Below are 66210 nucleotides of genomic sequence, written 5' to 3'. Positions count from 1 at the left end.
AAAAAAAAAAAGGTAATTAAGAAGGGAAGAGGGTTTTGAGAAAGGCTCTTTTAAGCTGTTTTCATAACGTTAAGCAGAGTCTTTGTTAGCGTCACTGCCCTGCTTTCTTGAAATAACCATTTGCTGTCAAAACCAAAGCAAGGTTTGACGTGCTCTGATGCTTTTAAAATGGAGTTGGGCCACGACTAGAGATTGCTTTTAAATCCTGGTTTCTAAAAAAGGCTGTTGTTTCTCAGTTTTCTTCTGTGAATTTTTTTTACTTTTATATATCTGAGTTTGTTTACATTTGACAGCTAATTTTTTTTCCCCCAGTTTTCTCCGGTTTCTTCAGTGAAGTGGCTGGTCCCTTGTAAATCCACAGAGGAAGAGGGGAACTGATTTTCTTGCCTGCCTTGTACGGAGGGATATCAGCGCAGGGAAGGGAGCTATGGAAGGGAAGGCTGAATTGTTCCACAGTTGTGCGTTGCAGAGGGTGCTGTGTCGGAGTACAGACGTGCTGCCCGGTTATTTCCTTTGGCAGGTTGGTGCTCGTGGAGGTCGCAGCGGATGCAACGGCAGACAGAGTGATTTGGGCCGCTGTCTTCTCCAGACAACCCAATTCGATGCTGTGATACCTGTGTGGGACGTACTCGTGATTAGGTTTGTTTTGGGGGAAAGGACATCAATATAAATCAAATATCCTTGTTATCTGCTTTCCTGCAGTTGCTTCTACAAGTAGTGGTGGTGCTCGGTGCTGAACCTGGCTGGCCACGAGCGGAGAGCAGCTAGCACCAAGGGAAACCAGGAGAGAAACTGGGAATCGTTACCCCAATCTTGTCTTCAGCTTTCCCGAAGCTGAACCATCCTATGGTACAAGTTAAATAGTACTTATTTTTGTGCCCTTTCTTCAAATAACTGTTCTTCTGTCCCTGGGTGGAGTAGGGCTCTCTGTTCCACACTGGAAGAAAGATTAACGTGGTCTCTTTTGAGGGAGGAGTAAAAGGTGCTCCTGGAACCGCCGAAGAGGACAAGAAGAGGACGGTGTAGGTGATGGCATCTAGGCAGACAGCAGTGGAGGCTTTAACACTGTCTTGCAATTTCATGAAATGGCGTATATTTTTATTTATGGTTTTTTTTTTCTTTTTCTTTGTTGTGTGCTGTGGTTTCCAGAGGCATGCAGTAAATGATTTCCCCACTGTCCTGGTCCCCTGTGCTGGCAGAGCTGTAGCATAGTGCACGGACTGGGAAGCCTTAAGTTCTAGGCTGGCCTCGGACTCCTGACTCCAGATCCTCAGGAGGAGGGGTGAGTTGATGGAGGGGATTTACTTGTGTGTTTGAATGGTGCAATACAGCATTCCCTCCCCTTCCTGACCTAGGTCCCTAAAACCTGCATAAGGCATAAGAAGTTACCTTTCTCCTGATTTTCAGGAGGCTGCTGATAGGGAGGAAGCAAGCCTAGTCTGAATGTTTCTTTACATTACTTGAGGCACAACACTGTCAATTCAAAGGACGATGGATTAACTCTAAGCCTTCATTTTATAACCTTCAGTTTGCCGTGATGGAGGCTGGCAGAAAGGCCTTTCTCCTGGATGAGATTTGGTGCAAAACCGATCTTTATTGGTGGAAGAAGAGCCCTGGAAAAGCTGCTGGCATTCTGTCAGTCTGTTGAATGTCCAGGTGGTTTTTTAGTGCTTCTTCCAGTCTGTTTTAACAGGCTTCATTTGGAAAGGAGAAGCAGCCTTCAAATACGATTTGCAGAAAACTTGAAAAGCAGAAGTAGTATTTTAGACAAAATACAATAATTTTTTTTCCCTGGGGTGGTCTCTTGGGCAGATAAATCCTGCTTCTAGCTGGCTGGAATCTTGTCTTTGACTAAGTTCTAACGAAGCAGCAGATAGGCTTTGGGGGGTGTTTCTTTGTTTGTTTCAGACTTTTAGATGGCATGTGAGCAGGAAGAAACGTATCAACCAGCATTCTGTTATTATTTTTTTTCAAATGCATTTGTGTCTCAGTGGTAAAAAGTACAAATAGTAGATTAAGATACAAGGTTTCTGCCATTTCTTCGTTCTTGCTAAGGGTGAAAATAGATGTCTCATTCTTAGCTAAGGGAAGCTGCACGAAGATCTTAAATGTTCCCTGTGGGCAAAGACAGATTGCTTTTTTTAGCCGGGTAAACCCCAAACAGTTTTCTGAACTAGCAAGGGAAAGTAAGTGATGGTAGCAGAAATCCCTTAAAAAACCAAACCCACACCTATCCACCGAACCAGTCCTTCCCAAGGCATGATAAAACTGTTTCTTTTGTGCAAGAGAAGTCGCACGAGACAGGTTTTTGTGTGGCACGTGGTGTAACCCTGTGTTGGTTTGCTGCTCTCTCAGAACATTACAGAAGGGTGAAGGAGCAAAACCATTCTCTGAGGCGGAATTCAGTCCTTCTGCCTGCTGCAGAGCACGAGGGCAAACAGCCGACGTGCCACTGCTGTGGGAGCGTCAAGCAGCCATAAACTTGATTTTACTTGGCTCCTCTGTCTAGCATGAAGAAGGAGTGAGAAAGGCAGGTTGTGGTGGCTAGACCATCCTTTCTCTTGGTTGTTTTCAGCCACTGTGGGGGCATTCCTGGTTGTAAGCGACTTGAGCAAAATAACGCGGCTGCAGGCTGCTACGTTCTGCCTTAGAGCAGAAACGTGAGGCTCCAGAGTTAGTAGTAGTTTCTGGGGTTGGTTTGGAGATCCCACCTCCACCTCTTCTGGGGCTGTCCCGTTGCTTGCAGTGAGAAGGCTGGTTACCGTATGTTAGCAGTTCTGGGCTCTAGTGAAACGAGCCAACCTGCTGTCCTAATTCCCGTGAAGCTGTAGCAGCTGGGGGTGCAGAGAGCAGAGCCGGCAGAATTGCTGAGGCGGGTGGTGGGGAACAGTCGAGTACCTGCAGCAGATAAAGCCTTGATCAGAGCTGCTTCGAGGAAAGCGATGTCCCTTTTTACCAGTAGGCTGGCTGGAGAACCTTCAGGGTACAGGCAGGAAAGCACACCCACTAGGTAATGTACTCAATTCTTCATCAAATAGCATTTTCCTTCAAGAAACTGCTTTTGTGGGGGAGCTTTAGCCAGAACCTAAGCCACACTGGGATAGTACCGATCACTTGGGGTACCACCCTGTTTAATTTGCTTGCAAACTTTAGATGAGTGTCGAAGCAAAATAACACTTCAGGAGCAGTGGTAGCTGTGCAGAATATGAAAAGCCCTGTAACAGCTGTCTGGTAAAGAAATGGTAGGGATGAGCCTCACATCACATTAGACTGCGTTCATCTCCTGTCAGATATGAAAAACCAGGAATTAAAGATGAATGCCCAGTCATTAGATGAGAGGACTCGTGTAGCTGCACACCTGGCAAGATGGGCATTTAGAAACGGTTGATTAGTGGGGGAAGAAAGAACAAAGTCCATTAGCAAAGGAGTATCAGGCACTGCTTTTTCTCCTAAGACCTGCAGGCTTAATGCAATGAGACCCATCCAATATGGTGCTTTACAGGTACTGTTTAAACTTTGTGTCCTCTACCAGTTAGTTTCACAGGTTTTATTGCTTTACCAAGTGTACGAGAGAGGTTTAAAACCAGTATATCCTGATTGTGTCTCTAGCCCTATCAAGAATCAAGTTCCAACCCCCTGCCCTGGGCAGGGACACCTCCCACCAGACCAGGTTGCTCCAAGCCCCGTCCAGCCTGGCCTTGAGCACTGCCAAGACAGGATTACAAAAGAAATCCACGCTTCTATTTCATGTATTCAGTGCAATGGATTCAGTTTGGCTGGGGGGGGGAAACAAACGCCGTGTCTGCATTTGCTACAGCGCTTTATAATTCACATTTGATCTGTCTGGCATTTGATGTAAGATACAGGCGTGGACAGGCTGCTTCCAGCTGGCTGCAGCGTGTACAGAGGAGATTACCCAAGATACTAAATGGCCTGTAATTGTTCCTCTGAGAGTTGAATTTGTGTGTCAGAATGCAAGGAAGGCTTGCAGGCTAAAAGCTCATTTCAGGGTGTAAGATGAAGCCCTCTGCTTGATAAGGTTAGCGCCCTAGACCGAAGCATCAGATACACAGCTTTTAGTTACCCTGGTTCTCCCAGACCTCTTCTAGGGCACTGCCTGCCCTCACAGGACGTTCCACTACAGCTGTTCCCGTCCTGCATTAAGCTTGCCAAATTTCTTCCAGACTACATCAAAACCTTTTGGTATGGAAAGCTTTTGATGCAGAGGAGAAAACAATTCAAAGGGCCTCAGCCTGGGGACTGTAACAGTCAAACCCAGCACACGCTCAGCAAGCTGGGTTTTAGGATGAGCATCACGTTTGCTGTAACAAGCCCGTTCTCTTTCCTGGCTTTTGGTTTTCCACAGGAGTTCAGAACATGCTGTCTGGGACTGCTGGACTTCGGGAATCCTGGTCTGAGAAGGTGGGTGCAGATTGGCATGACTGGAATGGTGACTCTTTCTCTTCTCTTTGGTATGAGGGCACGTTCTGTTAATTATTATTAATGTAATTATTCGGTGGGGCTTCCTTCTGTGTTCTTAAAGGTTAAACATGCTGCTCGTGGCTATGTCTGTAATGTGAGTTCTTTTGCCACCATCCGTGTGTGTGGATGCTTCCTTTCTCTTGATTAAACAGTATTATTTTAAAAACAAACATTAAATTTTTATGCAACAACACTGGATCGTGTGTGCTGTTTGTTTAAAAATTAGTCTCTAAAGAGGATTAAAGAAGTGCAGGCTACTTCAGGGTATTGATAGCGGCAAGAGAGGGTGCCAGATTCTGAAGCTTCTTGGTTCATAGGGCCTTTACGGCCCTACAGTGACGTAGGTTCTCTGTGTCTTGGAAGAGCTGCTTAAAGTAGGGAAAAGGGCCTTTAAAAACGACTGTCTCTGTGCTTAATCTGGAATTTTCCAGCTATTTTTAAACTCACCTACCATGTTAAATTATTCATGGAAACTTTTTTGTCATCTGTTCACAGAAGTCCCTTGTTAACTCCTTCCACAATTATTTCACCTGAGGGAGGTGGCGCTGTGCTTCACCACCAAAACTGTCCTGACAGCAGCTACCACGCATGTAAGAGAATAAAGGCAAGCAGCCTGCCTGCTTTTGGGTATAGATTTGTCATAGCTGTGGATTATTTTAGAAAGTACTGTGTAAGAATTGCCTTTACAGTATGTAGATAGGCTCGTGCTGCTTTACATGGGATGAAAGCTGGGAACTGGTTTGTTGCTGCTGCTCACGGCAGGGGAGCGCTTTAGAAAGACTTCCTTTCCCCAGCCAAGGCTGACGTGGTTCCTAGCAGCAGTGCTTGGTGAGTCTTACCCCTCTGTATAATCTTGAATCACTCCAGAACGAATGGGCTAAAGGAAAAGCAGGAAATTCTTACAGCCGAGTTTAGCCCAGCAGTGACAAGTCAGCTTGCCAGGTGCCTCAGTCTGTTGGGGTTTTTTTAAAAACATGAAGTAGCCTATGGCTACCCTTTACCAACCACTACACAACTAGAAGCAAATATCCAAAGAAACAGGAATGCCTGTATCGTTCCTTTCATGTGAAGTTTTTGGTCTTTAGGACGCAGTTTTCCCCTAAATGTGTGGATTGACCCCTGTTTGATAGCAGAACTGGTTACTGAGCTGCCTGTGAGTGAGGAATTTCTTCCTCCCAGCCCTTCCACGTACTGTTTCTTCACCCTCCTGCCTGTCTCGAGGCTACAAGATCCCTCCTTATTTGACCGCAGCTTTTCTTCTTCCTGCCTGCCAAGGGCCATCCCACGAAGCACCCACCGGCACTCAGGACTCCTCCGCTGGAGCATGAAGTCGCTGCTGGTGAACCGGCCGGGATTATTTCTGGCACGAGCGCCCCTGGCTCCGCCCGGCACGGCCTGGCCGTTACGGCGCCCTGCTCCCATCCGCGCTGGCTCCCGAGCCCCGTGGTGCTTTCGGCGGGACACGGCGGCGCTGCCCGAGAGGGCTGGAGGGAGCAAACGCGGCCCTCCCGTGCGCTCCTGCCGCCCAGCGCTCCGTGGGTAACGGCGCATCTTTATCCCCGCGCACGGCTTTCCTTCCCAGAGCCACTGAAAGACGCGAACGGCGTCACCCATCCCCTGCCCCTGGAGCCTGAAAGGGCTTGAAAGAAGCGGCCAGAGCACAGGAGCTGCCCCGCCAGCACCGGGCCGGGCAGGCTCTGCTACGGCCGGTATTGCTTCGGCGGCCTCAAAAGCCACATCGCCGGCAGGACACCGAGGCACCGCCGCAGCCAGCGCCGCCGGGGCCCCCTCGGCAGGCACAGGCCGCACCGGGCACAGGCCGCACCGGTAGGGACAGGCCGTCACCCCTCGGTTCCCCCAAACCCGCCTAGGGAAAAACGAGACCCGCGGAAGCAGCGATTTCAATTTATTAATTTTATTTCCCCCCACGCAACCGCGACATCTACCACAAACCGCCGCCCCGGAGCCCTCATCCTTCCCCAGCGGCCCCGGCCCCTACGGAGGCCGCGAAGGGTCCTGCCGGGTGCATGGCATGCTGGGAGTTGTGGTCCCGGTGGTGCTGGGGCGGGGGGGCTTCCCGGGCGGGGAAGCGCTCGCTCCCTGACGCAGTTTGACCCTCCTGCCGCCCCGTCCCCCGCCGCGGCACCGCTCGCCACAGCACATTCCAGCGTGGGTTCCGCGGCGGGGAGGGAGCGGAGGGGGGGGGTCCTTCCGCTGGGGCTGCCCGCGGAGGCGCCTGAACAGAAAACCGGGATCGTTGGCTCGTCCCGGGCTCCTGTCCCACAGAAACAACCTGGCACCCGCTCTTGCGCCCCCGTCTCCGTTTAGCAACGCTGCCCAGCTCGGCGAGGAGGCGGAGACGGCGGCGGAAGGAGGCCGCGGCATCAGGCAGGGCGGCGCGGCGGCCCGGGAGCAGCCGGGTGAGGGGTCAGGCCGGGGTCCTGCTCCTCCCTCCCCCTCCCCCCGCCCTGACATGCCAACCCGGCAGTCGGCGGCGCAGCAGCGTGCGAGCAGCGTACGTGGGGCGGGGGGGGCGGCCGGGGGCCGGGGGCTCTGCGCTCCCCGCGCGGGGCAGGGCTGGGGGGGGGACGACGACACGACACCGTCGAGCCCCCCCCCCCCCCCCCCCCCCGCGGGGCCGGGATGGGGTGGGGGGTGGGGGGGTGGCGGGGCTGCGGGTCCCGGGGGCGCTGAGTGCCGCTGTCGCGCAGGTTCCCCCCCGAGCCCCGCCGCAGGATGGAGTTCGAGCTCTTGGAGAGCGACGTGCTGGAGTCGCTGGAGGACCTGGGGTAGGTGCCCCCCTGTCCCGGGCGGGGGGGGAGGGGGGGGCGCTTGGCGGGGCCGGTGCGGGCCGGAGCAGGAGGGCGGCCTCGGGGTGCGGGCCCGTGGCGGGGGGAGCGCCGCCGTCCGCCGCCGGTGGGGCGGCCCCGGGCGGAGCTGCGCCGGGGGCAGCGCCCGGAGCGGCCGCTGGCGCCGAGGGCGGAGGTGCCGCCCCCGCGGCGGGGCCGGAGCGGGGCGGCGGGGCCGGAGCGGGGCGGCGGGGCCGGAGCGGGGCGGCGGGGCCGGAGCGGGGCGGCGGGGCCGGAGCGGGGCGGCGGGGCCGGAGCGGGGCGGCGGGGCCGGAGCGGGGCGGCGAGCCCCGCAGGGCGGCGTTTGGCCGCGCGGCCTCTGCGGGCGTCTCGCCTCTCCCTGCGGGCGGGTCCCCCGCGGGTTCCTGGGGTGCCCCCTCAGCGGTCCCCCTGTTCCGTGGAGCGGTCCCAGCGGAGGGTGGGGCGGGGAGAAGGAAACCTTTTATTGAGACGTCAGAGGAGAAGGAAACTTTCGGGCTTCATATCTAGTGAAAAACAATGGACAGCAAAAAAAAGCTGTAAATGTCAGCATTTTTCTCTTTACTTTTTTTTTTTTTTTAAAATACAGTATGGGACAGTAAACGTTTGTTGTTTAAACTGGTTACTCTGTCAGAGCCGGTGGAGGTTGTATAAATGTGAAAGGGAGAGCAAGGAGGACGGGCTCTGCTGTCAGCATCGTGTCTGTAAACTGCCGGCGGTTCAGACAAGAGGCAGTTACAGCTTTGCTGCTGGTGGTTCCGTGCAGACAGCTCCATTTACTCGCGTTGGCCGCATTCCCATAAATCAGTTTGTGGCTGGAGTCATCAGGCTGCAACAAAGGTTGTATTTCCAGGCTGAGTTGCTGATGGTAGTTCCAAAGCTTGACAAAAGGGCTTCTGTTTTGGCAGGTATTTCTCAGGGTGAAAAAGGTCTCTGCCATGGTGCACGTGCAGAGATCGGCTTCTTTTTTCTGCCGTGTGTTTAAAAGGATGTTAGTGGCTCGAAGGAGCTGTGGTTTGTGCTTCTTATCCGTGTAATTGTAGACAAAAAGGGTTGCTGTTGATTTTTGACATAAAGTAAACAATAAAAGCAGATTGAAAAATCAGTGATATCAACCAAGACTGGCAACAGTGATTGAAAAGAAGTTTTGGAGGGCAAAAGACGTGGGACTTCAAGGGGGTTGGTAATGACTGGAGAGAGTACTGCAGGTCACTGAATGATCCGTGTTTCCTTGGGTCTGGAAGGACTAGGGTGTTTGAGGTTTTAAGTGTTGGCAGAAGCTCCATGGTCCTTCACAGTTCAACGTATTTTTTCTAACCAGATACTGAAGATGTTTCTAATATTTACTTGATTATTTTGTTCTAATAGCATTGCACATCAGAGTGGCTTGGTTTTGGATTTGTGCTAGAGGTGCTCAGGTGGGGGCCTCTTGCCTTCTAAGTCAGCTCGTTGACCTGTTGACAAACGGGGCAGCAGAACGTTAACCACAAGGGGAGTGCAGCTCTGGAACACGGGCTGTTGGCAGGAACGGGAGGAAAAAGCTGCTTGCAGTCAGGAATCTGCAGGCTGGGTTACTGGCCAGATAGGTGCGTAAGCTGGAGTCCTACCTACCAAGATTTCATACCTGTCCAAGAAGAATTCTAGAAGAGGAGCCTCTGACAGGACCAGTGACTGAAATCCAGATCCTGCCAAAGCAAAAGGCTCGTCATCGCCTCCCGTCTGCTCTCGTCTGCGACCGAACGTTTCTGTTCGGAGTCCCAGATGTTCCCATGCACATGTAGGCCTGAAAAGTCCGTGGGATGGAACTTGGACTTGCTCTGAGTGGCCTGCTGGAGTTGTCTTGCCTGCTGTGCTGACGTGGTGGGGTTGTCACGCGTCAGAGGACAGCTTCCCGCCAGCTGCTCCTGCATTAACTCTGTTTCTCTGAGCAAGCTGCTCTGGGAGGTAGAAGTTGGTTTTGAGTGCGGTGTCTTCGTTTTGGTTGGGTGAAATAACAGGCTGTTGCAGTGAAGACCAGATCCTTTACACGTGAGGTTAAGCACAAGACCCAAGCTTGGAGAATAACAGAGAATAACACTTTAATTTGCTCATTGAGAGGTTTTGTTTGTTTTTTGTTTTTTGGTTTTTTCACTTCTGAGGTTTGCCGGGAGTTGGCTGGCCTCGCTGGGTTGCTGTGACATAGTGGGTGACTTTACCTGCAAGTTCAAAAGAGGGGTTTCGGCTGACTGTGCTCACTCTTGGGTCTCTTGCTGTTGTGGGTGCAGCCTATCAAAGTAATGCTGTGTGTTTTTTCTTACATACTCTGATAAGCTCTGGCTTTGTGCTTCTAGCCGGTTAATAAGGCAGTCTTCCCCCTACTCCTCCTCCTCCCCCGACCGAGTAGCAGCACACAGGTGTCCTGAAAACTACATCTTCTAGGACCTGATCTGTAGACTCGTGCGGTCTTACACGAGGCCTGATTTTGGCTTATGTTGTTTATGCCGATAACTAATTCTGTTTACTTTCGTTGTGTGCACGTGAGAAGGTAATCTCTCAGAAGAGGGTGTTGTTTTGCAGATCCCTTCCGTAACGTTTGTGTCACGGGCTTTGTTTTGCACGGCAGCCCTTCAGTGCCTGGTGGGCCGGGGCAGAAGAGGTGCCCCGGTTCAGCAGTGACCGCTCAGCGCTCGGGCGCGGCGCGCCGAACCTGCGGCTGCCCGCGTAGGTGTGTCGGCAGCGACGCCCGCGAGCGAGGGGGCAGAGGAGGTGGTGCTGTGCGTGACGGCCCTGCGGGGCCAAAGCTGTGATGGCGACGTTGGGTGACACGGCCTCTGTGGCGGGAAGCCAGCGCGCCCGGGAACGCTGAGCGAGCGCCCGGGAACGCTGAGCTCGCTCGGGCGCTTTGGGCGCGCGTTTCCTTGCGGGTCGGTGCGGGAGGATTCGCCGTTTGGGGGTTGGGCGATGCCGACGGGACGAGGGTGGAGCTGCCGGTGCGCGCCCGGCGGAACGTGAACCTGCCGCCTGCCAGCGGCCGCAGCCGGCGAGGACAACCCGAGCCCTCGTGTCCCTCCTCAGGTACAAGGGTCCCCTGTTGGACGACGGAGCGCTGGCTCAGGCTGTCTCCCGGGGAGCCAGTTCCCCCGAATTCACCAAGCTCTGCGCGTGGTTGGTGTCCGAGCTGCGGCTGTTCTGTAAGCTGGAGGAGAACGTGCAGGCAACCAACAGTGAGTAGCCACCGCGGGCACAGCTGGGCCCTGAGAGGGCGTCCTTGCGGGCCGGGTGGGTTTGGGCTGGCAGTTGCCAAGTCGGCGGCACTAGGCACCGTTGTCTGCGTGCTGTCAGATCTTGGGTGTTTTCCGCCTCAAACTTGCCTAATCAACAGGCAGTAGAAGTTGAAATAATGGTGAGGATCAAACACTCTTTCTTCTGAAATTAGCTTTTTCTTTTAATTGTTCAACCGTGGGGTAGTTTTTAAAATCCTTGGATGGATTTGAGGAAACATTAACCTTTTTTTTCAATTAGATCATGAGAATACTTGTATTTCAACGCTTCTGTTAGTAATTTTGATGTAAGAATTACCTGCTGTTCAATGAAACATTCTCATGACTACAGTAACCGTATTTTCTTCTTATTGTTGGTCACCTTAACTCTCTGCTCACTGTGTATTTTTCCCTCTTGATGAAACACCGTCTGAGAGGGAGCCTGAAAATGTTTGTTTTGTTTCTTGTTTTGGTGGGGGAAGAAACCTTAGTTTTCAAAAGATGTTATTTTTGGTCATCAGATTAAATTGTTAAATTGGTATGATTAAACCTGTACTTCTTAATATATAATGTATTAACTCATAATGCCTTTATGAGCTTAACTCTCGATCTACTCAGTGGCCAAAGACTGCTGCCTTTCACCTCAACTTCTTTTCCTCTTCCTCTCTGTTTTTGGCACGTCTGTCCTTTCTTCTTTGAGTCATTTTACCCCTGTTTCTCTCTAACAACACAGCATCTCACCTCCTCTAGTAGTTTGAGGTTCCTGTTGTACGTTTTGTCTAAAAAATACAACCCAGAAGTATTTGAGCACTGATTTCAAATTCTCTAAAGGTGGTGATAGAAACATTTGGTCTGTAGTACTGTAAGTCCTGCCTTCATTTTGTGTGAGTAGAGTTTATAAATAACAGACATTTTGGGTTGAGGTCCCTTTTCAAAAGAAGAAAAACTGTTACATCTCAGTTCATCACTAGTTTCTGCATAACTTGGCTTAACAAATTCAGATGAGTTTCACTACTTTCTGACACAAATATCAGTCTAAGCTTTGGTTTACATGACTTAATTATTTTTAAAGGATATTGCTATGAAATAAGATTGATTGACGAATGTGGGCTTACAGGGAGAAGCAGTAAAACCCTGAGAGCTCATAAACTGTATTACTTATGGCTTTTATCAGAACTGCCTAATACCTCTGTAGTGGGAAGAGTTAGGTGGTATTTAAAGTACCCCTGTAAAACTTGTGACGTTTTTAATGTCACTTTTCGTTGGAGAAGTTCACTTCTGGGAAAAGCTGTCAGTGAAACATAATTTCATAATGATGAGGAATATCACGACGCCAAGGAGGTGGTGCTGTGTCTTTGAGAAACTCCAAGAACGCGTTTGGCTTCCGTTAAAAGCCGGGTTTTAATGTTGAACTGCAGCTGGAGCAAAGCATCATTTATTTTCTTAAAAAATAGCTAATTTGTTCTAACCGTAGCCAGAGAGATGTATTTTAGCTGTAAACAAATGATGATTCTTTTCCTTCTCAGGTCCCAACGAAGCAGAAGAATTTCAGCTCGAAATGAGCGGGCTGCTGGCCGAGATGAACTGTCCGTACGCGTCGCTAACCTCGGGAGACGTGACAAAGCGCCTCCATAATCAAAAGAACTGTCTCTTGCTGCTCAGTAAGTTAAAGGGTGCTGGCCGGCACGTCTGGGTGGTGCAGGAATCGTAGCGCTGTTTCTTAGCGTGCTGGGATACTGCTTTGTTCACCACCCTATGTGAAAATCCGTTACCTAAAGTGATGAATTATTTTCCCCGTAATTATGTTGTGCTTTTGGGTCTCATGAACTTCCCAGTCACTCTGTAGCCAGTATGTGGTGGAAAATGTTCCGAGCATTAACCTTTTTCACGTTCACTAGCAAAATGCCTGTCCTGTTACTTCACAAAAGGTACTCTGAAGAGGGAATAATTTGAAGACTTCTGCCAGGATTTAGCCTCTGAGCTTTGTTTAAAGGGGTCTGAAAATGGCCACTGACTTGAGGTGCATCATCATCTGGGAGCCCCCGCCGTGATGACTGGCAAGGCGCAATAGGACTTGCGTCGATTCTGACAACAACTGGGATTGTTGTGACAAAGAGAAAATGTTTTATCCCAACCCCCAGTTCTGTTGGTCATCTCCCTTAGTAAACAGCTTCACTGTCGCCTTCTGCTGACTGAAAAGACCTCAGCAGTAGCCACGGTGATGTCTTCCCTTTACTTTCCCACTCAGCAGATCTCAGTACCTACATTGGGTTTATTCCTGCTTGGGACATGTTAGAGGAGAAGAAATAGTACTGAAATTTGGATGAAATGTGTGATGTTGATGCATATTTAAAAAAAAAAAACAAAACCCACAACAATTTTTACAAGTGTCAGAGTTGGAAATTGTAATACTAATCTTAATCTGGTCTGAAATTCAACATAAAATAATGTTTTATTTGCTTCCTCAGTTGCTGCTGATTCTTCAGCTTTTCAAACCAGGAATTTCGTTCTGCCCTCAGCTGAGATGTAGGAAATGGATTGCAGAGTAGGTTCCTGTGCTTTCACAGTAGGAGAAAGATGAGTAGTAAGACTTAATCTGAATTTGTTTTGATGGTATGTTCAAAAATGTCAGCTGGAGAGAGGTAATTAGTGCATTTAAGACATTCTGTAGCTCAAACAACCTGCCCTTCGGCTTGTGCTCTGCAGGGCAAGACTCGCAATACATTTGTCCTGTCTGTGACACAGGGTTTGTCCCGGCGGGCCCCTGTGGTGTGCGCTTTGGTGATAAAGGCCACGGTCAGGGGCTGAACGCTGGTGTCCCCTCTGGCAGGAGTACGGCGTTTACTGCCAAATGCGGGACGGAAATAGGTGCCAGACTCCCTTGTTGTGTGCCATGATAGTTGCACAGCTTTGTTTACCCCCAGTAAGCCGACTTACTGGGTATCCTGGTGGATGTGAGGCGTAAACCCAGATTTTTTCAGGAGAAACAGAATAACCCTCTTTGACGGAATGCCAGTGTACTTTACGTTTTACTGAAGTGCAGCACGGTTTATGGCGGTTGGGAGACGTGGCAGCATTGCTGGGAGAGGAGAGCGCCAGAGGAACAGTCAGGGTTGCCTTGGTGGGCAGCACCGCTAGAATAGCCTATGAAGTACTGGTGTCTGCAGAAATGAGAAGTACAGGAGTTTCAGGTTGGTTCGGAAGAAATCTGCAAAAAATAGTCACTGTCTGGAGAACGTTTATGTCTTGCAGTGGTAGACTGGAAATGTCAGTCTTTGTCAGAGGAGGCTGAAGGTAACTTAGGTGATCTCTGAATTCTGGAAACAAAATCCTGCTGATAGTTCCTTTTTGAGGAGGTCCTAACAGAGTGTAAGTAGTTGAAACTGGAATTTAAGAAAAATCTGTGTAGAGTACTGTTGAAATAAAAAGGATTCTTCACTGCTTTACACATTTTAATAATTTTTACAATTTCTAAAGTGTTCTGTGTCTTTGGCAGAAGATGTTCTAGAGATCACTAAAATGCTTCGTTCTTGCCTTAATCTTTTGATCTGTCCCAGTGTTATAGGTAGTAAGCTGCTTTTGTACAGCCATGGGTTTACATCCCTGCCCCCAAGTCTGTCTTTATCGGTGCAGTGTCTATTTTTCAATCCTGATTTTTTGAAATAATTATTTACATTGCTGTTACGGTCACCTGGTCTGATTCATGATAAAAGTATTGTTAAACCTGTGAGGTTTCTTCAATCCAAACTTCATAAAGTTGTGACAATTGCAAGGAAACGCTGTGTGCTAAATTTATACCACCGTAACTGACCCCTAATGCTGAATTTTTGGGGGTATAATATGTTCAGAAGTTGTGATTTTAATACTTTTTTGTTTGTTTGATGAAGGAGTTCTAATGGGATGGCAGGCTCTTGCAGTTCTGATACTGAAGAGCACTGCAGGCGTTCCAGCTTGTTTCATCAGTTACTGCCTGCCTCTGGAATTGCCGTAAACCCGAATTCTCAGCAGTACTTTGCCAAGTGGGGTTGTGTCCCCACTCTGCGTCGTGCCTGGGGAAGCCGAGGGGATTCATGCGACGTTTCACTTCTCCCTGCTCGTTTCCTTGCTTTGTCTCCTAGAGCCTCGAGGAGCGCTTGCTTGCCTAGCTCAAACTGCGCATCCCAGTCCCTCATCCCGCTTATTTCCACGTTCCCGGTCTCCTGCCTTTGCTGGGCAAAGCCTGCAGGGAAAGAGCTGTGCTCTGCCGCACGCTGTGATTAATCCCTGTCGGGGTCGCAGGGGTTTTCTCCAGGCTTTGCTGCTTGTGCCGAGCCTTCCCCCGTGTGTGGTGCTCCAGCGGCAGGCGCAGGGGTGACGAGAGGCGGGAGCGTTCTGTGGATACCCAAATTCCTGCCCTGACTCTGTCTGAAACGGTCTGTTTGCACGTCTGTTGGTTGTAAGCGCTTGGGTTCTCACTGGTTCTGAAGTAATTTAACTCGGCTGTATCTGATGCTGAAATCTAATTTTTCTTACCCAGCATACCTCATCTCAGAACTGGAAGCTGCCAGAATGCTGTGTGTGAACGCCCCTCCTAAAAAAGCACAGGAAGGAGGTGGCAGTGAAGTCTTTCAGGAGCTAAAAGGCATATGTATTGCTTTAGGCATGTCCAAGCCTCCAGCCAACATAACGATGTTCCAGTTCTTCAGTGGAATTGAAAAAAAAGTAAGATCCGAAGGAACAAAAGTAGACTATTTGTGATGGTACTGTTTTGGTGGAAAATCGTTCTGCTGCCAGGGAGAGATGTGCCTCGTGTGAAACTCCCGTGTTTGAATTGTGAAGGAGTTAACGTGGTTTGCTGAGCGTGCCAAGAGTCAGGGTTTGGAAAATGAATTTAAAGGCTTTTTCCACGCCAAGGCACGAGGTCAGGGACTGCTGCTGCCATTGCCTTCCGGGGTGAGGTGCTGCTTACTCTGCTCCGGGTTTTAGTGCCATCGCCTGTGGCAGGAGACATGGACAGTGCTGAGCTTAGCCTCAGGAAGAACACTGAGGAGAAAAGTATTCCAAGAAATACACCTAAACAAATTTGTACTGGAACCTACTGTTTTAAAAAAATGTTGGGTTAAAAGGTGTTGTAACTACAGTCAGGTTTACACCTTTTCCCTAAGGCTTCATCAGTTCTTGTGGTTCCAGTTGGTTTTGTTCCTTTACATGTACGTGCTCTCCAGATTCTTGTGTTTTGTTTTGGTTTTTTAAATTTACTTTTGCTTCAGTAATTTTTATAAAGCTGAGAAATGAAGGGGAAGGGACTATCGAGTGCACAGAGCAAAGGTGGGGGACAGAAAGTTTTTAAGTTACGTTAAGTAACTTAACTTGCAAGATAGGGGAGAGCAGAACAGCAGAAGAGAACAGATATGATTACAAATCTCCCCAAAATACTCTGAGGAGTGTTTTGACTAACCTCTCAGTTGCATTGTACTAAAACAAATCCAAGCAACTGGAAATAGTTTTCTCTTTGCAAGGAATCGCTTTGGATTGGCTTGTTTAAGAAGAGCCTGGTTTTCCAGCAGAAGTCCAAGGTGTAGAATGGAAGCAGTTTGTTTTCTGATTTGGGCCTGATGGGCATTAAATAGTTAGATACAGAAGAAATCTGTGCTTCCATTTTCTATCAAAGGTAGAAAAGATTCATAGCAATGAGCAATGCTAGCAAGCTTTGCTGGTAAAAGAGACTATAAAAATACGGAATACGAAGTAGAACAAAATCTTTTTAGTCTGGGAATTCTATTATGTTTTATGAATTGTCTTTTCTTTTACATTGTCTTGCAAAGTTAAATTAATGTTTTCTCAATTATTTATATCCATAGGTGATTATAATAAAAAAAAACCCTGAACAGCCCTTATAGCTTAATAAAATACATCAGGAATTTCTAGCCTACAGAGTTTTTTAGAAATCATATGTAGCCGTGGTGCTTACAGTCCGAACACTTCAGATGTTGGCAGTGTTTGAGAAGGGGAAAGCAAAGCTGACAAATAACTGGAAAAATTACTTCATTTTGTGAATGAAAATACATTGCAAAGTTGAGCAAAGTGTGAAAACTTAAATAACATAGAGTGAAAATTTTACTCTTGACTGTAAGATGATGGTTATAACAAGAGATCACCCTAAAGTTTCCTTGTTTTTGAAAAGTGAGTCTTAGAATGGCAGTTTTCCGATCTAGCACGTGAAAATCGAGCCACATTTTTCTTTGCACATACATAGCACAGTCTGGGGTAGGATCTTTGTGCGGCTGACTCTTTGTTGATGATCCGCCACATTAAAAAAAGACTCTGCTGATCCTTGAGTGAGCTGCTGCCTCTGCTATCCCAAAAGCACTTGGTTTTAAATCTTCAATTTAGACTAATTTGGCTCAGCACCTTTGGAAAAGCAGGTCACTGAATGTGTTAAATAGCTGCTGGAGTGAACAGAGCAGGGAGTTGAAAAATGTGGTTTGGAGCAGTGGAGAAGTCAAGTTTCATAACTCCAGCCTGCTTGGATCCACGTTTTTGTCGCTGCTACTCCATTTCTTCCCTCTGAAGTCCTCAGAGGTTTTGAGATGGGGAAGATAACCTAAGGAGTGCCCAAACATTTCAAGTGCAAGTTATATTTAAATTGTCATATTGAAGATTTTCTCCTTTTGATTGTAAAGAGGAATCTTTCTTTAGGTCGTGTTGTATTAAGACTATGTGAAATACAACCTTTTTCATACAAGTGTGGGTGTTTTTCTGAATTAAAGAGGTGATGCGTAGAATAATCCCTCTGTTTTTAACGGGAGCTCTACCTCATGGAATCTTTCTATTTTAACTGCAGATCTACTCTATAGTCCCTTCTCTTAATTTTTAAATAATTATAGCTGAGACTACCAGAAATAGAAAAACAGTTGTTTTCCAAAAGAAGTGTGCTTGGTTCTCTGTCCCAGAGGAAACCAACTTGATATTGGAGGTTGCTCTGTCATGCCTCTGACTGTCCAAGTCTTCTCCTGTAATCTGAATCTTGAAAAGCTAGTGTTTTATACAGTGTTTATATTTTCCTATGTCTTCTGACAGCTGAAGGAAACCCTAGCAAAGGTGCCACCTAATCATGTTGGAAAACCTTTACTGAAGAAGCAACTGGGACCAGCTCACTGGGTAAGTAGCTGCGTGTATTGGAGCCTGCTTCCTTTTTTCGGGTGTTGATCTTCATTCTGTGTGTGATGTTGCAAAGTGATTTTTCTCGTCTCTTTCTGACGATGAGTAGGCAGTTCCTTGCGATGTTTTACGTACGTGTCGGCGCAATAAACGCTGGGCAGCCGGTAAGATCTGCGGCTGGTGGATCTGCATATCCAGCTGCAGGCAGAAGTGTTCCGAAACAAAGGAGACTGACAGCGGTGGTGCTGGCCTGCGTGCTTGTGCGGTCGCTGCCGCCTTCCGCTCCTGCCCCTTGCAGCACGGTCCGTGCGACCTGCCCTCGCTGAGGTGCTGTCCCGTCCCCTCCCGTGGCGGCTTCCCGTTGTTCCCTCCTCTCCTCCCGCCCTGTCGGAGTAGCCTGCGCCCCGCATCGCCCCTCTCCGGGCAGCAGTGCGGGGGCAGGGGGAAGCTGGGAGAGGCGGTGCGCCCAGGCGGCAGGGCCACAACCGCCTCCGGCTGCTGCTCCGCAAGACTGGGAGTCCCTCCTGTGTCTCTCGCTGAAGGCTGAAGCTCATCTGTCCCCAGCGCTCTGCTTCCTTCAGGGCTTGTGTTGTGGGGGCGGCAAGCGGCCCCACCGCCCCTCTCAGCCAGGCTCCAGCCGGTCCCTCGCTTGTCCCTTAGAGGTGCTGGTCTCAGCTGCTGCTCTGGCTGGGTCGCTGCCTGCTGCCGGGTGGGTTTCCCCCGTAGGGCACGTTGTTGTCTTGTCTCTGTGCAGACTGTGCTTTAATCGAGATCCTCTTGCAGCACTTGCCTTCCTTTTAGCCCTCTGTCTTTGCCCTCTCTCTGTCCCTAAGCTCAGTACTTTTTAAGGAGGCGAGGGCACCCTCGTCCCTAGGACTACATGTGTCCTTGGGCCTCCTTCAGCTTGTTGCGCGCAGTATTGTCTCACCTTTGCTTCTCTGTCATGGTGGGTGTTGAGAAATGCCTCAGCAGCGCCTGCAGTTTTTATGTCCCTTCTGAAAAACAGGCAGCTGTGCTGTTAGAAGTGTAGGAGGCTGGATGAGAGGGTAACGGAGCCTTTGAAGCCCTCGGGAGAGTAGCGTCGGCAGGCAGAGCTTGCTGTGAGCCCGTTTGACGAGGTTGTTAGTTGTGGGCTTAAGCCCTGCTTAATGTCTCTGTGTGTCTTGTTCTCTTCCATCCACATAGTTTATCATCTGAAGTAGAAGCATTTCTTCTCTAATCTATAGGTTATGTTTGCAAATTTTTGTTTCAGGAAAAAATTGAAGCAATTAATCAAGCCATAGTTAATGAATACGAAGTCCGAAGAAAGCTGTTAGTGAAACGTTTGGATGTTACTGTGCAGTCCTTCGGCTGGTCGGATAGAGCTAAGGTACAGACGGCTCGCTGTGAAGTGCTGGGTGGTGGGAATGCTTTATAATACGTATCTCTGGGAAACTGCCTCGTTGTGTCATCCTTCACGGCCGGGAAATAACCACGGGAATGGTCTGGGTTTGGTTTGAGTTTCTGAAGGAGCTTATGACAGTGTAAGGTGACTAAAAATTTGTTCACTTAAAACTGATTTGTTGGATTTTGAAACAGTAACATGAGAAGAGAGACTGTGTGTAACTGCACACCACAGCCAAAACCTGCGGTTACGTAGGACTCTGCAATAAATCATAGCAAGAGGCGATCCCTGATCCAGCCGTTTGCGTTCAGAGCACCGCCCTGTGGGTCGTGAAGCGCTTGTCTGCGTGACGGCAGAGAAGCATCTTCCTGCTGACCGTCCCGTAACTAACGTTGTGCTGTCCGCAGCGATCGGGTTCCCTTGACTCGGTGTGTCTGCGAGCACCGCTCCGCCGGTGCACGTGAGGCAACCTGCCCAGGCGCTGCTTGGTCTTGCCTCGTAGACAGGGTGGTGTTTTGTGTGCTCCTTCTGTCTTTGACCCCTGCCAGTGGCTGTGACGTGACGTCTGAGTACGTGATACATACTCTGCTTTTAAAAATAATTACGTGGTTTCCCCATTTCCTGTATTTCACAGTGAGAAAGGAATGACAACGTTGAGAAAATAGCACGTATCCCTTCTTTGCTAGGACTAAACCAGACGTGCTAACATGCTGTTCATTATGTTGCTGGCAGTGCTTGAATTATTGGTGATAAACTCTGACACATGAATGATCAAGTGGTTTTTTTCTTGATAACTGGTGTATTGGGAAAGCAGCCGTATTTTAATAATAAGCTGTGGCCTCTCGCCTTTTCTGTTTCATTGCCTGAGCGGGGCTTCTACTGGTGTGCTGTCTCCTAAACCTTGTGGTGGTCTGGTTTCTTAGTAGATGATTGAAGAACTGTCTGATTGTTTGAATATTTTAATAGTTGATGAAAGTGGGCAAAAGTATGGATTAGGTTAAAAACCAGGGACTTCTAATTGTGTTACAGCTTTGGCATCCAAATCCATCTTTTTTTTTTTTTTCCTGGGAGAATTCTCAGACTAGCTACACGAAATCCTTTCACAAACCCCACAGATTGTACATATGCATTTATGTCTATTGAAATGCAAATTAAATTTTTTGGGACCATAACAATAAGAAGTTGGAGAATGTGGCTGTCACATTCCAGACATGCAATAGTTTATCAGTGCTTTAACGAGTGATGGTAACTTTTTTTTAATGTTAAAATTTGAAAAGTATCAGAATACAGTAGTCCAACTAAATAGTTACTTCTCCAGATAGTAGAAACACCAGTAAAAACTTTATAATCTACTGTTAGAGGCTTTTAAGTTCAAAAGCTCACATTTCACCTAAAAGAATAATATCATAGCACCAAAATAACTGCGCTCGGAGCTCAGTCAAACTTGCCAGGGAAAAACACCTTACTGCTCCGGTAAGTACTGTTGCTTCTCCTGTCTGTAGCCAGCATCAGGTAAATGACCTGCATGTTTTCTGTAATTTTGCATAAACCCTGTTCAACTTGTAATGTGACAGTAGAAGCTTTTGGATCTAAATATTTGGCACCAAGTCACTTGGAAATACACACTCTTAATTCTGCCCAGTTCCATTTTTCTGCCTTTAGATGGAAAATGGGATTTTAGGATTTTAAACCTTGCTCTGAAGGTCTTGCCCTGTCAAGAGATTTGTTGGAAAGCCTTGTTTGCCTGTCCCCGCTGCCGTCATCTGGGATCCCGCCAAGGAGCAGCCCTCTTGTCCGTGGGCAAACTGCCGTCTGGCTTGTCCGAGCTGCGCCACGCGTTACGCTCCGTGGGTAACCGCAGGTGGAACTCGGGGCTGTTGTGGCTGACGCTGGAAAACTGCCATCGTTCTCTTGGCACGTTCAAACGCCCGCGTGGCCGGTGCCGAAGGGCAGCAGAGAGGTGGTGTGCAAGGCAAGGCTGGCGTGTGGGGTCTCGTTGGGCTTGGCACCAGCCTGCGGGGCGCGGGGCTGCGGTAGAACGAGCGCTGGAGAGCGTGAGTTGTGGCGGTGCCCTCGATGGCTGCGAGGAAGCTGACCGGGCCGGAGAGCGCGGCCCTTTCTCTGCCGAGACAGCACGGCGCTGGCCTGCCTGGAGCGGGTGCGGGTCGGGGGGCAGGCGGAGGTCTGGAGGCTGGTGCAGGCGCGTTTCGGTGTCTTTGGGCATTAGCAGTAACTCGTGGAACCGTATGAGGCACCTCTGCGTTTGCCTGCCTGGAAGCAACACGGTCTGCACGTCCGTAGTGTTGAACTCGTCAGAAGATCAGTGTCTCGCCCGGCAGGGCGGTCAGAGCGGTGTTCCCTGTATTAGGAACGTAATTTGATGAATGCGAGCGTTGCTGCAGTGATTCTTAGTGACAAAGCGGTTCTCGCTGCACGTTGATTTTTGTTCTGTTTGCAGTAGCGTCTTGTTCTTCAGTGTTGATTTGATGAGGCTTTTGGTGAGGTGCCCCAGTGCTTTCCTGTTACTTTACCTGAGTGGGTTTTGTTTTTCTTCTCCCCAACAGAGTCAAACAGAAAAACTGGCTAAAGTCTACCAGCCAAAACGTGCCCTCTTATCTACTAAGTGCACTATTTCTGTGGCAAATCTCCTGGCAGCTCGGCAGGATCTGTCAAAAATTATGAGAACAAGCAGTGGATCCATCCGAGAGAAGACTGCATGTGCCATTAATAAGGTACCTTTGGTGACAAATGGGTTGTTCTCTTATGAATATTTCAGTAATTTGAATGCAGTGATAAATCCTACATTTTTTAGGATTGTGAGTGGAATTTGGAAATAAAGGATAAGAAACTTGGTGCTTGTGTGCTCCAGATTATGCATCAGTGCATTGTGGAATCTGCAGTTTCACCTGTTTAGGTTCAGAGTGCCCCTTCATAGGGGCAGTAGAAAATTGCTGAAATATCTTTGATCACTTTGGGTAGGAGTAGGCCTGCTCTGTCTTAGCAGAGTTACTGATGTCCTTACAACGCTGCTCCCTAATTCTGTCACCCGTCTGAAGTAACACCTACGCAGGAGCTGTGTTTCTGGTCTCTGTAAATAGAATGTATCACAAAGCAAGGCTCTAACAAGTTAGATTCCCCTGTGTACACAAAGAAAAGAGATTATTGTCAAGTGTGTAGTTTTAGCAACGACAAAGTGGGAATAGGATTAAAAATAAAAATCTTTGCTGTTCACCAAGGCAATGGCTTCCGCAGCAGTTCAGAGCAGTAGTTAGGAGAGAGGTGGTGTTGCGCTGTGCTGACGGCTGCTGGAGGCAGTGAGCAGTTCCGGGAAAGACCCTGGTGATGCCGCCTCTGCTGGCGTTCCTGCGGTTTGAACAAAACCCCAGGCCTCCGGACTTGTCTTGTTAGCAGTGCTCGGAGTGCTGGATAATCCCTGCTGAGTTTTATTAACCGGGGACAAAGGTCTGTCACATCCAGACAGACAGAAGCGTGCCCTGATGAAATCCTCTGGGTGTCCGAACCCCTGAGGGGCTGCTGTTTGTGGTGTGTGTCAGCGAACGCGAGGCTTCCGTGGGGTGTTGCGACTTGGTTCTCCCGTTCCCTCCGCAGGTGCTGATGGGCAGAGTGCCTGACAGGGGAGGGAGGCCCAATGAAATCGAACCGCCGCCTCCCGAGATGCCGCCGTGGCAGAAGAGACCAGAGGCTGGTCCGCAGCAAGGCGGCGGCAGAGGAGGAAGAGGTGGCTACGAATCCTCGTACGGAGGGCGAGGGGGTTATGACCATGGAGGTCACGACCGAGGAGGAAGAGGAGGCTACGACTCGTCGTACGGAGGGCGAGGAGGTCATGAACAAGGAAGCCATGATCGAGGGGGACGAGGAGGACGTGGTGGTTACGATCATGGCGGCAGAGGAGGTGGAAGAGGGAACAAGCTTCAAGGAGGTTGGACAGATGGTGGAGGTGGTGGCTACCAGGATGGCAGCTACAGGGAGAGCAACTACAGAGATGCAGGTTTTCAAACGGGTGGCTACCACGGCGGTGGTGGTGGCAGCGGTGGCTACCAAGGAGGAGGCTATGGTGGCTACCAGTCATCTTCATATTCAGGAAGTGGCTACCAAGGGGGGGGTGGCGGTGGCTACCAGCAGGACAACAGATATCAAGATGGTGGGTCCCACAGCGACCGAGGGGGTGGGCGCGGCGGAGGGAGGGGTGGCCGTGGTGGTCGTGGCGGCCGTGGAGGTCAAGGAGGAGGCTGGGGGGGCAGAGGGGGACAGAACTTTAACCAAGGGGGGCAGTTTGAGCAGCACTTCCAGCACGGAGGTTATCAGTATAATCAGTCGGGCTTTGGACAGGGAAGACACTTCACGAGCTGAGGCCGCTAAAAACTTTTGCTTCAGCAGAGCTCACGTCACAGACCCCTGGTTTCAGAGGCCTGGCTTAATCGCTGCTTGAGTCAGTACCGGTTTGTGTGTGGCAGGTAGAACCTCTGTGGGTGGGAGGCTTTGCGTTGAGCAAAGTACGACTTTCTGTGGACCTCTCCTCCCCTGCCCCCATCCCCAGCCTGTCTGAATCACATGCATCATCGCTGCACCCTAAACATCAAATCATAGCCATGCTTTTTAGATGTTGGATTGGTTCCCTCTGCTTGAAACGCTTCTGTTCTGAAACTGCCCGCTGTGTTTGCCTTCCGTTTTGATTTAGAGAAATTATCAAGACCCGTCTGGTCAAATTTGTCTGTTCTAACACACACTAGAACTTCTGCTTTTCCCCCCCAGTTGTTGTTCAACGCCATGTTCTAAAACCAGTTCCCAGTGCTGCTTTTTGGCTCGCCGGCCTCCCGTAGCCACGAAGGTGCCGCACACACGTGTGCGTGTGCACGGCGAACTCCCTCTGACAAACGGGTGTTTGTCTGTCACGTGAGCTCTGCTGCACATGCCACATTCAGTAGCCTTATCTCCTGCTAAACAAACGTTTTCCCACCTGCTCAACTCTGAAGACTGACTGCCGCCAAAATCTGCAAAGATCATTTAAAACTAAGCTAAATTGTGAACCGATAGTGTGTGTAGGCCTGTAGTTAGGTGTAGCAATTCAAACTGACCTGCATCCATCCAAAACAAGTTGCTCCTCCTCCAAACCTAATTTTTACTTGAAATCAGCTAGAAGAAATGACAAACTGAAATTTATTTTGTTTGCAAGTTGATACCACTGGCTCAGCAGACCTAGGGCAATTTGTTTTGGGGTTGTCTTTTTACAGAAATGCACTACGGCCTGGGAAGATTAGTTCCTGCCTGGAGGAAGCCCTTTTATTATTGCTGCAGAAAACAAAGCCTGGCTGAGTTTGATGTTCTAATGTTGGTTTGTTTGGGTTTTTTTTTTTTTTCTTTACTGAAAGCCACATAATGCTTCTTGCTGGGTTTTTTGTGTACATAAACATTGTCAAGCTGTGAAAGAAAATGGCTGAAGGTGTGCTGTTGTATAAAAGGTGAGCAATAAAAGTATCTGTATGTTCCCTGTGCTTTAGTTTCTTTTCCTTCTTGATAGTAAAAAGCAGTTGCTACAGGAGCTGGGAGATCGAGGGGATTTCTGCTTCATCTATTTTGCATTTCCATGTATTTTAGATGTAGTCGTCCCAGCCGTACGGTGCCTTGTGCCCCCTGAGAAGCTGTCGGGACAGGAGGGATCAATCATCAGTTGCTCCGAGTTTTGTTCTGTTCCTGCCTCTGAACTGGTGTAGCAGCGTGTAGTATCCTGGGGGTCGCTGTGCAAAGTTACTCTCGGGCTGCGAGCCCCCGTCTCCCAGGCGGTGCTCCTGCACGCCGTGTGACCACGGGTGCTGGGGCGGGGGCTCTCCTGGCGCTCCCCAGCCTGGGGGCTCCTGCTGCTGTGCTCAGGGCACAGAGGCTGTGCTGGTGGCGGTCTCTGACTACCTGAGGTGGCCTTGGGGCTGAATCCAGGCAGGAGGAGTCCCTTGGGTTACAGAGATAACGCGAGCGTTTGGGAGAACCTGCGTGACACTGGTGTTGCTGTGATTCAAGCTAATCGTGTAAATAAGCTGAAAAATACTGGTTTTCTATGATAAACCCGAAAATCTCCTTTTTAATTTATTGTGGCCACTAGGTGCTGCTAGTGATTCACGGGTTGGAAGCGAAGGTCTCTGTGAAAGGCTCTTGGGAATCTGGTTTAATGTCTCTTCTCGTTTTTTAACGTTTCAAACAAATTTAACAAGCCTGACGAAGAATTTTCTATATTGAATCCAGGTCTTTGAGGATCAGCGATACAGATCTGTCTCAGCGTAATACAGTTCAAATTAGAAACATCTAAAACTGAATGTTGCTGCTTCACAAAGACATTGATGCTTTCTGACAGCAGGATGCTCCAGAGACGATCTCTCCCTTGTGGGCATTAGCTGGTGACTAGCTGCATTTGTGCAAAAATAACCAGTGGGGTTTTTAAGAACTGAGGTTCCTACAACTGAGTTAGTCCTGGCCTGGTAAAGGTAGGGATTGACAGACTTTAAGAGCCTTTTGCTGGGAATGTAGTATCTTTGAGTTGACAGCTTCTGCTTTTCTTCACACCGCTCCTCGCTGTGAAGAGGCTGGTGTTTTCTGTCCGTGCATTAGAGTGCTGCAAACGGGTTCCTAGCGAGAGGGAACGCAGGAGGCTCTTCAGAGAGCTCTAGTGGCATCGGCACCTTCAGAGACTTCTTTCTGTGCTAGAGCTGCTGGTTTCTGTGCAAGGCTATGGCTGCTGCTGCTGCAAGGGGTAGTGGACAGTCACTTTGGCATGCTGTGACGTGGTGAAATGATGCTGGGGTGGGGTAGGAGCGCAGAGCTTCCCTTTCCCCCTTATGCCAGATAGCATTTTCTCCTCAAAATATGCTGCTTCTCCTCCTCCCTCTTCCGGGACTTGGAGTAAATTGAGCCTCACTTTGTTGCCGTTTGAGGGGGCAAGTTTAAAAAAAAAAAAAAAAAAAAAAAAAATTCAGAAGGCGGCAAAACAGGAGGCTTTACTCTTCCAACAGGAAAGAAAACACTTTGCTACTGCCAGCTGTTGTTGTTTGTCCTTACTCTATTGTTTCCTCCTAGTGTGCTGTGACTTCTTTGTTCTCCAGAGAAAACAAGCTTTGTGTGTGTGGAGAGAGCAGCTCTGGTTAAGGAAAGCAAACAGCCACTGCTTTGTTGTTGTCTGTACGATGCTCCGGTATTTACTGCTTTCCAGATGTGATTCCTGCTGCACTGGAAGGGATCTCCGAACTGGAAGCTGGGAGAGGAGAGGTGGGTTGTGGAGATTATGAAGCTGAAGCTCGTGGTGGGTTGGGTATACGCACTCGATTCCATCATGCGTTACAATCGGAAGTGGAAGTCCAGCAGGTCAGTTAAGCAGGCAGGCGTTTATCCTGGGGAACAGCGTTCTTCCTTTTACCCGCAGTTATTCTCGCCACTCTTCTGCCACAAGCCTTGGGCATCTTGCTCTGTGTTTCCATCTGCCTTTGCTTCTCTAGCAGCTTCAGTTTCCTCAGAGCTCCTCTTGCATTGCCCTTCCGTTCCATCTGTCAGGATCACCCTCTCAAGTGGTGTTGTGCCATAAAATAACTATGGGAAGCGGGGGACACGCCTGCTTCCCACGTCAGGCACGTCCGTGCGTGACTTAGAACACCACGGTCTCCCTGCACTGTGGTCACGGCCGCGTTTTCCTTGCAGCTCTAAGGAATGGATAGCAACTTATTCCTTGCTGCGTGCAAAACAGGAATGCAGAAAGGGAAAGGGCATCAGGCCGAGCTCTCACCAGGCATCACTCGCCCCAGGAAGCCTTTTTGCTTGTAGCTGTTCCCCGAGTAGGTCGTCATCTTTAGGACTGGTGTTGCCTGGTAATCCCTGCCTCACTTGATGGGAGTCCTCTGCTTCTCCAGCCACACCCCTGAACTGGGCAGCTTCATGGTGATGTCCCATTACTGCTGGTGGCCCCCAGAGGGGCTCCTCTAGCTACGGGTTAGGCTTCTCAGGCAGAGCCTGTGGGTAACCTGCTTTGAGGTGGGGGGGCTTTTCTCTGTGTGTCTCCATTAAACTGCTGTTTGCATCTGAATTAATGACAGGGGCAAGTGCCTCAACCAACTTCTGGCCTAATTAGAAACCAGACATGTAGCAGCCAAGTACCCAAGACAGAACTGGGAAGAAGGGAAGCAAGGTCCGTGTCAGCAGGTAGTTATGAGAAGTGGCTGGAGCTGGAAAAGTCCTGTGCATCGTTAGAGTATTCCCTGTAACGGGTTATGCACCTGGGGAATGAAAATTAAACTGTGCTGAAGTGGGAAGAGTTGAGTGGGGAGTAAGAGGAGTCTCGCTAAGGTCTGATGACTCCTTTGGGTGTCCAAAAGTCTCATGTGGGTTCTTGGGTTACTAGAAGTTAATTCAGCTCCCTGTTAGGTTAATGAAGGCCAGCACACAAAAGCCCTCAACTGTCTGCTCATCGTACGTGATTTATTCTTAGGTCTACCTTATTCAGGACTGCAGTGGAGAGCCTCAGTGTTGTTGCTGCTAGGGACTGTCAGGCTCGTGGTCCTGCTTCCTCCCTGAACTTCTGATTTTCCTTGTATGTCTGCATTTTGAAGGTGTTGAGCATTGTTTAGCAGTCCCAAACAAGCTGGCTTTTTACCAGCCTCCTAGCATACCCTTAGGTTCTGGGCACACCAGCGTGGTGTTCGGAGAGCAGTACGCCAAAGTGGATGTGAACTTCTGGTTCCCCTGTGTAGGCTCTCAAAATACTCGTGTGCTCGTTTGTTTGGGGTTGTGCCTTTTGGAAAGGACACAAGCTGAAAAGCAAGTGCTGTTGCCAGCTGTAAACATCGCCTGCTCCCCTCTTTGGCTGGAAGTAAGTCGCACCTCTAATGGCTTAACAAACAAGGGGGTAGAAGGGAACAAATATTTTTCCTTTGTGTTTACTTTGTGCTTTTTACAGCTCTGAGTGCTGTCAGTGTCATTGTTTCCCCTTTATTGTCCAGTAATTTCCCCTCTTGTCCACGTGGGTCTTTCCCACAACACAGCGGAGAAAAACAAGTACAAAAAGTAGCAAAACACTATTGTAAAACCAAAAAAAGAGGGAGTCTGCCTGTGCTGTGGGCAGGTGGAAGGTCGTAATTCGTTTTCACACGTGAAGCAGAGATGAAGGTGATAAGGACTCTCTAAACTTTCCGGCATTAGCTTAAACTCATGGAAAAAGCAGACTTTTTGGCTAAATTTCATACCGCCCCAGCAGTAGCCTTTTGCTGATGGCTTTTCTGTCTCCTAGGACCAGACTGTCAGCAGCTGTACACAGCACTTCAGAGTTCAGCTCACGGATTTTCCAGTGAGTTTAGCCTGTTGGCTGCAGTGCTTATTTTGAAAATCCCGTTCCGATCAGTGCTGATAATTCAAACACTTGTTCCAAAGTTCCATCTGTTTCTCCAGTGTCCCTGGGTGGGCCAACTCTGTTGTCAGGACTCTCCTGAGAAGTACTTGGAGCTATTTCTTGTGCTGTACAGAGGCCCATCAGTTAGCAGGCCGATGCTGAATGAAGCAAACCTTGGTTAGATGTTTTTGGCTATGATGACCATGAAACAACAAGCCCTTGTTTCTCCTGCCTCTTGCGCCTCCATGGAATCTGCACTCAGATCTCCTTTCCTCCTTCCTTCCTTCCTTCCTTCCCTCCCCCTCTGCTCGGTCTCCATTGGGATCCCCTTCCATTATTGGTACTGCACAGAGAGGGAGAACTCTCCTCATGTGCTGCTTCCCACGCTTACTCCCCATCTCTCTGTTATTTGTTCTCCTTTTTTTTTTTTTTATTTCCCCTTTTTTTCCCACCCGTGTCCAGGATCCTTCAGATGCAGCTATTTCCCATACAGGCGCCTAAAGCTTCTGGGACTTGTATCCCAGGCTGTGAGGACCCTCCTGTGGCTGCTCAGGCTGTCTCAGCTGAAGCAGCCAGGCTCCCTGTGAGGAAGACCTTGGGGACGGCGTTAGGGCAAGCTTTCACCTTGGCTTCCCTAAAGGAGCCCCTGAGCAACGGCCCATAGAGGTGACAGCAGCCAGGCCACTCCACTTTGGAAAATGTCAAATTTTAGGCAGCAGCTGCCCCTGAATTTGCTCTGCAGCCCAGCTTTTTGTCAGGAAAACAGCTCACCTTTCCCAGCTGGAGAAAATCCATGCTTCGGACCAGCTCTGGTCAGCAAGCGTGTTACTGTCCCCCCCACCTCCCCTCCCTCAGAATTCACCTGCCTGAAGAAGGCGCCCCTGAGAAGGTAGCTTGTCTAGGAAGATGTTTCTTTGTAAAGCTGGGTTTGTTCTTTTAAAGCCCCGAAGCTGGGTAAGACTTGGGGAGGGAGGGGGCAGAGGAGGACGAGACTCTGAGGAGATGTAGCGCAGAGGAGCGAGCTGCAGTTCAAACCTGGTTTTGCTTTTCACTCTGAGGGAGCCAGATGTTCCCTTGACTCCCTGCGTAGCACTCGGGGCTACTCCATAAAGCTGACAGCAAGGCTGAGGCTCTGTTAGTGCAACACGAGGCTTTGCAGAGGTTTTGCACAAGCACGGAAAGTCGTAGTGGGTTTGGCTCAAGCGGCCAAATCATCTCTTACAGGGTCTCTCCAAGCACTTGCATTTTTCACCTACTCTCGTTGCTTGTGTTCTTTGGCTTTTGCAGTCCAGGCTGTAAGTAAGGTTTGACATGATCTTCCTTCTTTCCACTGTGTGGTGTGTTTTGTTTGTTTGGATTTATTTTTTTTTTTTTTAAACAACCCCTCATTCTCCCCCCAGTTTCTTGAAAGATCCTGAGACAGAGAAGAATGGATGTGGTGGAAGTATTCAGCATCATTTGGGGTTGTATCTCACTTTAGCTGCTTCATTAATCCAGTACTCTTGCCATTATGACACGTTTCCTCCTGTACCCTCTCCTGGAATTGCTCTACTTCCAGCGAGCAGGATTTCACCCAAGACCAGCAGAGGCCCATCGCTCCGCCAGGAGCTTTGATGGCTGATGCAGTTTGCCTTTTGTTAAGTCGGGGAGGTGAACAAGAAATTCTTTGTTGCTTTGGCTGGATTGGGGAATTAAAATGGTTTTTGTGAGGTGAGGAAAAGTCTTGCCTCCGTTCAGAAAAAGATGTCAACTTGAAGTAAGGAGAGAAAAGGATTTTTTAATTTAATGTCTTTGGGCCTACTCCAAGGTAAAGAGCTCACCTTATACCAGCTGCTTAAAATGGTGGTTCGTGCCCTGTCAGCTCTGCCCACTCAGGTGCTTGCTGCTGTGGAACTAGATCAGTGTTGTGCTGCAAACAGCCTGTCAATGGTTTGTTGGGTTTGTTTGGTTTTTCTAATTATTACATTGTCTATGATGAGTATTCCTTTCGGGGGGGCAGCGGGGTGTGTGTGTGAAAAAGAGCTGTGTTTCTACCCCGTGTCTCTTCTCAAGTTTTCCAACGGCCATGAACACTTTACTGCCAGCAGCACACTCTGTGTTCCCCTTCTGGAGGTGCCTGAAGTAGAGGGTTTCCAGCAGGGAAAGGTGCTTGAAATTTTCACCCAGCTTGAGTCCTTCTCCTTGGCTGCTGCAGGATTTTGCTTAGGAGGATAAGCTGTGAGTTTGCGGTCTGTGCTCGACCTGCAGCTGCTGCTGAGGTAAGCGCCCAACCGACCGGAGCTGCCAGGCTTGCGAGGGAGCTATGGATGGAATCTCTGCAGCAGGCTGAAACTGCAGCAGGCTAACTGCTACCAGAACAGCCCTCCAGAAAGTGGGAGCTGCTTCTGTAGAAGCCGTTACTTTTCTTGCTTAAATGTGAGTTTATGCCTTGGTAACAGTGTATGTGGGGAAAAAAATGTGTCCTTGAAATGTCCTTCCTCTGAAGAACATAGAGCACCTGCCCTTTTAAACAGTTCGGAAAAGAAGCTTGTGAGGTATCTTGGGGAGGAGGTAAGCGAGAAGGTGAGACTACGTATGAGAAACGTTCTTGTCCAACAATAAGTGAAGGCGGGTGTGGTGTGTGGGCCTGACAGAAATGGGCAAGCAGGCACCTTTCTGAGCAAGAGCCACATCTAACTTCTAGAAGCCTGCAAGGAAGGGGCTGAGTGAGGACTTACAGACCGAGTGCTGGTTAAACCTCCTACGTGATGTTACGAATGAAGTCGCACGTGAGGATTGCGTTGGTAAAGCGTTAAAAGGCTTATCTCAGCAGAGCCAGCGGCAGCCCGGATCGTAACCAAACGGCTCCAAATTCCCCACCACACCGGTGTCCTTGTGTGCAAACCCTGCGCTGTCACAGCAGTCAGCTGCTGGTGACCTGTCACCTGGCCCACGACAGGAATAAAGACCCTATTTTTGCTAATGCTGCTGCTTCACCCGCAGCAGTAAGAGTGAAGGATGCTTCTGGCCCTCATCCTTGCTTGGAAATCGGTGCTCTCTGCAGTGCTTATTTTGCTTGAGTTTAAAACAGTAAAAGCTTTTTTTTTTTTTCCTCCTCTCCCCAAATTTACCTTTGTTACTAGTTGTGTTGGGAAACAAAGGAACCCTGCAGGATTCAAGGTGCAAACCTGAGGAGGCATCATGTCGTTGCCGTGCAGATTTCAGTCAAGCTACCGCAGAGGAGTGCAGCTGTCAGTTTTGTTAGGGCTATGAAATGATCCTCTGGTCTTGAGGGCTTAGAACTTGATGAAAGGTGCAATAACTTGAATTCTGTAGGAAACAGTATAATTGGGTTGCTTTGGTTCAGAGTCTGTGCTCCCCGTATACACGTTTTTGTGGGGAGATGGGGTGAGAAGAACAATACATGTATGGCAATTTGGAATGCACCTGTCAGGTCTGAGCTTTGCGCTGGTTTGGTTCTCTCTTTTTCCAGATGAGGGCTGTGCTCCTTAAGAAACTTAATGCTTCTGAGAAATGCTACTTCAAACCTGTCAGGTGCTAGATCCTGCCTTAGCAAACTGCTAATGGGGAGGTTGCTCTTCAGTACATTTAGTGTTAACGAGTATGGGTCACTAACCAGACAAAAACCTATCACATGCACAGCTATACACACACACACACACACTCTCTTAAAACAAGGGTGTTTATTACATGCTAATTTTACCATAATCAGTGCGGGCAGAGATGACACCTCTCTGTTGTGGTGTATCCGGACAAACGCATAGTGTCTTAGAATTCCTTCAGTCTCAGCCAGGTGCTGCCTCTTTGAAGGATCCCCAGTCTGGGAACTGGTATTCCTGCACTGAACACCAATATGCTCACTGTAGTAATGTAAACACGGCCAAAATTCAAAACCACAGGTGTGCAAAGAATTTCACCATCGAGGACTTTGTGAAAGGTTTTTGTGTGAGATTTAATTAACATACACACCTACTTCTTTCCTTAAAAGATCATGACAAGCCTCTGGAAAAGGACTGTTATTGAACAAACTTAGATGCTTGGCTTCCCTCCTCACCATTGTTGTTGCTGGCAGACACACTGAAATGATGCAGTACATTTAAAGGAGGCCAAATATATCCTCCCTGGCATGTAGAGGAAGTTTCCACAAAAGTCATACAAGAGAAAACACTGAGCGCGGGGATCTGTGCAATGTTCATCCAAGTGGCTTACTCATGAGAAAATAAATAGTGCTTTATAACACCTTTCAGCTAAGAAAACAGGGCATGGGTTGGATTTAAAAGTATGAGGTACAGGAAAACCTCTCGTGGCCAAATGTGGTCTGTGACAGCCCATCGATGCTTGCCGGGTTACGGTTTGTCATCTCCGTTTTTCTGTGCTTCAGGGTGAGCAATCAGCTATCCTGTAACCAAATGAAAACAGGCACTTACATGCTGGCCAAGACGCTCAGTAAAAGCGTGGGACTCTGGAAGTACAAACTTTAGGGGTGACAGCAACAGAAATCAGACCCATATCCTGCCCTCGCCTGGACCCGTGTATTCCTCACAATGCTGGTGAATCTAATGGGGAGCCTGGAACGTGCACTGCGAGGGGCCCAGAGCACAGAGTTTGGTCAGACACCCACCGTGCCGTTTTAATGCTTGTCAGGAAGAGAAGTGCCCGACTCCTGAAAGTGCATACGACACCGAGAGCCAAACCCCCAGTCAGAGCGTTACAGCGAACGCACGCTCCAGGGCAGAAGGCAGCTATCTATGGACATTCTGCTGAAAGTAACTCTTGTGCAAGAAACAATGACAAATTTGAATGAAAAAGTTCATAAAATAACATTATGAGACTCTAAAGATTTTAAACTGTCTTGGCTTTTGCAACTCACCTCAGATTCTTGTCTTTCTAGGAGGGTTTCTATTCCGTTGTGATCCTGTATGTGTTGTGGGGCCTCGGCTTCCAGCTCTATATCAGCCTGCATGTTGGGCTTTTCGTTCTCCCATTTTGCAAAGCCTTTGTTCTTCCCAGCTTTGCCGTGGAATTTGGACTTCATTTTGGGGAAAGTATGGGAACCTGAATCATTCCAGCCTGGCTCATGCCAGAGTGGTTCTGTCTGTGTTGCTTGGCTGGTGGTCGCCCTCTGCAGCCGCACCGAAATTTTCCGTGAAGAGCCAGTGACAAGGGTGATAGCTCGGCCGTCAAGGTCCTGGTGTTCCGCAGCAACACTGGGAAATTCAAATACTTCATCTTGGACTGAAAGATAGAGGGGAATTGTTTCTTTTTAAATATTCTCCTTCAAGATCTTCACAAAAAGGTAAGTTAAGCCTGGGGCGGGGAGGTAACCCCCTATAAGCAGCAGTGGTATAATCAGCAATATCCATATGCTGCTTGGAAACTGACTCTGGCCTTGAGTGCGCACGTTTCCTTCTCCCTCCGTCCACACACTCAGGGGATAAGGCAGAGCTGGAATTGTGCCCTATGTCTCCCAGCCCTGCCCTGAAGTAGCTTGTAAGGAGAAGTACAATCTCCCTAATTATAATTCTATTTCTTTTCAGCTGGGACAGGGGTGCCAGTATAGGGGGTAGGGAGCCTTAGGGAGGAGACTAAGGCCATCCCTGCAGAAATGGACGTTGTAATTTGGGGACTGAACGCAAGCCACAGCGCAGAGGACGGTACATGTGCTGTCCTGTGCATTGATATAAAGGAAAAATTAAAAATGGCAGCAAGGACACTGGCCGTTAGAGAGGATTCCAGAAATGGTTTAAAAGAGGAGCAAAAGTGCTCTCACCTGGAGGCAGAGACGGACTGCTAGGCAGAGAGCCATGGTTGCTGCCTACTGAGGTTCCTCTTGAAAATTTCCTGCATGCCAGTACGAGCAGGTCTCTGCATTGCTTATGACAGTTGGCACCGCAATCTGTAAAGAAAGGCATCGTCAAGTCACCAAAGGGAAAGCCACAACTATCTGGTAATCCCTCAAGGCTATTAGCAGACAGATACCAGGAGGGACTTTGAAGGAACAAATACTTTGGCAGAAGATGTGACGGGAGTTACAGAAGTGGAGCATTTGGTGTGACCGGCGTTACAAAAAATGGATCATTTCCAGGGCAGCCATTAATAAAAATCTGGCAGCAGAAGGGAAGAGGGAGATGATATTTTCATCAGAAATCAGTCTCACGGAAAAGACCTGGAATTACTGGTCTGATGCTGTGTATGCCATGCATAAAGCTTCTGCTCCACTGCTTGGGTCTCCAAAAAAAAAAAGGTTTGTTTTTTTTTCATGTGACCCAGTAGGGCCCATTACAGTAAACCACTTGGTCAGAAGACACTGAGGCCTCCATACTCTGAGCTGCTGGAAGGACAGCTGGTGGTCCGTGTAGACCACTGTAGGTTAAATCTAGTCGAAGGAGCTCAGCGAGCAACTCAGCACAGGGTAAGTTCTGTGGATGTGTACCATCCACCTGGGTGAAACTGGGTAGCCTCTGCAGCCATCACAGCAGACACGCTCATCAGTAGGTACAGCTATCATCTGAAGCGTGACTGCAGTACAGATCTTATTGGCAAGAAAGGGCCAAAAGTTGGAGGATGTAAGCCCCAAACACAGGGTCTCTCTCTCCTCTGTGTCCCTTGCCCTTGTTTCTGTGTTGCTGCTCCACGACTTAAGATTTTGTTCTAAGATTTTGTTCTAAGTGAGCCACTGCCAAAGTGTTGTATTTATAACTCTCTACTAACAGAACTATTGTGCTGAGGGCAGCAGCTCGAGCATGAAGGGTGAGAGTTCTGTTTTCTCCCATCACCATGTTCGTATGACTAATACAGAAGTACCTGCCCAGCTGTGGTTTTGTCTACCCTAAAGCTAACACACACACCACCCCCCCCCCCTCAATACAGTAAAGATCTTTCTTGGCAGTGGAGAACGTCTTTCATCACTTGTAGACCGCACAGTCTAGCTTTAGCTCATTTTCCACAGTGCTGGGGTAAGCGGCAGCCCTGAACAGATGAACACCCTCCCTGCCCCCGCTAGCAGAGTGGCAGAGGGTCAAACCAGAAGATGGCAGCTCTGTGCTTAAAGGCAGAAATCATCCACAACGGGTGCAGCACTCCAGTGATGCTGGCGTACCGAGCAGGCGGTAGCTCCCTCCACAAAGGGCAGGCACTCATTGCACTCGTCGAGCGCTGTAAGATGTGAGTGAGCAGCTCTGCTCCCTTACTCTCATGCTCCATTGCCCATCATTTTGACTCTACAGACCCACTTTTGCTCTCTCCCCACTAGGCCACTGCTACAAGCAATGATGCAGGGCAGAACTCAGCTTTCAGATCTCAAGTTGAATTTCCAGGGCTGCTGTGACAAAATCCTATCTTCCTTCCCTCCTCCCACCGGTACAAGCATGGACTGCAGCTAGCCCTTTCGTAGCTGCTCAGACGGCAGCAATCAGGAATAGCTGAATTACATATGTTGGTTTAGCCATGGACGTTTTCCCCACCCCTCTCTGAGGAAGAGATATTCATGGGTGGAGAGGGAGACAGGAATATGGTGTATCTTAAAAACCATACTGCAATTTCTTCACCCTTCTCCTGGGAGCAAGTGTAAAATTAAGGGAAAAGAGTGCATATAAATATAACCATGAAGCCCCAGCGTGAATGTTCCCTCGTGAATAACTGAGCTGCAACTACAACGGTGAAAATCAACAGCGCTGTTCAGCCAGAGCTGGGCTGCTTGAGCGATAAATAGGTCCAGGACTTTAAAGCCAATGAGGACCACTACAATGTCATTCTTGGTCTAACCTGCTCCACATGGCACAAGTACTGCACAAGAAATGAAAACAGTTTATGAAAGCAACAGAGAGGGCTGTAAGAGCTCCAGGATTTTTTTTTTTTTTAAGTTGACTGTCTGGAGAAAAGCTTGCAATGAGATCTGCTGGGCAGTGTAGGAACTAAATATTTCTCTATTTCTAGCTCAGCCACTATTGCATCCCAAGGCCAGTCAGGCTTTGCTACAGGCACGCGGATGTGCATGGCAGAGCATTGCCAGCAGACCTTTTCCTGACCCCGAGCTGCAGGAGATACATTTCAGGACGGCTCAGTGTTAGGATGAGGACACTTGGTGTTCCAAGATGCAAGGTCGTTGCTGGTAGAAAGTGACGCCTCACGTAGTCAGTGGCTGCTTTAGACTTTTAGCTGACTTTTAGCTGTGTGTTCCTGCTGGGTGCTACGTCCCCTGATGCAGTAAGACCTCACAGCGTACCAGCAGTCCCTGCTCACGGACAGTACCAAGTGTAGCAGTACAATTTGGACAAACAGATGTCATTTTAGTAAAAAAATACAGTTGACCTACATGTGCTAAAACCCGCCACCTATAGCTTGAAAAAATCCATGCAATATTTATTTACCTTTGCATTTGTAGCCTTGTTTGATTATACCCCAGAGCTGCAAAGAAAGACAAAAGAACGTCAAGGAATCAGAAAATAAAGCCGGAAGGAAAACAAGGTCACAATGAGGAAGTACCAATGGCTACAAACGCACAAACAGGATACAACTGCTCTTAACACCCTTCCTGTCAGGCAGACCTCCCGCTCTAATTGTGATGGGTAAGACATGTGTGGCTCTCCCCTTATTTCTACTACTTACAGTGGGACAGACACAGATGACATTTGCTTCCAGGAATGTGTGAAAAATTGCCATCATATCAAGCTTCTGATACCAGCAGAGCACATTCTGCTTCGAGGCTCACTTAATGTTGTCTGCAGGAGCATTTCCAACGTACATCCATTCTCCAGATACACGAATGACCATGCCATTCAAATACAGCAGAAGACACCACCACTGGAGATTAAAAATCGGGTTCTTGGTTCCCATACTAGTCGCCAGCATACCTAGCTATAACAACTCTGATTTGTCCACCTGACTTTTTCTATTAAAAAAAAAAAGTCGAAGACTGAAACACGCAGAAAAGCCACTAAATGTGATTTTTGCCTCCCAGAAGCTGACCTTGTTGACGTACATGACAGACAAATGCTAAACGCCCAGGAGGCAGTGTGTGTGGCCCCACTTTTGGGAAGCTTTCACTGCAACATAAGCAGAATTGCTTTGGAGTAGGAAAATTCCCTAGAAAATTGTTATCTATAGACTCAGAAGCACTGTATCTACAGCCATGGCATTATAAAAACAAGCATTTTCACTCTGAGAGGCAAAGAGAAGAGGAGCCAGTCTTACTAGCTCTAGCATTAAAGGAAAAATAATCTAGGACGCCAGTGTTTATTTATCCTGAACTCATTCGAAACATTACCAGGGAGGGTGAGCACATCCAGGCAGTTGAAACTGCACGTGGCTCCTCACCAGATTTATGAGAAGCCATGCACAGTGTGCAGGGGGTGAATATGGTCATTAAAGAAATGTTCAAAAGGAAGAGCTGGAGGGCATTGAGAGTACAAAGGAAAGAGTAAAATAATCAGAATAGGAAGATTCTGGGGGAAAATATTCCATACACTGCACATAGAATTTGCCAGGAAAAATGAGGGCTTGGAGAAAGCAAAATAGATCAGACAAAGCGGAAGAACGGTGACTAAGAGAACAGAAGGGACAACAGTGGAGGAAGGGTCCACAGAAAGCCTGCTGCTTGTTCTCTTCCTGCTAATGCTGTACATATACAGTGGCTGCGGTCAGGCAGGGACAGCGGAGGGCCCCAGCCCCTCTTGGAAGAGCAGCAATGACTTTTTTCCCCAGGTCTCTTTGCCAGGATCACTGTAAGAGACATGGATTGTTATTTCTTCCATTTAAGCTCTAATCTGTTCCCACTGCAGAGCTTTACCCTCACCTTCTTGGCTCTGTACCTGCCACCTACTCAAATTTGGCACCGCTGCGTGGTCACACACAGCAGTGAAAGCGTAGCTGAAGTGCCATGTCATGAATTCTGACCTAAAGCTTTGAATCTGTCTGACACAGCTCTGCTGCAAAGCTGGCTTGAGCCAGCGCCAAGGCAAGGGGATCTGTGCAAACCGAGATTATGAAGCTCAGCGGGATGGCTGGTCCCCCACCTCGCCATGTGCTGCAACTCAAGCTGTGGGACAGAACTGCGGCCAGCCATGGGCATATAATTTCTTGCTGCTTAATGGCACTAGGTTTTAGCTTGACCTTTAAAGCTCGTATCGGTTTAATAACAGATATGTTACTGAATACCGCGTGCATTGCACTGTCATGTCAATTCATCCCGCTGCACTGTCAGGGCACATTATTTTGACTGTGAATCAGTCTGAAATTAGGTTTCCACCCGTGAATGAGCAGCACTGAAATGCAGAACAAATACGCAGCAGATTTTCTAGTTGGTTCCTGTCCTATCAGCCCAACTCATCCACAGGACAATGCCAATGCCTTCAGTGAGCTGACAGGAAAAATGACCTTATTTCCATTTCCTGTACAACCTCTTACTCATTTGTATTCCTGCACTGGATGTAATCAGGGAGACGTGAAAGATCCAACAATGGCCAATTAGCAAACTGATGGAGGAGAAAACTATCTGGTGGAGAGGACACCGCAGGGCAGTCCTCAGGCCTTGCTCTGCTATGGAAGCCTTCCAAACACAGCCCGAGTGTCACGGACGCAGTGACGTCCTCCCGAGGCTGCAGGCAGCCTGAAACAGGCTGGGGCCAGTGACTGCCCCTGCCCCATCAGTTGGACGGAGCTGTCAGCTCAAGAGCCCCCCCGCACACTCCTGAATCAGCATGGACCATGGCGCCTCAGAGGTTTTTGCAGTTCTGGCGGAAATAGGCCGAATTCCTTCTTCCCCATGGATTTCATCAGCGGTTGCGATGGGGACCACAAGCATCTGAACGAGACCAACACATTGCAGAACACGTGAGTGGAAGACGGGCGCCGGGGTAAGAGCAGGGACACCGGAGCTGGTCTGAAAGGAGCACGGTTTTGCACTTAGAAGTGCTGCTGTTGTTACTTTCGACCACAAAGGGATATTACGTAGTGGAAAATCACGTAACACAAGCTGGAGATGTTGCCACCTACTGCGGATCTGTGCTGGAGAGCAGGGACAATGGTCTGAGTTTACACCCTGTATGTGGGCCACACGTAAGCAGAGGACATGGCCCTCTGCCCTTACTGCTCTAGCTGTCTAAATGGGGACATTTGATTTCAGTGGAGTGTGTGCACTAAAATAACTTTTAAATCACAGTAATTCCTTTTTCTTTACTATACTTGGTTTGAAGTGGAAAAGTTGGAGGAGGTTTACAAGCAACACAAAGGTTCAAAAACCCAATCATTTCCCAGCTATGTACAGAGCATTCTAGTAAGTGGCATCTGGTGAGTTATGGCTGAGAGAAAAAGCAAATAAAACCCCCCAACAAATAGATGAAAAAATTGTTATTGTACAGAACTGCTGGAAGCACTTAGATTTCTTGACCAAATTAGCCGATCTGTTAATTCAATAGAGAAAGGATTAAGGCTGTTATGGCAATTCAGAGAATTATGAACATAGCTATGTTGCCATGTGCAATTTCCTGAGAAAGAACGGCTTTTGCTTCATTTACATCCTCTGTTCCAGACACCCATTTTCCCTTGAGCTTGTTTACATGGGAAATCAAGCCAAATTAAAGAACTTAAGATAAACCAAGTAAAGCCATTCATGTAGTCTCTAATATCCTTTAGCTAACATAATTTTATTTTTTTTCCCCCTGCAACACTAATTCTTAGAAATGCCAGTATTCAGGAACCACCAAACAAAACCGGACAGCACAGCTACAACACGAGTAAATGTTTCATGCTTTTGACTGCAATGAGGTATTGCGCCAAGAGACTTCAGCAATCTGTGGAGCCAGTTTCACCCCATCTATGTTAAAAGGTACAAATTTGTGTTTAAGAGATACCAGTATTAAAAACATACTTACAAATCCTGCACAGTGCTCACAGAAAGTTGGTTTAAGATAGGTCATCTCCTGAAAGTTATGAATAAACCCCGGTCCCATTTTACACTGGAACTGTGATTTAGCTCTCAGAAAGTAAGCCATCATTTCTTCTTTGCTTATAAGACCATCTCTGTAGGGGAAAACCAGCAGAGGGGATCTGTCACTGCTCACGGCACCGAACAATTCCGGATTTTCTCATTACAAAAAGCACGCAGCACACAAAGCACATTCTTTGAAAGAGCTGAAATAGTCCTGGCACAAAAAAAAACCTTAGAGACTTTGTGGTTCTTATTCTTCATTAAAGAGCAAACCCTGAACTTATAGCATGGGCCTTGGTTTCTCACCTGTTCATGGTATCAGAGCACAGACCAGGCCATGAAGTGAAGGATCTTGACCTACTGCTCATTCCAACCAAGGGGTTACGGCCCTGGCTGGCAGTCAGGCTTGCCAGCCGAAGAGATTCTGGACAACAAGCATTACCAAGCCCAGCTGGCTAGGAAATGTGTAATATACACCTCCTGGGATACTTGGTACCGCCTCTCTGCTCCACACACTCATTGCCCCTGTCCTGTAGGCAACGTATCTGTTTCATCAGTCTGACGCCTGGTCTGGATACAGCGTCTCCACTGTAATTTGATGGCGCTCCAGGGGTTTTGACTCAGGCCCAGCAGGAGTGCCTCATTACCCTATCACATAAATGATTTTTAAAGTACCAGGTAGAGCAGCACTCCAGCCCAGGTAGGCTTATAGAACTGACTACAGCATAAGAAGTTCAATGAGCACAGAATTCAGCCTTCAGTGATCTTCAGTTCCTTAAGGGAGATATCAGACACAAGAAGCTTAGGAGACACTCTTACTTCAATATTTGGTTTTAATGAGTTTCTAAATTGAGGAAAAGAAAAAAAAAACCCACAAAGAAACCTCTAAACTTACTGGTCTTTGTCCAGCACACAGAAAGAGTCCAAAAAGGGGAAGTTGGCAGCTATACTCTCAAAGTCTTCCTGAGAAATGTAGCCATCGTGGTCATGATCGTAGTTCCTAAAGACAGACTGGGAAAAAAAAAAGAAATTATTGTCCTAATACCTACCCTATCCTGAATCTATACCAGCTCTTCAACCTTATAATTACATGTAACTCAATGTTCAACATCACTAATCAGCCTTGTTTTATTCCTTTTATTCCTACTTGGTACTCCAATATGCATATTTATTGGACTGTAGGGGAAAAAATGGCTAGTTTTTAAGGAAAACTCGACCTCGGTATTTATCTAGTGATGGTACTCCGCACCTCTTCAGACATAATGATTCTTGCTTTATTTTTCTTCTTTATTGGAAATGTCACTAAAATTTTGCCCCATGTGACATATTCCGTTTGCTTCATTGAGTATGCTTTTTAATCACAAAAAAGAAATAAAACCAACCCAAGAGCAGCTTTCCCATCTATATTCCAGATGGTTTTGGCTTCACTTCTCTGCTCTGCCACATCACTGTTTCAATCTGATTTGTTTACTAATACTTTGACATCCAGATCACGAGCACTCTGTATCTAACAACTGTTCCCTCCCATCAACCCAGCCCAGCGCACCACTAAGTGAAAACGGACATGGGATCAAGTGTAAAAGGCCGCATAAAGCGATGGAAGCCCTCCTCAGCTGGCAGGGAACTACCATGTTCTGTCTTACGGACTGCAGAGATGCGCAAGGGGCGTTAAAGCTACGTGTGATGCTGATGGGAAAAACACAAGTGTCAAAGTCAACACGACTACCTGAAAGACAAACATTGCAGCACAAACTCTCTCATTAGGTTATGATATGGTTGACAAATCAAGAATTTAATATACTGAGACCTCTGCAAGGTACCTGCATTGCCCTTATTTTAACAAGAACATGATGAAGCCAATTTCTAAGCACCTATCAAATAACCTGTAATCGATGACTAGCAGACCTCAAAAATACATCATCAGGAAGGAACCAATACCCAAACCCAAGTAGTATTCAACACTTCTAGTAATAAAAACACTGTCTTAAAGCACAACTCAAAGGAGCTGGTAAATGACAAAGACTGGCAGATCGAAGACAGCTGTACAGAGTGGTGTGGGCCTCTTGGTAAGCTGTATCCATAACAGCCCCAAACCCAGTTTTAATCCTGTCAAACTCAAGATCATACGTCCTGAACCAGACCCAAATTGTGGAATGGGGGACTGCATCTCCCCCACCCGCAGGAACAAGAACAACCCCCCACCCAGCACATTCTGGAAAGATTAAGGAGCTGCAACAGACTTCCTGCTTAAACAAGCTATCAAAGAGAGGTTTGGATGTGGAGTGATTTTTATCAACGCATATGGCACTGACAAAAGCAATACAGGAATGGCATGTGCAGTTCTAGCATCCCACATGAAGAGAAAAATGAAACTTTTTTAAAAAAAGAACATGCACAAAAAGTAAACCACAAGATGTATTTGAAGTTTGAGTGACAGAACTGAAGGCTTTAAGTTATCTTAACAACACAACCCAAATTAATGACCTGTAACAGAGACAAGGTCAGAATTTAACAGTCCTCCAAGACTTAGTTATTAATTTGTAAAAAGCAGAAGGAAATCTTGCTTCATTATCTACAACACATTCCTGGTTCCCCTGCATGCTGCTGACACCACTAGAAGCCCCTTATACACCAACACAACAGAGCTCATTCTCTCCAAAGGAACCTGGCAGTGCTCGGTGTTGTTCGCATTACCTAACACACCACCTTCCGAACGGAAGCTGGAAGATCCCAGCTATAATTCTCCACGACCTCCTGCCCAGATTTTAAGCGATACCGAGACAGTGCTCTCTTCAGCATGCGTGGTATGCTCTGGACAGTCAAACGGCAGCAAGTGGAAAACCAGAAGTGTGGTTTCCAGAAACCTTCTCTGGTCCTAGTAATGCGAGAGTTGTTGTTTCTGAGGACTTTTGTGGCCAGCTGTCTGTTACCAGACATAAACCGGGCGACTAGAGCTGCAAAAACTCAACTTTGCCCTCTCAATTTGTATTTGCTGATCAAACCTATCAAACAGCAGCCAGGCTTTGGATGCCTCTGAAAGTTTGCTCCTTTGTGTCAAGAAACCTGCTTACTAATCCCATCACTGACTTCAGGAATAAAATATTTCTGAAAGTATCAGTAAAGGCTCAAATTTGTTATTGGACGTCTGAAATTCATCCCAACCCTAACAATCTATTGAAAAGCTTGAAATGAGTTATAATGATGACAATATCAAAGCTATCATTCTCTTTGACCAGTATATTCTTCCAAATACTTACATCCACCAGCTTTCGTATGTGCTTGTTAATGACGGTAGGGTCGGGTTTTGGTACCACTCCAGATGCCCACTCCAGTGGCACTACTGGCTTGTTGGGGGTCGTCGGGGAGGTAGGCTGCTGAGTGATGGATCAGAACACAAAGATTTTAAAATCTGAATTATGAAGTTGAATTTCCTGCTAAAAGCAGCACTATCTGTCAGAGCTACAACCACAAACCGTTGGAGTTCCTGTGCTATAAAATGTGCTTAGCAAAACATCAGGCAAGGTTTTCAAGGGCTGCTCCCTCTGCTAACAGCTTCAGTTGGGCTCTCCCTGGCACCTCACAGCGACGCCAGCAGCGGCAGCGCAGCAAAACCAGGCAGACTTTCTCCACTGCTGTCTCCGGGGGGTTCAACAGCCACGGGACTCAGAGGAAGAGGGAAGGAAGGATGCTCTCTAGACACAGCGGGCATCAGAAACAGGTAAGCCCAGAAATCTCCTTTTGCCCTTCCTGGTAAAGCCCCCCGAGGAGCTCTCCACCCCAACACAGCCTGGCCCCAGCTCCCTGACAGAGGGACCCATGCCCAGCAGCCATGGAGGGACCGCAGGAGCTTGAATAAGTTAATGCTCCTGCTCGGTGCAGCACCGAGAAGGGAGCAGGATGCAGAAGCTGGGGCAGAACCGTGCTCAGCCACCCCACCGGTTTCCAGCCGAGGTGTGCCAGGAGGCACAGATTAATCCATCTAAGCAGCCTGAGCAGAAAGCAGCTAACCTTTGGCTTGCTCTCCACATAACACCAGCCAGACTATTTTATTCTGAAAACAGCTTGGTCCTGACAAAACGGTAGCTGACAGCTCACTTGATGCGCAGAGCACGCAGCCCAGCTCCCTCCACGCCACCATAGGTCTTTAGGAGAAGCTCGGGCATGCATCTTGGCTTGTTCAAGTAGAAAATATAGGACAAACCTGAACACAGTTTCAGGTAAGGCTTCAAAAACCACCAGGCAGCATGAAAAATGCTGCAGGGCATACTGGCCTTCTCCTGCATCTGCTGCTGGACAGCTGGCAGGTGAAGCGGTGTCAAACAGAAAAATTTCAGTATGGTTTAGATTAGAAGGGAAACGTCCCACAGCCTCAGAAGGCCCCGGTATTAGCTGATGAGCAAGAAATCTGCGTCTCATCTGTCTCCCCCTGAACTGGTGTGAGTTGAGAGGGAGATCGTTAAGTCATCTAAAAATGTTACAGGTATTATTGTGCATAGCAAAGGTATTGTAGACTTCGACACTGAGATGAAACATGATCACAAGTTTAAGAAAAAACCACCTATATCCACAGAATTCATTTCCAATAGGAAATACAGTGAACCTGGACATCCAGCTCTATATGCCAAAAGCACTTACACAATGTTTTACTCCTAACCACCACACAGTGATGGATCAACATGCTGGCAAGCACTTTTCCTATGAAAATATGCAGAAATGCAGCAATCTTTTAAAGAGGACATGTTACATGATAACAAAATAAAAATATGATAAAAACTATCTTAGACTAAAGGGTCTCAAAGTGTCAGTATCAAAGTGTCAGAGTGGTGCTAGACTATCAACTTCTCACAGAGAGCTCCTGCTGGTCTGAGAGCAAAATGGCAGAAAGAGACAGAATCCACTGGAGCCTTCCTCTTTCGTCTAGGTTATTCATTTGAAGCCTCATTCGATTTTTATGCGTTTTTTTGATAAGTTGCAACGCAAACTTCATGTTCCTGCCCACTAGCCAAAGGGAATGTTGGTTCCTCCTATTTCACTCATAGACTCGTAAGAACAACCACAATTTTATTTATGTATTTGAAATGCATACTATGAGGAAAGGTCCAGAGACTACCTAGCTGGTTCTATGGTTTGTTCACTGTATCTGGTCACGCTGTTTGTGATTCAGCCCGTATCTCCTGCCTGTTTCACCAGCACAGGGATAATGGTACCGTAGACTGAAAAAGCATTTTCAGATGAATGCAAACATCTGCATATTTTGGTGTTGAAATAAATTCTACTCAAAATCAAAAAATTTATGTAAGTGTGTCTTCAGTGGCATAACTGCACCAGACAGCTGTCTTCTGGCCAATAGCTGCACTGGTAAAAACTCCCAACAAGAAGATAACTAATGTGCAGGGAAAAGCAGGGCAGTATGACAGGGAGATGCCATGCTACAACTTGGGGTCGGTCTCCACGGGTTTTCTAGGCTGCTACACTGGCTGAAGAGTCTCCTCCCAGCTTTAGCAGAATGAACGTCTTGCTCAAGCCCCGTTGACAGCAGGCTCATAATCTAATGCAACAGCTCCACTTGTGCCCCAAAACCGACTGCAGCAGCCTGAGGCATTTCCTCCGCAGTGCACCTGCACAGGAGTCGTACCCGTACAACAATAAATCAAGGAGCAGTTGGAATGATACAACTACACTGTCACATTGCCTTTGACAGATTTTTCCACATATAAAAGCTCTACAGATTCTTTCCCCTCTAAAATATCTTGTGTGCTTTGGCACTCCCTCAAAGAGAAGCCTGCCTCAAATGGTCCAGCTTCTGTCGATTCAGTGGTAGCTTTCTACCCATCAGGGTGCTGCTACAGCTCAACGTCACTGGTTAGTCACTGATCATTATGCAGAAGTCCCCTACAACGGCAGGGTCGTGTTAAAGTTCACAGCACTGTTTATATCACTTTTGTCCTTCTTAAAGCTCGGGCTGGAGATCAAAGCGGCAACGGGATAATGTTCCTCATTTACACTAGCAGCCCATGAGCCCTTCCACAGTGTACAGCTGTAACAAATCGGCCCTGCGGGCAGTAACGGGAGCAAGAGGGAGCCAGGATGACTATGATAAACGGGAACTGTTGTGGTCAAATCATATCTGACAAGGATGCGAGACTCTGATGAAATTCCAGGTGTTCAAATGGAATTAGTGTTGACTATGGAAATACTCAATAGCTTCCTCACTATTGCTCATCATCCACCACTGAAAGCACATGCACACAGTCCTCAAGAGTGATAAACTATGCTTGGAAATTAAGGGGTTCTGCTTCCTTGCTTGCTTTTAAGAATACTCCAAACACGTAAGAGTACTGTCATGAATCACCCCAGACTACTGGACTCAGCCCTCACACCCTGCCAAGCACTTCCAGCCACCCTTAGTTTCTGGGCGGTGTCAGACCTGAGAGGGCTCAGCCTGAGGAAATGACATGCTGGATATGACAGGTAATAAGGACATTAATGCACGGATAAAATGCTCAGAGGGAAGAGGAGTCCCCGAACTTTGGCAACAGCAGAGAGAGTCATGCTTTAAATGAAATACAACTCTTACTTAGGAGATTTAGCTGCATCCTCAGACTTGCAAAGCATAATGAAAAATGCATCAACGCAGCATTATCTTCAGTTGCACATACTAAAAAAAGTAACATCTGTTCTGAAATATTTAAACACTGGTTGAGAGCCCAAGATACAGCCAATTCTACACAAGCAAACAGATTTTAAAACAGTATAGCTAATGCTGAGGCTTATGTAAAACAACTCTTGGACTCAGTATTGTTTTATATAACTGTACCAGCATCCAGAAAATGAAGTAATAGTCACATAGTAAATAATTGATGTAAACTTACAAAGGATATCTTCACATAAAGCAGAACTATATTTTCCATGACTTGCAGAGGTTTTGTTGAAAAATAGTTGATCATGAAGTCTGGTATGTATCAATATTTACTTCTCCCAATATGCACTAAACCCTATAAATAGTGACTGTGTTTTACAAGCATACACACTAAAAGGCTTTAAGTGAATAGGAATAATGAAATTCATTAACTGTCACTTTTAAATTTTATCAATTGCATGCAGACAACAGAAGCAATATGTGAAAATGCCATAAGAAATGACCTACAGATTTGGAGTTCCTCGGTTCCAGCACCAGTGAGAGCTTGTAGATATCGTCTTCAGTGTGATAGAGGTCCAGAGACAGCTGTGTGTAAGAAAGAGAGAAAACCAGTAATATTTATTAGACTGGGTTGGTTATGACAGCCTTGTAAGCAGAGATACGCCTCTGCTTACGCCATTCATTATTCACTGAAGCTAAACAAAAAGTTTTCCTACTCGGAGCGCAGGGTACACGCGGAAGCTGCTTGCAGCTACTGGGGAAGCAGCTTTTCACAGAGCTAACGTAAGCCATGCTGGTGAGCACGTGCTGCTGTTCGTGCCTACACCGAGCCGAGCAGGTGCTGGACTCGAGGGCTCTCACAACCTGCATCCCAACATGTCGAGTGAGAAGGGCTGCGTGTTGACCTTCTCCAAAGAGCAACATTGGTACCAAAGACCCCCCTCATGCAAAACACTTTTAGCAGCTCAATGGTGAGAGAAATAATCTGGTCAATACAAAGACTGCAGGAGAGAAGTTGCTAAGGGGCTAGGACAGAAGGACTTCAGATTGTGTCCTGGTCAAGTTTTGTTCCTGAAGAAGGGTCAGAGTGCTGCAGCTCTTCTACAGAGAGCAGCCAAGGCAGCAAGAGCCTCTCTGGAAAGCCCTGGGCGCAGACACAGGCCCAGGAGAGGCAAGCCAGGTTTGGCAGCACTGCTCACGCGGCAAAGTGCATGAAAAGCAAACCCAATTCCTTTAGCCCTGCCTGGCTTGTTCCCGATCCTCTCTCACCACGTAAGGCAAATTCCTTTTCAGTTTCTGTTTTCAGAGAAATGAAATATTTTTTCTTTCATGTACTCATTATTTTCTGCATAGGATTCATTGAGGGAAAAGAAAGGACATAAATATTCTAAAGTAAAATGAATTTGTTTTTATTTTGGCAGCTCTGGTCTTGTGTCGACGCAGGTCTGAAGTAAGTTCCTCCTCACTTGGAGTGATGAAGGAGAAAAGCAATCAACACTGTGGCTAATGGTTTGCAATGAGATGAAACTAACATTGCATGTTTTCTGTGATCATGTCCCTACATTAAGTGGCTTTGGAGTAATTGACCTGATTTAAAGTTATCATCTACCTTGCAAATCCCCAATTAAGCTAAGATTGAGTTAAAAAGATGTTTCCCAGCAGGCAGATAGAATTGCTACTGACTAAATGACTGTGACAGAAGGTTATTTTTAGACAACCTGAAGTGCTGAATTACTAACCAGCAGGACCAGCGACACCGCACTGCAGAACCACCTCTAGGCACCACCTTCTTGCAGGCAGAATTTTGTGCAATGAGTAAGACAGGAGTGCCCTCTCCCAAGACAGGTACACATCCCAGAGCAAACACATGGCTTTAGAGTTGTCTGGATTCTGCATTATTCATTTTGCCTAGCTTTAGGACGACGCTGATTTTTGTGCTTTATAATTTAGTTATGGGCACCAGTGAAAGCCTGAGCATCCTTCAGCTCCTTCATGCAGCCGGTGTGCTGCTGTCACAGAGGAATGTGAGGACCCGTCCTACAGATAACAGAGATCCAGTAACTGCTGTAACAAATATTGTTCATCTACTTAGTTGTTCAGTGACTGTATTCTTGGGTTCCTTGGTGGTATAAAATAAGCAGAACTCAGTCGGAGCAAACCAGGTCAGGCTGGGACTGACAGCAGAACTGTTAGTTCGAAAGGCCTTGCTCTGTGCTTACTGAAGAGCACAGGTTTCCCAGCAAGCCAGATGAGCAGGGTGTGGATCTGGGGACGGAAATGCAAGTTTCTATCACCCCTCCCTGAATTCTCTGACCTTACCGTGAGCAGCAGTTACGACTTCATTACGCACCATGTGTAAGCACACCGTGGACAAGGTATGGTCTATCAAATACTAGCGTGATGACTGTGGCGTTAGATAAGCTTTCACTTCATATTTTATTGACAGTTTTGCTCTGCCAGATGAAGTGCAATCAGATTCTTCCTAGGTCAACCTTTACAGCAGGTGGCAGTTTCCATTCTAATTTGACTTTCATTGCTGTCCTGTTTTTCCAAGCAATTTGGGGGGGTATTGAGGGGGGTGGAGTAGGGATCAGAAAGGGATGGCTTTTTTTTTTTTTTTTTTGGTAAGTGGAACTTACTGAACACAAGCTAGGGAGGGTGACTTTCAGTTTGATTGTTTAGATACTTCTCATTCTCCTCACTAGACTGTACAAATGACTGGGACTTTCCAGACATTTGCATATAGTCTCAGAACAGGTTAGATAAATAGCTGTTGAGACCTAAAAATAGTGGGGGGAAAATGGTGGTACCAACCAAGTTTTAACACAGTTAGTATAAATACACTGTAGGCTGGTTGAGAGACCGAGATCCTCTTCCAATCTGCAGAAAGTGATAAACAGTTACTCGCAGGCTTTTATTCATGTTGTGAAATAAAAACAATGTGGAAATACTGCACAGCAGGTAAGGAAATCCCTTGAGCATCCTTACCAAATGCTAAGTTTTCTAATGATGAAAATGTAATTACAGCTGATATTCCTACGATCTGGTGCACTGCTAAGCTCATGCTAGGTCTTCTTTTATTGCTTCTGTTTCTTAGCTCCAGGTTTCAGATGCCAGGGATTGGCACAGAACCGGGTACAGAGTCAGCGGAGATGGAGCAAGGGTGGCCTATGAGGCGGGAAAGGAGGAGGAACCACACAAAGAGCAAGCATGCACCAAGATGTGAGTCTGTCTTCGGGTAACGTGCGCTGGGTCACTGGCACCTGAGTAGTGGCACGTTCCCTTCTCTTGCCCATGTAACTCAAGAGTCATTTACACATGACCAAGTGGGGACTGCCATCACTAAAGCTCCCCCTCAGCTTTTGCAGTTTCCTAAGCCAGTAAACCTGGCATTTATCTCGCTGCCCTCCATAAACCAAACCTTTGCCTTCTTTGTGGCATTTTAACTTCCATGCAAAATGTTAGCTTCTTTCAGCTTCTTGTTCAAAGCTAAAATTCTGTGAGCTAGAAGCTGATTTTTTTATGCTGATAATAAGATGGGGGTTGGGAGAAGCAGACTTCTAAGTTTGTGGGCAGACATCTAACTCACGAGAGCACCCCAAATTTCCAAAACGCTGATCATTCAGCAGCTACCGCTGAAACCACAGAGCTGTAAGTTCCCATGTTCCCCATTCACCCTTTATGTCTATAGACACAATAGCGGCTGAAAAATGCCCGTAAACACCCTTGCCCAGGTGGCCTGAAGCTTACTACCAAGCTCTTGCCCCAGCTTTTAGGCCAAGCTCTCACTTCATAGCTCTTAACACGGTCTCCCCAAACGTCACCATTTCCAAACCACTTGAAAGGTACCAGCTCCCCCAGAGCAGACAGGACTCCACTACTGAGGAGAAGAAAGACCAGGTGTCTTGGTTTGAGCCAGAACAGAACCAATTCTGCTCAGTGATTTTACTTTTCAGCTAAGTCTCTTCAAAGTAACTGCACTTTCTGATCCTAACGGCCAAGTCCCACACACCCACTTAGTCCACGAAATACCCATTTTATCTTTTTGTGCAAGTTGCTGGACTAGCAAACCAGCACCCAGTGATTTACTTGTCAAGCAAGCACAGGCCAGGCTGTTAGCACTCACTAAGTGTGGTGTAAGAGGCAATACTGCAAGGGATGGAGGCCAGGCAAAGATGTACACACTGTTTATCAGGACAAAACAACTCCTAAAAGCCTGCCTGGAGAGAAGCTGCTTAATGGGAAAACAGCAGAAGTGAACAAATAGTTGGGTCAGCTGATTGACACAAAAATGAAAAGCACCCTACATGTTTATACACTTTTACGAGTTTTGCAAGGGAGTTTCTCCAAGCAAGTTAAAGATGAGAAAAGTTTTTACAGTTTACAATTAGAGAGGGAAGACCTAGCAATAAACAGAATAGTTATTTCTTCAGGCTCTGAAAGTTGAGGATGACTTTGGCAGCAATCCTACCTTTCTTCTCTTTCTCTGACACCAGCCTATAATTTAAAACTTTCTTATTAGCAAAAGGATCGACAAAAACATGTCACCTACTAGATAAGTTCATTATTACTGTTTAAGAAGTAAGTTAAAAAAAAATACTGTAATGTTTTCATATGCGGACAGAACCTACATTCTGGAAGAAAAGTGAGAATATTCATAATATTATGAGACACAAAATTTAAGTCCAGGAACCTTTTGTAGAAATTTGCTGTTATCCTTTCCGGGAGTCATTGTCTGAAATCAAAACTCCCACACTCTCAAACCTACCTGACTCACAACCACACTTCCAGTGGCTACTATGAAGACAGAATTACCCTCTAAAGGTTTTAGTATACCTACAGCTGCCCACCTAGCATGGCTACGCCTGTCTTCATCATGACTGAAAGGTACCACTATGGAATCATTCTAACAGGTAAAAACCACACAAGTTAATTTTAACCCAGGATCAGGTCTGGAACCAACATTGCAGCATGCAGCTTCATTGATTTACAAACAGATTGGCTCAACTCTAACCAAAATCAGCACAGTTATATTAGGAATTAATATATAGGAGCATAGTAAGAAAAATTGTACTTGTCGTGTGCTCAACTACTTCTGGTAAATGAACTATACTGAATGAAATATTATGTGAATACAAATAAAATCTGTATCATTTTGCTAAAACCAAACAAAACAAGGACAAATATTAAAAAAATAGAAAAAAAGGTAAAATACATAAACTCTGCTTGATAGAATGATGGGAATGAACCTGCAAGGTCTTAGAAAAAAATGAAGCTTGCTGCTCCTTTTGGAAAACAGGCTGTCCCCAAAAGAGAGAACAACAGTTAATGAAATCGTCAGCAGTGGTTCAGCTTCCATCTCTCACTTCACATTGTCTAATTTCTGCCCTTTTGGGCTCAGTTTGTTATTGCTCAGTTCTCTAAAACCTGAGGTTCCACTTCCCCCTACTCACAGCCAAGCTTGTAAGAACTTTCAGAAACGAGCAGGGAGAGAAAGAGTGGCACGAGATAAGAAAGCGACTCCCAAACCCTACTAAAACAAAACAATACATAGTCTAATATTTCCATTAGGTGGGTGCTGTGGTGGACAATGCACAGTCCCTTCTCCTCCCTGTCCCATTAACCGTGATTAGAACTTGTTCCCGGACTGCTCCATACAAAGTGCAATAGGAGAAGGTTTTCCTGTTCCCGCAAACTTTCCCATTCCTCACTACAGTGAAGCCACAGGTATATCCACGCTGTCTTAGCTCCTTCAAACTGAGGCTCCTATTTGTTATCCCCCATAGTGTAAACTGCTGCACCTGATCAGTCCCAGCGTAAATCCATCACAAACTATAACCTCTGCTTCATTTCTAGATAGGCACATTTTTGAGCTCTTTAAAGTAAAGCACAAAAGGAAAAAAATCCAAAGCTCCTGCCCAATAGCTCTCCAGTTAAGGCATTTACCTAGAACAGGCTAGGTAATCACAGCCACCTCAAGTCCATGACCTGACTGAGGAAAAGCTGGAATTTGATTTCCACCTCCTCCAGGGAGTAAATGCTGAGAAGCTCATGCTATCCAACAAAATAAACACTGGAAAAATTCTGAAATCTGCCCTAGTTACACATAGGCCTTGCTTACTTCCAAGTTTATTTTTTAAAGAATTCTATTGATTTAAGGAGAGCAAAGAGATTCTCTTTCAGTCAGCATTAGAGATCTGAAAGACAAAGTAAATAACAAGAACAGAAACAGCATAAAATGATCACATATAAAGAGAGTCCTTTACCTAACGTGACATATTTCAGACTACTCTCAGATGAGTAGATGGCTTTTATTTGCTTGCAACATCAACTGGTTTATCACAAACAACGTACCTTTTTTTCTGTTTCACAGGTTCTATCTTTAGTTCCAAGATGCTAGTTTTTACCCATGACCTGAACAAACTGTAGTGCTGGGTCAAAAACTTACAATTAAGATCAGTGCTAAAATGACTAAACTTCAATAGAAACAGGGTTTGGCCTGATGGTTTAGGCTCCATGCTTCAGTATGTTTTGAAATAAAGTGTAGTATTTATTAAAATGACAGTGATTGTCTACATTTTAAGAAGGGGACTGAAAATTAATTCCTTTTAGCATTGTCAGTTACTGCTTTTTTAAAAAAATGTTTTGTTCAGTCTTTTTGAAAGCTCACTTTCCTGTGGTTTGAAACGGGACATTCAAATCCTTCTCTGTAATTTTTGACCGCAAGTTTCAAACCTCCTCAAAAGTAGCCACTGGCAAGGGGTAAGAGGAGTGGAAAGAGCAGGGGTTGCAGGGGCTCTTTAACACCATTCAATAGCAATTTTATTTACTGGATGAGAAGAGTACTGTGTCATGCACACAGCACAGAGGAGCAAGAACAGAGTGATGGCCAGGTTGGAGTGTCACTTGCATGTGTGACCGTGTCAATACGTCACCCCATCTTCGCACACGTGACATAAGCCTCAATTCTAAGTCGTCAAAACTTAGTTTTTCCTTTTCCTAACACAAATACGGCCCTCTTTCTGTCATCCTTAAGACAATTAATTGACAACAACCCTGTTGCTGCTTCCAGACATAACACGCTATAGTAACAAAACTCTCTTTGACTTTATTCACGCCTCATGTGAACTTGTTTCTGTTTTGTGTTCTCTCCCTTTTCTTTTACAAAACTGGGATAATAATGTGCTCTTATCCCTATAGATACAAATATTCCTACTGACATTCAACATCTGAATAACTGAAGTGAATTGAAACACGCTCAATACTTACAGTTAGCAGGTTAATTAAATCCATATTAGGCTCTAAATGATGAGAGGCAGTTTGCAGAGAAATCAGTTCACTCAAGGTGATGGAAAGCTGCTGCATTTTCACTATGTTAACTTTGTTCTCATCTATCCAGTCAGGAAAAATGACATGGACAGCAATCAAGTCTTTCAAATGAACTCCTAAAATAGGAATTTTGAAGCCAACACAGTCAGCAAAAGCCTTGCGGTAGTTGCAGTAGTTCCCATTGGAAGATACCAGCTCTGTCATTTCGTTCCAGTCCTACAAACAGCCAGAGAAGCAAGTCTCCGTGAAAGCATTCACAGCATTTCCTTAATCCCTTTTAAACAAGCATAACTCATGTCAGGGTGTCGGCAGAGTTAATTTCCTCTGTGGCACAGGCACTCAAGCAGAGGATCTCTGTGAGCTGATCCTTCTCCACCAAGAGGAATACAGTGCCCTTTAGGATGCCCTGCCACGATCCAAATACTCTGCTGGTGAGACACCCGCACTGCAGAACCCACCAGACCTCAGAGAGGTGACGTTGTGCTCAGTATGTCTATATTCTGGAAACCACCATACCTTTGTGACTTCTGAAGACAGATGAGAGTGAGTTTCCTTCAGGCGAGAAATCGAGCTGTGGCTTAGGCCTCCAACAACTGCCATCAGTGTGTTGAAGTTCTGGAGGTGAAGGAGCTTCTGCAGGAGAGATTGATCGTGCATAATTCAAAATCAAGGAAATACACATGCCAGCTATCCAGTCTCACACACAACAAGTGAAAGGAGACAACCTATCACTGCTAAAGCAGAAATCACTAAGCCAGGGGACATAACAGAATGGTTCAGCATTTCTTTTATCATTTAAAACAGTTCTCCACAAGAAACACCCAATAGTGACAGCTGTCAATCAGAATCCAACAAAGAAAAATTCTATAGTTATGCCTGCTGGTTAAAAAATGCAGACATACCACACCTGAACAAATAATCTGCAGTGAGGTTGAACAGGCTATTCACTGAGGAAAAGCACAAAGAGGATCCAGTCAATTTGTTTACTGCAATCTCTACTTGAATTATTCCTTTATACTGGAGGAAAAAGAATCATATGCAAGACTTACCTGTGCAACATTGATAAACTTTGTGATTACTTCTGCCCTTTGCTGGGGTGTTGGTTTGCTGAGAACCATGAGCTGGACCCATTTGGAGATACCATTAAATAAAGCAATAGATCTCTCCAAAGTAGGATTGTTCTCCAAGCAGCCGTGGATCACATAGCTTTGGTAGTCTGTGAACTAACAGAGGAAAGGCATTTTCAGTAAAACGGCAGACAATTTAGGAATGAAATTGAAGCTTTGATCATTTTTTGCCTTTTAAAGCTCCTCTTGTTTAGAAAGTGACTGAGATTCAGGGTCAGCAGAACCTGCTGCACATCAGTTCTTTCTTAAAATTTTGTTGTTGAGATTTTTGTTTATTAAATGTCAACTTGAAACTTTAGCGCTTGTCTGTCAGGTAACACAGCAGCACACATGATGATTCCTACTTCCATGGAATCATCTTTCCCATAATTTAATTAATACTTACAACATTTTATTCTGTGTAGTTTTACTTCATATCAACATGATACTCTGTAGGACCTACCTAGTGCTACAAGCAAGAAGCATACAAATAAGCACTTTCATCCCACTCCAGCATCCTGACCAACTGCACTGTTGATGCACAGAGGGAAATCTTGGCCCCACTGAAATCAACAGGAGCTCTGTTACTCTTCACAGGAGCTTGAGCTGCATCCCAAGAAGCTAGCTATGCACCCGTTCTCTTCCTCCTATGTCCAAAAAATTCTGTAGCACAAGGAGCCACTTCTGCTAAATTTTGACCATTTTGATGTTACTGTTCAGTCCCTGTATGTTCATGGCCATAGTTCTATATGGGAAAGCTACAGCTCCCAAGAATTAGATTTCACTAAATGTTTGGAAAACATTTTTCAGCTGTCTCTTAATTTAAGATGGATTTTCAGAAGCTTATGCAATAAATTTAGCTTGTGCAGGGAGTTGGTAGCAATGCCAGCCAGCATGGGTTTCTTGGTCTTAGCTGACCAAAAATGGCCTGCCAGAAGACCAGATGATGGCATATGGTCTTACACAGCAGATACTTGTTTCAGAGCTGCAGCTAAACAGGATCTCAGTGTTCAGATACTTTTAAATGTTTTCTGTTGTAGTTAACACTGCCTTTCCTTCTCCCCAATGCTTTTTTAAATAGGTAAAACCAAAGACAGGATTCAGACCAGTCATCTTTTACCATGGCATAGCTTTGAGGTAGCACTTTCATCTACCTTACAAAAATATGTGGCACTTCTATTTCTGAACAGTTTACAGCAAATCACCTGGCCTCACTGATATCTCCAAATAAATGCTAGTTGTTTCTCTGTAGCAGTTCTCAATTGTTCTTTAAATTAGATTAGCGATACTGGGCTCATTTTTCAACCTCTATATTTTGAGGTGTGCCCTTCACCTTATTTCCCGGAAATGTACCATTTTTACAACTTTTTGGTTACCAGTCTCATACAAACTAGCAGCACGCCTTTCAAACCTCTTCATTGCATTACAGGATAGTGTGAAATAGCAAAATGCAAAATTCAAGACAAACAATTAGCAGACATATTAGAAACAGCAAGGAAAAAAGAAAATTCATTGCAGGTCTGAGTATTCTTTCTGGAATTCCCAAAGGAATGAAAAGACATCTTAAGTCTAGCCAGAAATCCATCCCTTTTTTCTTGTCCCTCCCTCCTTCTTTGAGGTTAGCATTGCATAGATCACAGTAGGGTGTTTTCCCATGATTTGAAGTCTAGAGTAATAAACCTTTGAACGTTATTAATTGACGTCAAAAGCAATTCTATTTAGACTGGTCTCAGCTCCTCATTGATCTCTTTTTCCTTCCTCTCTTGAAACAAACAAAAAAATATATTTTTCTTAGTTTTGGAGTTTGATTTCTTTCATGCTCCCAAACACTTTAAAAAAAGCCTCATTTTTTTGCTGACGAGAACTTGTCATCTTGAGAACTTACTGCTTCCATTTGCCACAGATACAGTGGCATCATGAGACCTTTTCATACGGATATTTGCCAGCAGAAACCAGCATTTCTTTTGGCATTTCTGTTACTCATTTGTTTTGCTTTAGCTTCTACTTTCATTTTCATCCTTTTTTTGCCTCTTGTTCCTGTATAATCCTGTGAAAAGAAGCAACTGTATCTGAATTTTCCTCAGTGCCAATATAGGAGAAAGAGGAAAGCAAAGTTGTGCTGTCTCTGTTATTGCAGGTTTTTAAGACCCAACTGGCCAAGTCCCTGAAAATCATGATCTAGCTCAGAGCTGACCCTGCTGTAGGCAGGGGATTGTCCTAGAGGCCTCTTGAGATCCTTTCCAACCTGAATTATCTTCTGATCCGAAGTTGGCAAATGAAAGGATAGTTTCTGAGAAGTGGCTGGGAGTGAACAGGACTACAGAAGTTTCTTCAAAAATTATTCATTGCAAAGACTCTGATGTTTCCAGAAAAGTAATTAACTATTTTCCTTGGAGAAAAAAAAAACACTTGAAGATTTGAACAATAATATTAGTTTAACCAACTGCTGCAACACATAGGTGCAGTAGCTTTTAGCAGTAATTTTTGCCCAGAATTTCTCCACAAAATTAACTTCTGTCAGTAAAAGCATCAATCATGAAAAAGATCAAGGAAGTGCTGGTGCAGTCATGGCTATGTACATCATATGAAGGATTATAAAGATTTACTGCACTGAAATGTTGAGGGAAAATTCATAAATGTTAAACCATGTGAACACTCTTTAAGGACAGGCTCCTAATTGCAAGTGAACGTTGTAGGCTTCTTACAGAAATTCTCCTGAAAGATTTATGCTCCAGAAAAGTGAGGTGTTCAGCTAGCTCAATGGGCTCCAGATGATCAAACAGCAGGCAGGCTTTTCCCTTCTTAGAAATCCTCTTCCTCTGTGTAACTCTTCTCATCCAGTCATAAGAAGGACTGCAACAGAAAATAGGTACAATTCTCATTTCTGCTTGGGTACCTGTGAGTGTAGCCCCTGGTTTGCACACACAGTATCAAATCACCAAGAGACAGACCATGAGTTTTCTGATCGGTGACATTCAGCACATAATAAAACTCAGAGTAAGACCCGTTCAAGTGCATAATAGAGGATAAGAATGTTGAAGGTGCCACTGCAAAAGATAAATAATAGCAGGTTTCTAACAGAACAAAAGGCCAACATACTCTTCTCTATGATACAGGAAGTCATAACTAAAAGATGTCTTGGGAATACACGAAGAACAGGTCACGCCAAACTCTGATACAGAATAAAAAAAAGAGTTTTACTCTGTAAGACCCCAGGTCCGTGAAATAATGGAACAGCAGAAACGGTCAGCCAGACAGCTAACAAAACAGTAAGAAGTGGGTGGACAAAAAGGCAAATCATTTGCTTGCAAGCAACGGAGTAATTCCTGCCCATATACAGTAAAAGCACTTCAGAGAGCAGAACAAGATTGCTAACAGTATTTTCAAATGAAGATTTAAGAGACAGTATTCATGCAATTTCACTGCTTCTGTTCTTGCAGGAAATCTTGCAACCTTTATTGACATCAGTAATGCTCTCCTTCCAGGTTACTATGACATTTTTAAATAGGGAAAATTCACTATGTATATACCATATTTTAAAAGAAAATCTACAATATCAGATAAAAGAGCCTGTCTGGTGATGTTTAAAAGGTAACTTTCATTTCAGTGTGTGAAGGACATAGTAGTGTAATCATTTTTATGCAATAAAACTACAAATGTGAATGTTAGATTATCCACTTAAATCATAGGAAAGAAGCACACAGAAAGCCATTAGAAAAAATTACAGGTTACTGATGAGAGGATAAAAAAGCTTCCCTGAGAAAATGCAAGACTTACACAACATGCCAGTCACTGCATTACTTGTCATTCTGTATGAAAAATTATAGGAAAAAAGTAACATTAATCACTTAATTGGCACTAGCTTTGTCAGGAAAATTATTTCTTTCCCATCTATATTAAAAACTTACATACAGGTAAGAATCTTCTCTTTATTGTGACCCTACAACTAGAATTTCAAATTTTCAATAACTTCAAATTTAGAAGACAATATAATCTTTTGGTAACTGCTTTTTTGCTCTCTCAAGATCCAGATGGCCCTTAATATTTTTGTATTTTGCACAGAACTAGAATTCTGCTGTTATAGAGACAGACAGAAAGATGTGGAAGCTCACAAAATCCTTACATGCTGGAGATATCAATGAGATGGATGTGATCCTCATATCCGAGCTGGCTGGCTACTTCTCGAAACTCTTCAGTCAAACGAATCAGCCCAAGATCCAAGTTAAACTCTGCAGGAAATTCCAAAATCCAGTATCTGAAATCCACAGACAGCGGTTCAGAGATGCCCAGGGATTCAGGTGTAACATTCAGTGGCTGCATATACATACTCACATTTTATGCAACAGGACTTCTATTCAGACCCAATAGCTTTTGGGCAGAGAGGGCCGACTACCCCAACTTGTTGCTGCTGTGATTGTCTGTTACGCTGAAGTGGCAAAAGGCACTTTATCACATAATTTCCTTTGGTTAACTCACCACAGCATACCACAGTAGCATTCTATTGAAATGTGAAATTAAAGTGATGCCTCAGGTGACACAGGCAAAAGGCACACACATGTGCCCTGACTCACACTGCCAGCACACCCAAATGACACTTGCACTTATCCCTTGTCTAAGTGAGACACTTTATCTGCTCAGAAAAGATTTTTCAAGGAAAAGGAAAATCTGAATTCAAGTGGCAGTTCTACCATGATACCCATGTAAACAAGACGTCTCCTCTGCTACTGAAGGGGGTATGGAAAAGGCTTTATCAGTCCTGCTTTCAGTACCTCCCTCCCTTTCTTCACAGTGGTACAACTTAGTCCAGAGGAAGAAAGAAAAAGCATTTGTTTGAGGCAAGTAAGTTCTGTCACGTTAGCTTAAAAATTCATGCTCTCTCTTTTACAGAGTTCCTACAGAAGCACAGCCTAACACACAAAAGCTTTCCCATAGAAACAAGGTCAGAGACAGACAGTGCAAGGATCAGAACACACTCGACCTGTAATAGCTCTGGCATCCCTGACACACTCCTGTCATCAAAAATTATGGAGGGATTGCGTGAACTGAAGCCAACAGCCCAGAGACAATCTTCCTCTACCACACTAGATTACACCTTGAAGCAAAATGTGTCTCTTCTGTGTGGCACTGAACTAGTCTCACTCTAAGAGATGTCACAGTCAAACATGAGGTACATCATAGCGCAAGTTTTCAATCAGCTTTTTAGGGCAATACAATCACATGTCTTAAAGGCTGGATGGCTCAATGTAAGCAATTGTTTTCAAAGCACAGAAATCCAGTCTTCACAATGGACTGGCAAGCAAGTTTAAAAAAAAAATAAGAAAAAGAAAAACTTTATATTTCCATTGTTTAGTTTTAATCTTTACCCCAAAAAATTACATTGACAGTATTCACAGAAGCATAAACCCAAAATGCTAGAAGACCAGAAGCATGCTTACCTCATGAAATAGCAGATTTTTAATCTTAATTCATTGCAGTTCTCCCCATTGGCATCTCTATATGTAGGCTAGTTAAAGAAAGCTTTGTGTGCCTTGATTCAGTAACGCTGTTTTTATCCACAGAAGACTCTGATGCTAGACCAGCCGAATAAAAAAACAGTATAAAACTTCTCTTCTAGAGACAACCACAGTATGCTCTGATATTTCATTCACTTTCACAGCATTTTAGAGGGCCCAGACCAGTTCCTGGCTGCCACTTTGTTTTCTACCCTAGCAAAAATGCCTCTATTAGACTATTCTGAATATTCTGCCGAACAGTTTCTTGTCAGCTCTGGCTAACCAGATACAATGATATTTCTGATTATTGATGCCTTTAAGAGGTACAAATGACATGTAGGTGATTAGGTACCACTGAAAGTTCATGCTAGTCCAAGGCTAGCTGGCCATTACATGTTTGAAAAGTTATCTTGGCCATGTATTTCCACTTATTCAAAGTTAATTCAAAGTATGCCTCAGCAAACTTGTACATATAGAAAAAGTCCACAACCAATAGCATAGACTTCCACCCTTTAGGCTGAAAAAAATCTCACCCCTAAACCTTGTTTGTCACTAACTGATTGACACATTTTTTCATGCAGTCACAGAAACAATCTGCTTTGGACGTTGTCATGTCAATTTGCAAGTCTTCCTGAAAGGATATGTGGACAGAAGTTTGCCAGCCAGCTCTGTGGAAGGCAGATACCACTGGTGCATTAAAAGAAAGGTTCTTGGCAAATGGCTGGAGCACCGATTTCCTTTGTCATCTGCAAAAGGGAAACAAGTGAGTTAAACCACATTATATATAAGCATATATATAACACATATATAAACAGAGAGGAACTTTTATTCTTCAAATGGAGTCAGGGAGAAAGGATCAAAAGTGGAAATGTTGGGTCATTATCTACCAAACAGGTAGGAAAGAAAACCAAAGAACACAAATGCTCCTTTAGTGATAACTACTGCTAGATTGTAGTGGTAGGTAAAAAAAAAAAAAAAAAAATCAGTGTAGATAACAGGCCATAGCTAGAAAAATGGGGTATGGCCAGCACTATGCTAAACATTATACAAAGAGACTGCCAGTAATCCAAAGAATAAATCCAAAATTAGTCCACCAAAAGGGTGGGGAGATGATTGATGTACAACTACTTCCAATGTTAGTTTCATTGCAGCTTTCTAGCTTTATGTTAACAACTAGATGGTTAAAAAAGGGATCTGCCTCAAGGAACTCCATCTCAAAGCAGCACCTCACGTCTGTGCCCAGGGTCCTGTCTCCAAGTGCTGTACAGACCCTTGCGCCTTTGCAGCGTGGCCACTGAAACTACAGAAAGAGTCACTCCCTGGCAGGCTGGCCGGCCACCAGTGTTCCTCAGCATCTGCAGTTTTCGGTTATTCTCTCTCTGTCACTCTTTTAAAAGACAGTAGATGACATGCATGCACGAAATGGGAACCACATGTGGATGACAGCTGTCCCGAGTGTGTACACAAGGAAGAGAGGCATGATTTCCAACAGACAAGTATATCAGCTCTGCTACCTCTCATTAGTATTTAGAACAACAGGTTTGATAGCGGTCTAGAAACATGGATATATGGGGATGCACTACACTCAGTAGCAAGATCTGCCCCTTAATTATTTAATCTCTCTCACCTTTAGACACTTGTTTCTCTCCATAAGGGAAAAAAAATTAATACCTCATTCCAGTCAAAGACTGTCCTGCATTTCCAGAGAATCTAAATGTAGCTTTGTGAGTTAAGGCCCTGTTTCAAAGCATTTAAACCCATCCATGAACTCATCTGACTGCAATGTGACATATATCATGATTAATGGTGTTAGGGATCAGGGTCTATTTCATCACTTCTTTCCCTCAGACCTGGTACATCACATTTTAATAAGAGTAAAAAGATTACATGAGCCTTAAGTCATATTATTGCCAAGTATTCCATGATGATTTGGAAAACCTTTCAAAAAAATGACTGGTCAGAAAGGCAGCTGTGTAACCACTCAAGACAAAGATCAACGCCAGAAATAACTCCTGGAATGACTGAACTGAACACTTCTCTTGGTGAAGGCCAGCATTTCAAAAGCCACTATACCCACCATTGTGCATTATCTGTATTAAGAAAATTTAATACAGTGTGCATATGATTAAACTGCTGGCCTGTGTGACTCTGGGCCAAAATGAAACACGGAAAATTTTACAGAACAGAAATGTTGTTTGCCAAGGGAAAGACTGGCTAAACCCGAGAACAGCAGGGGTTATATTATAAGATTAATTTCAAGAACAGCAAAGTAAAATATTGAAAAAGCGTACCAAACATTTCAATACAAGCATTCAAAAGCTCATCTAACGTTGCAGCCTTCCCAAGTGTGTTTGACCCCATTGTCCTTTAATCGTTGTCAAAAAATAAGAGACATTTTCACCAAGCAGAAGGATGCTTCTTCAGCTGCACAGCTTTTTCACTTTATTGTTGGTTGCATTCTTAGCTGGACTTCAAGGAAAATCTGAAGAAAGTAAAAGAAATCATAATTATATGACTATATGGAAGACTTATCAGGATGCAAGGTTTACAGTTCAACTCTTCTATAAACTGTTTTTTCCCCAACACGACACCGAGCATGTGAAAGACTGCTGTAAGCCCTCTCTACATTCTAGCTTGTGGTTTTAAGTGTTGTCCAATTGTTTGTCCACTAGCACAAAAAAAATCCATAGCTAGGGTCATAAAAAAGAAACCAGATGGTAAATGAGGGCATGCATGTACAATGACGCACATTTTGTTCAGCTCGTTTTATTTACACTTGATAAGTCACTTTTTGTTAATAACCCCGCTTTTATGTTTTTAAGCATAACCATTTTTTCCCTAAGGTTACCAGTTCATGGCAATGCTAATGGTCTTAATTGGCACAGATCACATACAATGTTTAATAAGGTTCATAGCAAACATTAAACTAGGAGGCAATTTTTCAAAGAATCTTAAGATTAGTCCCCACAGCTTTTTAAAATAAATCTTCCCACAGTAGCTGAACACTCCCAGAAAGCTGAACACACAGAGAGAAACTTCTAAATTGTACCATATATCTACTATGCATTTAACATCAAATACCCATTTACCTGAAAGATGCACAAAATACTGTTATAAGTTTTCAGAAATAATTATTCAGATTATATTTAAAGAAGAAAGCAGTATTTTATTGTCTATCTGTGCCTAAGCCCCACTACTGCCTCACCCCTAGCAAGTGTTTGAAATGTGACAAAAAATAACAAAGTACATCCAGCAACTTTTCTAGAAGAAAAAGCCAAGAGCAGAGTTAAAACCATCCCTGAAGCAAAACGATGAAGAATTTGGGAAGCTGCTTTTTAGAAGTTGTTGAATGTACACCACTTTCAATGCTGGCCACGCGAAGCACTAAGGAACCATGTCCCTGCCTTAATTCACCCCCAAATACAAAGTTTTTCAAACCTGCCATATCACAGACCACATACTGCAAACCCAGCCTTGATCGGACTGGCACCCTTCGTGCCTTTTACCAGCCCATGCTGACCTCTCCCAAACGCCACTGTTCCCATCGGCACAAAGTGCTCTGAGCTAGATCCCTGTGAGCTTCCACCCCTGCGGACGCCACTGCGGGGCAGCCACCCAAGGGACACCAGGCAGCGGCAGCTTTGCCAGCCTGCTGGGGCCACCTCAGTCAGCCAGCTCGCCCCTGTGGCATGGGCAGGGCCAATGTATCCTGACACAGCTCCCGCTTCCCAGCGAAAGGAGGGAACGCTGCTCATTCAGACTGGGTCCACATCACTGAACCGACCGTGCCCAGAGCAGCTCCCAGGTGCAGAGGCCAACCAGCAGAGCTTGGCCTGTATCTACACCAGCGAAGCCTCTCGACCTCCCAGAGCTGGCACGTGCTAACTCCCACCTGCACCTGAGATCCACCTAGGGCCCTCCAGCAGCACAAGGTACCCCAGCACGTGCACAAGCGTCCCACACCGGACAATCCTCTAGAGACCCAACTTCAGAGTCCTGCAGGGCCCAGGCTGCTTTACACGTGCAGCAGTGTTTTGCCTGGAAGACCTTCAAAACGTACTGTTCAGCCAAAGATACTATTATTTTTAGATGGGTGCCTACAGCCAGGTTCTTCCTGGTCCCATTCAAAAAAGCATTTAGACATGACACATTTTTCCCTGAAGCCCAGAGAAGGAGCCTGCAGGAAATAAGCACAGGGCACCAAGCTGTGACTTTCTACGAGTCCGTGCGCACACGATGCTGCAGCAGCCCAGCTCAGCCAAAACGTGAGCAGAGAGTTGCAAGCATCAGCCCTGCCCCGCCAGCGCCTTCCTCCCAGCTGGAAGAAAGCACTTTCCTCTGAGTTTGCTGGTGCAGAACCCCCTCTTGAAGGAACACACATCTGGTTTTCCAAGAATTGAGCAGAGCTCCTATTTGCAATGGATTGGGGCGGGGGGGGGGGAACTACTCCTCTCACACCAAAGCAAGCAGCCAGAACACTCACCTAAGAAAAAGGGGAAGGTGGGCACACAGTGGACTTTGGCTTTGAACCCACACTTGGCACTGTAACAGAAAGTATGCTAACAGTTAGGTCTGGGGCGAGGCTGGGCAGCCTCAACCCTTCCTGCTCAAGCTGTGCCACTGCACAAACCCCGAAGCTGTCTGAAGAGGACCAGAGAGAGACTACAGGGAGAGACGTGGCTCTCCACCCTGCTGGTCAGGCCACACATGAGCCAGGGTCACCCTGGGTTCAGCGTTTCTTCCCAAGACCGTGTATGTATTTAAAGGGAAAAAACCCAAAGTAGAGCATTTGCTTGGTCTGCTTACTTTAAGAGTTAGCCAGCAGCTGAGCAGTGTTTCTCAAGATCACAGCTTTGTACTTTGGCACCTAACTTTTGCTAGAAACCCACTTTGGGCACGTTTGTCCATTTTGACTATCCCCAAATCCTCCTCTAAGTGCTTATATTACTGGCTTGATTTTTCACAGAGTCAGTTATCTAGCTCTTCCAACTTCATCTGACCTAGCTGGTGTTTTCAGGAGGAGAAAAATAAAATAAATTTTACATTGTCTATTTCAAAATATTTTTTAGTCAGCTCTTTAAAAAATAGAATTGAGAAAAGCTATTGCATTTTCTGCCTACTCCTTGAAAACTGCTGAGCATGAAATGTAGGAGGTGCAGAGATTTCATCTGTCTTTTCAGGTCTTTTAGTACTACCACCCTCTGTAATATCTAGCATAGGAGAGTATCATTCCTATCTTCTTTTGGCAACAATGTTAAAGCAGCC

The 66210-nt window shown here is 46.0% G+C and overlaps 2 protein-coding genes across 2 annotated transcripts; one reads left to right on the top strand and one right to left on the bottom strand.

Moving 5' to 3' along the window:
• Positions 1-6973: 6973 nt before the first annotated feature.
• Positions 6974-24586, top strand: TSLIG3A (tRNA splicing ligase complex subunit 3A). The gene is made up of 9 exons (XM_086460520.1): positions 6974-6997; positions 7194-7271; positions 10365-10513; positions 12076-12210; positions 15066-15250; positions 17609-17689; positions 18942-19058; positions 21638-21805; positions 22683-24586. The coding sequence occupies exons 2-9, from the start codon at positions 7219-7221 to the stop codon at positions 23442-23444; spliced, it is 1650 nt and encodes a 549-aa protein (XP_086316646.1). The 5' UTR covers positions 6974-6997; positions 7194-7218; the 3' UTR covers positions 23445-24586.
• An 8289-nt stretch (positions 24587-32875) lies between these two features.
• On the bottom strand, positions 32876-63306 carry RASGRP3 (RAS guanyl releasing protein 3). The gene is made up of 16 exons (XM_086461855.1): positions 63237-63306; positions 61589-61691; positions 60889-60951; positions 59577-59708; positions 58159-58306; positions 55397-55570; positions 54864-54980; positions 54288-54563; positions 47526-47603; positions 43636-43752; positions 41274-41389; positions 40323-40470; positions 36822-36858; positions 34223-34348; positions 33323-33687; positions 32876-32914 (listed from the first exon to the last, which is right to left on the bottom strand). The coding sequence occupies exons 1-16, from the start codon at positions 63304-63306 to the stop codon at positions 32876-32878; spliced, it is 2109 nt and encodes a 702-aa protein (XP_086317981.1).
• Positions 63307-66210: the final 2904 nt, after the last annotated feature.

This window comes from Leptosomus discolor, chromosome 2, assembly GCF_034619465.1.
Source record: "Leptosomus discolor isolate bLepDis1 chromosome 2, bLepDis1.hap2, whole genome shotgun sequence".
In the NCBI taxonomy this organism is placed as follows: domain Eukaryota; kingdom Metazoa; phylum Chordata; class Aves; order Leptosomiformes; family Leptosomidae; genus Leptosomus; species Leptosomus discolor.
The sequence above is the reverse complement of the archived record's forward strand: the minus strand, read 5'-3'. Positions and strand labels throughout refer to the sequence as shown.

Excerpts from the sequence above, each read along its gene's own strand:
- TSLIG3A (XM_086460520.1), top strand. The coding sequence starts at position 7,219 with ATGGAGTTCGAGCTCTTGGAGAGCGACGTGCTGGAGTCGCTGGAGGAC. Across the intron at positions 15,251-17,608 it reads TCAGTGGAATTGAAAAAAAA|CTGAAGGAAACCCTAGCAAA; the intron begins GTAAGATCCGAA and ends GTCTTCTGACAG. Across the intron at positions 17,690-18,941 it reads AACTGGGACCAGCTCACTGG|GAAAAAATTGAAGCAATTAA; the intron begins GTAAGTAGCTGC and ends TTTTTGTTTCAG.
- RASGRP3 (XM_086461855.1), bottom strand. The coding sequence starts at position 63,306 with ATGGGGTCAAACACACTTGGGAAGGCTGCAACGTTAGATGAGCTTTTG. Across the intron at positions 58,307-59,576 it reads CTCATTGATATCTCCAGCAT|TCCTTCTTATGACTGGATGA; the intron begins GTAAGGATTTTG and ends TTTCTGTTGCAG. Across the intron at positions 32,915-33,322 it reads TAGAAAGACAAGAATCTGAG|AGTCCCACGCTTTTACTGAG; the intron begins GTGAGTTGCAAA and ends TTGTACTTCCAG.